At 42.9% G+C, this 72,089-nt stretch overlaps 1 protein-coding gene across 1 annotated transcript; it reads right to left on the bottom strand.

Moving 5' to 3' along the window:
• Positions 1 to 37,293: 37,293 nt before the first annotated feature.
• On the bottom strand, positions 37,294 to 70,008 carry LOC147448024 (shaggy-related protein kinase epsilon-like). Its single transcript, XM_086523923.1, has 13 exons — positions 69,824 to 70,008; positions 69,167 to 69,338; positions 68,978 to 69,070; positions 56,832 to 56,891; positions 56,467 to 56,739; positions 40,384 to 40,458; positions 40,224 to 40,280; positions 39,906 to 40,046; positions 39,650 to 39,700; positions 39,395 to 39,490; positions 39,230 to 39,313; positions 37,721 to 37,823; positions 37,294 to 37,624 (listed from the first exon to the last, which is right to left on the bottom strand). Exons 2-13 carry the CDS (start codon positions 69,323 to 69,325, stop codon positions 37,557 to 37,559), a joined length of 1,260 nt encoding a protein of 419 aa, XP_086380049.1. The 5' UTR covers positions 69,326 to 69,338; positions 69,824 to 70,008; the 3' UTR covers positions 37,294 to 37,556.
• Positions 70,009 to 72,089: the final 2,081 nt, after the last annotated feature.

Here is a 72,089-nt window from a genome sequence, read left to right as displayed (position 1 = left end):
CCCGCCTTGGGATAAAACAAGCCAAGATGCAAAGTGCCACTCAAGTAGCAAAAAATCCTCTTGACTGCCTGCTAATGCTTAGACCCTGGGCTATGCATAAATTTGTTGCCCTATGAGACTGCAAATTGAATATCCAGCCTTGTGTTTCATACATAAATGAGGCATCCAACAGTAGTTTGGTAAAGAGTGACATCTACAAGATCACCAGCATCATGAAGACTCAATTTCAAACTTGTTTCCATGGGAGTGGCAATAGGTTTTCAATCCTCAATTCCAAACTTACATAGCAATGTCTCTATGTAACTTTTCTGACACAAGGCAATACCACCATCACACTGCTTAAATTGTATACCCAAGTAATGATGCAACAAACCCAAATATTTTATCTTGAAAGTAGCATTCACATCAGCCTTAAATTCAGCAATATGTCTCTCATTTGGTCCAGTGATCAGCAAATCATATACATCAAGAACCACAATCTTTTATCTTTTATCTTGAAAGTAGCATTCAAATCAGCCTTAAATTTAGCAATATGTCTCTCATTTGGTCCAGTGATCAACAAATTATATACATAAAGAAGTACATCACCCTCACGCTTTACATACAATGTGGTTTCTGTTGGACTGTTATGAAAGCCTCATTTGACCAAATGAGAGTCAGCCTTCTCATACCATGCACGAGGAGATTTCTTCAACCCATACAAAGATTTGTTGCATTTCACACCTTAGCCTCTTGTCCTTTCTTGACAAAACCGCGAGGCTGCGTTACATAAATCTCCTCAAATATTTCACCATTCAAGAAAGCAGTAACAATGTCTGATTGATGTACATCCCAACCAAAATGAGATGTCAATGCACATAGAAAACGCACAGTAGTCATACAAAAAGTGGGAGCAAAAGTCTCTTCATAATCTATGCCTTTTTGCTGTGCATAACCCTTTGCAACAAGTCGAGTCTTATAGCGATCAATCTCACCATCTGGCTTGCGTTTCAACTTGTAAACCCACTTTGTACCAATGGCCTTTTTTCCGGGAGGAAAATCACATAGAGTCCATGTGTCATTTTCTATAAGTGCATCATATTCTGATTGCATGGCAGCCATCCAATTTTCTCAATTATGTGCTTCATCAAAAGACAGAGGTTCCTCAACATCATGTAAGCTAGACACAACCAAAGCATAACAATCTGATGCATAAGATGCATGGCGAGAGCCTGAACGATTGCAATTAGACAAAGATGCATCCAATTTACTGTCATGCAATCTATGCACCAACCATTTTGGCATACCTCTAGCTTGCTCATTTTCAGCCCTTTACTCATCAAGTACATCATGTACATCTGCATCAGTAATCGGCTGATCTGTAACATTTTTAGAAACCCCCATAGGCTGTACATTTGCCTCATTTGAATTTACATTCGAACTTCACCACTGAAAGAGGCAATAAATTGTCATAAATGTCCTGTGAGCTTACATTTTTGTCTCTAGTACATGACAACAAAGGCTGAACAAAATCTTCCACAAACACAACATCACGTGAAACCAAAATACGCTTTGTTTGTGTATGGTACAACTTGTAACCTTTGCTTTCAGTACTATAACCAACAAAAATACATTTGACATTTGATAGCCTTATCATCCAATTTTATGCGTTGAGCTTGTGGCACTAAACCATAAGCCAAAATCCAAAAACATGCATGTGCTCAATAGATGGATTTCTATCATGCCATGCTTCATATGGAGTCATAGACTGAAATGCTTTTGTAGTAGGACACTTGCTGAGTAAATAAGTGGCACACATGATAGCCTCGAGCCAAAACAAATGTGGTAAAGCTTGACTCTTGACCATACATCAAGCCATTTTTGTAAGAGACCTATTTTTCCTCTCATCAACACCATTTTGTTGAGCCGTATACGGCACTATACATTGGTGTTTTATCCCACGACTAGCCAAAAATGCATTAAATTCATGAGACATATACTCCCCCCCTTGATCAAAATGGAGGGCGCCCATATTACATTTCGAGACATTTTTAGCCATAGCCAAAAATTGTTTGAAGCACATAAACACTTCAGACTTAGCTTTAAACGGATATACAATGCATGCCTGGAGTAGTTATCAATGAAAGTCATGAAGTACAAGTAATTTCCCAAGGAAGGAGTTTGCATATGTCCACAAACATCACTATGCACAAGCTGCAATCTGCATGTAGTACGAGCTAACCCATCCTATGGAAACTTAGCACATTGTATTTTACCCAAAGCACAGCCTTCACAAAAATTTTTGACAGATGTTTCAAGAGGCAGCAAAGAAGCAACCATATCAGATTTCGATAAGCGCAGCAAACTGGCAAAATTCAGATGCCAAAACCGTCCATGCCACAGTTTTGCATCTGAAACAGCCCTTGAATCTGCAACTGCATTTGCAAAATTTTGTCCACACTTGTCATACAAAGTGATCTTATACAGCCCACGACACAAAAGGCCAGATGCAACAATTTCATCACAAAAACTGAGATCATGAACTGTGCATCTGTCATCCACAAATTTGACTACGAGACCAAGTCTAGCAAGTGCAGATACAGACAAAAGGTTCTTTTTATCCTAGGTACATACAATGCATCAACAATGCAATAAATGTGAAAGAACCTTTTGTCTATATTTGCACTTGCTAGACTTGGTCTTGTAGTCAAATTTGTTGGCAAAAGTCACCGTATTCCCATGAGAGGCATTGTTGGCACAAATCACCATATTCCCATGAGGGACATACTCAATAGAGGTAAACAAATCACGATGTGAGGTAATGTACTTTGTAGCACCACTGTCAAAATACCACACATGTGAATCTACAGCAACTGGCATACATGCATCATGGACAATAGGATCATAAGTGCACTTTGCACTAAATGCCAATTTTGCATCAACATTAGCATCACAATCTCCTTTGATAGAAGACTCTACAATCGCTGCACTTGTATTGCACCCTGTAGTGGATCCAACCTCTTTCTTCTTAGCCTCTTTTGCCTTCAATTTTGCACACTGCTTGATCAAGTGATCATCAGCTTTACAATAATGGCAACTCATCTGCTTTTTGCCCTTATCACCAAAATTTCCAGAGAAAGTGTTGCTAGCAGAATCATTAAGAACATAATTTTTGCCACTCGCAGAATTCGCAACAGAACCATAAGAAGTGGTTACATTGATGCTCCCACCTTTTCTTTGAGCTACAATAAAAGTATGTTCAATTGTACGCTGCCTAGTCCTGTTTTTCTAAAAAGTGACTCTTGCAACAATAATGTGCATAATGCATCAAACTTGACAACTTCAGGATTTCCTTGGATCATAAGTCTCCAAGTACTAGCAAAAGTCTGGTAAGAGTCTGGAAAGACATCAAGAATAGTTTGCACAAGGGAACGGTCTGAAATGACTTCACCTGTAGAAATAAGTTGCTCATTGATATCCTTAACACCAACAAGGAAAGTTTCCATATCATCTTCCTCATACATAATCTTTGACTCCGGCTCTTTATGCAGCAATGCAATTTTTGTCTCATTGTAGACCACCAGCCAGAATATCCCAAGCCTGTTTTGCAGATTTTGTTGAACGGATGTGAGGAGTGATAGGGCGTTTCACATAAAATACAATCAATGCATGAGCCTGCACATCTCTTACATCCCAACCAGCCTGCTCAACCGTAGGAAAAACAAATCTGACAACATTAAACGTGTCAGCAAAAACTGGAGCATCATCAACACCGCCTACATTCTCAGAACCAGGACGTACATCAATGCCTTGCACAATATTCCATACACCCTTTGACACAAGAACATGTTGCATCATGTAAGCCCACATAGGGTAATTTTCTCCATCCAATTTTTCCTCAGTAGCAGCAAACATCTTGAACACATGTGTTGTTGTCAGCCATGGTAAATGCTGCACGTGATATGAAAACTATCCAAAAAGAGGAGAAAAGAAGCGGGAACAACACGTGCTATATAGCACAAACCGTAGAAGACTGTAAGGGACCTGTTATGCAGAAAACATCACTGACAAAAATTCTACACAAAATGACAAAATAGCCTGTGCAGTACTCCCTGTAGTGGAAACGGAGGCCAAAATGAGTCTGAATCAGAAATTTGAGCAGATTGAGCTCTACGAGCACATCCAAAAAATTTGTCGACCTGTGAATGCTTGCCAAAGCTCACTAAAATTGAAGAAAATGATTAGGTGTATGCTGGAGTTGTTGGCGACTAAGCCCGGGAGAACACAACCCGCTCTAATCCTAATTGTTGGAATTAGGGTTGCAAGAAAACACATACAACTTGCAGAAGACGAAGGAAGCTCAAGGAACACAACAGAGAGTGTATTACTTAGTGTGCAATGGAAAGATTGATAACCCTAGAGCGATGGGCGTATATACACTGCACAAGGGAAAAAACCTCCTAAAGAGGAAGAAGATGCCCAGGTAGTGCTAGTGTTCACACACATCACTACCACATGTATATGGTAACAACAACAACACAATAATAACAGAACTTAAAGGTAAAAACAAACTCTCTCCTGAAGAGCTAGAGGCTTTTTGCAAAGATCACAATTGTTTTAAGTGTGGGGAGCAAGAACATGGCTATCGTTCTTGCCCCAAAAGAAATGCCCGCAATGAGACTCCTAGAGCTTCCATGGTTGAAGCTCCAAAAGAGGATGCTCATTGCAAAGAATCATCCCTTTCCTATGCTTGGGGCAAGGTGAAGGAGCATGATGCCTTCATCCTTTTTGACTCTTGACGACTCACAACTTCATCTCAATGGAGTTAGCCACTAAGCTGGGCATTCAAGCTTTCAAGATGGGAGATACTGTAACTTCCAATGGGGTTTTCAAGGGACGGCAAGCCTCCGTTACTCCCTTGATTGGGAAGTTGAGGTTTCATGTCCAAAGCTAAGTCGACAAAGAAGACTTTTTCATCTCTCCTCTCCAACATGAGGATATTATCCTAGGGGCACCATGGTTGAACCGCATGGCTACCAACATGAAGCTCCCTGAAAGGAGAATCTACTTCACCTACATAGAAAAGAGCATGTATATAGATGCTAATGAGTTTGGTCGTACTATACCACTTGAAAATTCACCTGCTTTTGATAAGTCAATGAAAAACTCAGTTTCCCCGTACATGATTTTTGTCAAAGAGTCTCTAAATGATGCTAATGTTTTAACAAAACAAAGTGGTAGGAATCAAGAAGACTTAGACTTGTCTAATTTTCTACATAGATTCCAAGATGTATTTATCGATGACATCCCTATGGAGCTACCTCCAAAACAAGGGGATGATGACCATATGATAGAGCTTCTACCCGAGAGCTCACCGCCTAATGAACCTCCTTATAGAGTTTCTCAAGCTCAACAAGAGGAGATTATGTGGCAAGTACATGAGGTAGTAGACAAGGGGATGGTGAGGCCTAGCACCTCTCCCTTTTGTTATCCAGTCCTTTTAGTGCAAAAGAAAGGTGGTACATATCGCATGTGTGTGGACTATTAAGCACTAAATCGTATCACTATCAAAAACAGATTTCCCGTACCGCAGGTTGTAATGGAAATGGCCTATGAACTTTGAGAATAGCGGAATTAGGAGAATTAAAGAGAGAATTTTTGTGTGACTACTTTGAGAACATAGAGGGTGAACTTGATTAGTGGTAGCAACATAGCCATAGTACTTAATCAACTTGGCATGAACAATACTTTTACAAGAGAGAGAATTAGAGAACTTGACAAAAGTTGAGGACCGGATTTCATATGGAGCTACTACCCCTCCAACAGGCTTTTGTATTATAGATTCTCCCATCAAGAGAGTTTTGGTATAATACAATCTTTGTGTTCCTTGTGACCTAGGTGATGCAATGAAGATGGAAAGCTTCATGCATCATGAGCATGACATAGACTTTGTAAAAAGAATTAACCATCCCCGGCCTCGGTCCCAAGGCCTCAAACACCTTCAAAGGTGGAAAGAGCTAGTGGGGAATGAGGGTAGGGAAGAGCAAGAAGAAACATTCATAGGACAAAGAAATAGTTCCTCACTTATCATCACTCTTCTTGCTAGCATACATAATAGCATAGTAATGAAGATGGAGAAGATGGCAAGCTTAAGCATTGAAGCATGGCTCTTGGTTGGATTTGCATTCCATAGCCAAGAGTGTTGGTGTAGGCTCTCAACAAGCTTAGAGAAGGAGGTCGAGTTCTCCCACTTTCACCGAGTGAGAATGTGTGAAAAATAAGTGTGTGAGAGGGTGTATACCCCCAAGCAACCGCCTTGATTTCTTTGGTCGACCCCTCCTTTTAGCTCAAGCTTGAATCTCATTGGACCCCTCTAAGCCTAGCCAATCACATGCACAATGCATTTCAAGCAACATGTGTAGTCTTTGGACAAGTGTCCTCCTTACCCCTTTGAGAGAGAGAGCTTGAAAAAATCTAGATATTTTTTGAATTCAACTAGAAGCTCATTGGACCCTCTTTATCCCAGCCAATAGGATTCAAGCACACCATGTGGCTAAGCATAGGGAGAGTCTAACATGTGTCCATGTGCCCCTTGAGAAAGGGGGTGCCCTTTGGGTGAGTGGGAGGTTAAGTCAAATATTCCCCTAACTTTGGGGATTTTCCCCTCCTTTGTAGGACTTATTTTTTACTCAAGCCCCTCAAGCACCTTACCCCCCCATGCATGGGAAGCTTCTCAAGCACCTTACTCATCAAGCATGACAAGCACCTTAGTGAGCAAGCACGACAAGCACCTCAAGCTTGGGTCGGGTTCCCACCTCAAGCTCCAGCCCTAGCTTGTCTAAGGTCAAAGGACTTTTAACACTAACCATTGGAGATATTTAATGAAGCTAAACATAAGGTCTTTAATCTCCATTATCTAGCCTTGGTATTTGATAGATCATCTTTCATTTTGACCCCTTTACCATTGGCCCCTTGTTGAGATAGACCCATAAGCACATGTCAATATTCTAACCCTTGTTCCCATTTATTATCCCACATTAAATGATTATTTTAATATGAGAAAATCATTTGGGTTGGTTAGATATTAGATTTTATGACACGCATAGAAAATCTGTTTGATAAGCTACAAGGTTTGAACTAGTTCAGTAGGATTGACCTTAAAAGTGGCTATCATCAAATAAGGATAGTGAATGAATATATTGTAGAAACCATGTTCCGTACAATGTTTGGTCTCTATGAATATCTTGTCATGCCTTTTGGTTTGACAAATGCTCCAGCCACATTCAATCGTTTAATGGAGAAAAAATTTAGAACCCACCGTAAGTTTACGGGAGTGTTGATATCATCATCTACTCCAAGTCCTTGGAGGAGCACAAGCAACATCCGGGATCCATGTAATTTTTCAAGCTTTGAGGGAGAATAAGCTTTTTATCAATTAAAAGAAGAGTGATTTTTCCTTCAAGAGATTCAATACTTAGGTCATATTATCTATCAAGATAGTATCCGTATGGATCCATCAAAGTTGGAGGTAATAAAAGCATGGCCTAATCCAAGGAATCTACATGAGCTACAAAGATTTATTGGTATGTGTGCATACTATACACGCTTCATAGCAAAATTCTCTCAAATAGCGGGACCATTACATGACTTAACAAAGAAGAAAGTTAAGTACTCATGGACTGCTAAAGGACAAAATGCTTTTGAAAATCTCAAAGAGAAGCTTACCTCTCAACCAGTGCTTATGCTTTTAGATCTCTCAAAGCCATTTGAGGTCCAATGTGATGCTTGTGGTGATTGCCTTGGAGCATTTTTGCTTCAAGAAGGGCATGCCATAGCATATGAGATCTGAAGGCTCAATGCCGATGAACGCGTCTTGGGAATATATGAAAAAGAGATTTTAGTTGTTCTACATGCCCTACACACATGGAAGCACTATCTATTGGGGATTCCATTTATTTTGCGAACAGACCACCAAAGTCTCAAGTACTTCATGACACAAACCAAGCTCTCTGACAAAAAAATGAGGTGGGAAACTTCTTTTTTGCAATTTAATTTTCATATTGCTTACATTGCTGGTCAAGTGGTCGATGCACTATCACACTAACCAAGAGTAGATGTGGTGTCTATAGAAACTCATAATGATCTATCTTCCATAATAGATGACTATGTTGCTGACCCTAATTTTAAAGACATAATGTCAGCCCTTGCCTTGGGGAAGAAAGAGGAACCATTCACCTTGGAGGATATTTATCTTCTCCATGGCAACATGCTATGTGCTACGCACTCCCTTCATGAGAAAGTCATGTATGAATCCCATCTCCTCCCTATGCGGGGCATGGAGGGATTCAATCTACTCTTCGAGGAGTAGAAATGTACTTCTATTAGCCTACCATGAAGGTGGACATACGAGAATATGTTTCCAAATGTGTGGTATGCCAAAAGACCAAGTATGATAGAGGGAAACAACTTGGATTACTCCAGCCATTACCAATCCTTGATTTGCCATGGGAGAGTATATCCATGGATTTTATCTTTGGATTACCCAAGTCTATCCATGGAAATACAGAAATATGGACAATAGTCGACAAGGTTACCAAGCAAGCTCACTTTATTCCTATCAAAAAGACTATTAAGGCACACCAAATGGCAACCCTCTTCATATCACAGATTTGCAAACACCATGGATTGCCAACATCCATCGTGTTAGATAGAGATCCTAGAATGACCAGTAATTTTTGGAAAGGTCTCTTTGAAAATCTAGGTACAAGGTTAAATTTCTCTTCGGCCTATCACCCACAAACGGATGGCCAAAGTGAGATAGCTAACCTTACGATTCTCGATCTACTAAAGACTTATGTTACAGAAGTAGATCAACGCTCACAATGGGAGAAGTACTTACCCCTTGTAGAGTATACGTACAATAATACTGTCCATACTACTACGGGAAAGGCACCTCTTGATATCAAAGAGGGAAGACCTAAAATCCCTTGCTACTTAAAGTACATGGGAAGATCTTCGTTGCCGATGAGTATAGCCATGACCTACAAGACTCTTTCCAAAAGATTAAGGAGACTATATCCATCTCTCAACATGGGCAAAAATTTGTTGCTCATAAGCACATAAGGGCCTTACCATTCAAAGAAAATGATTGGGTCTTACTCAAGTTTCCCAAGGCTCGATTGAGACAAACGACGGATCCTACGGGCTATCAAAAGTATTATGCTAAACTAGCAAAAAGTTACTATGGTTCCTTTCAAATCTTGAAGCCAATCAATGGCTTGGCTTATCAACTCAAGTTGCCCAACCATTGGCTCATACACAATGCTTTTCATGTGAGCCTACTCAAGCCGACATGAGGACAAGGTACTATGACATGGTAAGATTATCCGACGGTATCTTATTAAGTTCAAAAATTATCCTTTTGAAGATGTTAGATGGATGCAAGGAATACAGCTTAAGGATAGAATGGACCTTGTCAATGCTTACAATGCTACATTAGAGAAAGAAAATGTAAATTTTTCTTTTAAATGTTCAAGGTTTTTGTCTTATAAGACTTATTCTCTTTTTATTGTGCACAAATTTAAGTAGCACGCATGCTTAGAATCATGTTTGTGTTGACGGCGTCTCTCAAACACCAAATAGAAATTGTCACTCTACTTTGGAACTATGATATGGACTAAAGAGCTGACATGCTTGCGGCAGCTAAGTCTCCCAAGTCCCATATGGATTAGTCATCCATTTTGGAGTGATGTCGTAGGGTAAAAAAGGATCCTCTAGCCCCGCTAAGAAACATAGACTAATGACTAAGGCTTTATCTCCTCTACCTCATAGTCGAGGACGATTATGATTTCAAGCGAGAGGTAATGTCATAAAATCTAATATCTAACTAACCCAAATAATTTTCTCATATTAAATTGATCATTTAATGTGGGAGAATAAAGGGGAACAAGAGTTAGAATATAAAAATGTGCTTATGGATCTATCTCAACACAAGGCCAAAGTCAATGGGTCCAAATGAGAGATGGTCATTCAAAGAGAAATGCTAGCTAATGGAGCTTGAAAGACCTTAGGGTTAGCTTCATTTAAGACCTCCAAAGGTTAGTGTTAAAGTACTTAGACCTAGGACCTTAGGCAAGCTAGGGATGTGCTTGAGGTGGGAACCCGGCCCAAGCTTGAGGTGCTTGTCATGCTTGCTGATTAAAGTGCTTGAGGTGCTTGTCCTGCTTGCTGACTAAGGTGCTTTAGGTGCTTCAGGTGCTTCAGGTGCTTCATCACTAAGGTTCTTAAGGTGCTTCATGACTGAGGTGCTTGAGGAGCTTAAGGTGTTCCAAAAAGTCAATCATATCCCTACACAAGGGGAGGCGAGTCCTACAAGTAAGGGCATGAGAGCGAAGACACACACACACACTCAATGCAAGCCAAGTCTAAAGAGGCAACAAGGACACATGTCAAGTTCCTCTACATGTTGCCCTCATAAGGTGCCTAAAGCCTATTGGTTGCCCTCTAAAGGGGTCCAATAATTTTTTAGCTAATTAAATTATTTGTTTAAGAATTTATCAAGTCCTCTCTCTCAAAAGGGAAAGGAGGACACTTGTCCAAGAACTACCTCTATTGCTAGTTGTGACCAAGGCTTGTGATTGGCTAGGCTTCGGAGAGTCAATGGGCCACAAGCATGAGCTAGAAGAGGGGGTCGACCATGCAAGTAGAGGGCTAGCTTGAGGGGTATACTCTCTATCCCACACACTCACACACTCTCATTGTGTGAAGTGCTAAGTGCAAGAACTTCATCTCCTTCTCCAAGCTTGTTGAGAAGTTGAGAGCCTACACCAACACTCTTGGCTATGGAATGCAAATCCAATCAAGAGCCATGCTTCAATGCTTGATCTTGGCATCTTCTTCATTATGATTACAACACTATTATGATGTGCTAAGAAAAAAGAGTGATGATAAGTGAGGAACTATTTCTTTCTCATAAGAATGCTTCTTCTTCCTCTTCCCTACCCTCATTCCCTGCTATCTCTCTCCACCTTCGAAGGTGTTTGAGGTCTTGGGACTGAGGCCGAGGACAATGTTAAAGATTTCATTTAGCTAAGCTACGAGAAATTGTGGTGAATGAAGCTCTCTATCTTCATTTCACCATCAAGGTTTCAAGGAACACAAAGCTTGAATTGTACCAAGTCTCTCTTTATGGGAGAAACTATAATACAACAACCTTTTGGAGGGGAGACTGGATCCACATAAATCGGGTCCTCAACTATTGTCAACTTCTCTAATTCTCTCTTGCAAAGTATTGTTCATGCCAAGTTAATTAAGTATAATGGTTATGTTGCTACCTCTAATCAAGTTCACCCTCTATTTTCTCAAATTAGTCTCATAAAAATTCTCACTACAGTTTTCTTAATTCCGCTATTCTCAATGTTCATATGCCATTTCCATTACATTCTCTATTTCTTTACACATGCAACATGTCCCCAAGTACTATACTAATTAGGGAATTTGGGAGGTCATTTGGAGGGCCTTCTAAGAAAATATAATTTTTTGCCTTCTCTCTCTAGAAAATTGGTGTGGTAAAAGAAAAGGTGTCCTTGTCAACCATTCAAAAAGTGTACTTTGAAGTGGATTCTTTTGACAAAGTCATAACAGTCGTAATGATTGATGGAATGTCCCTTTTTAGTTATATGAATGCACCTCGTCATATAGGAGGGAATTTCTTTTCCATTCGATATATGGAGTAGGGAGTCTAGAGAGGAATCGTGCTATACTCTTTCGTTTCTTGATTTTCTTGACTGTGTATTCATGTCTTCTTCATCCACCCCCTCAAATCTTCTCACTAAACATCATAAATATCATCTACATGTTGATTTGAATCCTGAATATGAGCCTTTATGCAAGTGAAGTAAAACAAACACAACAGTAACACCCACAAAGAAAGCAAGACTCAGAGTAGAAGGAGCAAAACACATAGATTTATGGACATATGGCTCCCTCTATCCTTTGAATCCTATGATCAATGCCTCCCTGCATTTGTAAAGCCGACTACTTTATTGACCTTTGCAGGTAATGGATAGAATGGTTTACTTGGCTACTGCAAAGCTCTAACTGTGAAATCAAAAATTCAGAAAAGCATGGTTCACCATCAAGAAAATGAGATTATACGACTTTCTACTTTGCATTGTTAGGAACAAAAAAACCCTTTTGCATTGCACACAAGAAATACATGTACTGCAAGAAAAAGTGTGGAACTTACAAAGGAAAGATACAAGCTTAGGTGCTCATGTGCAAAAGAAGAGACTACGGAATCTTGAAACCTTGAAGGTTGGCTCTGGAGATCTCAAGAAAAGAGTCCAAGCATTGAGGTCAGGATTGTGAAACTTTTAGTTTATGTCAACTATACATTGTTTTTTCTTATGTAGACATGTTATATATCCAGACAAAGAAAACATAGATCGGAAGGCCAACGTAGGAAAGCACTTGAAGCCTTTGATAATAAGTGGTCTCGCAAAGGATATAATGCATGACAAAAAGTATAAGGTTTTGCAACGGGATGTTGTTGACCGTTTTATTTTACAAAAGTGCAGTGCCTGCAAGTGAAATACAGGGCACACTTGACTCCCTTGGTGTGAGTAAGAGAGGGTACTCAGCTATTCAACAGTCTATCTCCTCCATTTTTGTGAATAATGGAATAAAGTCTAAACTTCTACCAACAGCAACAAGTGTTTGGAAAGAGAGACTTCAATTCAACCATGCACAGACAACTTTCATTGGATGTTGCAAACTAGAATGTTTGAATTCTACAATGTAACATTTGAAGAGACAGGTGGCATTCTGCATTTTGTTTTGAAGCTAGATGAGTGTGAGATCCTCAAAGAGAAGAATCTAGAACAATCACAATAACATTGATGAATAGGGCTCTTTCAAAATGTCCCACTGATGATCCTTCATACTTCAGTGCTCAATCAAAAACCAACATATGGTGGCTTGGTGCTTTTCAAGTATTCCATTTCCACTTTCTCTTCAGCTTTGGTGAGCCCTCTTGAGATTTAATTTTAGATATACTTTAATGTCTCATGCGTATTTAATCTAAGAAAGAACACCACGACATTTTATATTGGGTGTTCCATAAAACCCCTATCCTCGATATTATTGATAAACAAATGAATCAAAGTAAGGTGTTGGTTGTCAATGGGAGGGGAGACTTTCACGTCCAATGGCAACTTGCAGGTGACCTTAAAACACTAAAGTGTATGTATAATTGTGGAATGGGTGTTATGGTAAAGGCTCCATGCGTGTATTGTATGGATCCTGCAAAGACGATGGACCCAAAATGGTGGAGAACGGCACCTACTCGCCACAATGTGGATCCAAATTTCCACCTAGTTCTGGATATTCCATTTGTCAATGTCCACATTTGTACAATGCATGCTCTTTTGTGGAGAAGTTGGTGTATCTGTACATTGGGTTTGCTTGGAAAATCAAGAACTCAAAAGAAAAGAGGTTGCAGTAGTGGCGCTTGAACTAGTTTTGTTAGAGATGGGTCTCCATGGGGGCAATGTGAAAATCTAGTGGGATGAGAAAAGGTCAACCAATGATAAAGATGTACCTTGCAAACCATTTATTGGTGGAGTCAAGGAACGTCATTTCTTATCAAAGCCAACAAGCGTCAAAGATAAGAAGCTAACCAAGTGTGGAAGGATATATCAATCCACTTATGTCAGCAAAATTGAGTTTCAGCAATGGAAAAATCTCCATATGACAGTGAAGGACCAGGAACCCACAACTCACAATGCCAAGGGTGAAGTGTGGCGCTCCATCAATGTGCTATTTCAGATGTGTGACAAATATGAGTGGACACAAAATGATCTAAACAAGTTTAAGGATAACCTTCAGCTACTAAAGAAAGCATTTAGATCAACATGGACTGAAACTCAGATTACTCATTACATGGTATTGTTCACGCACCCTTTTAAATGATAAGGGCTAAAAGGTTGTTTAAATTCATGACAACTTGTTTTATTTGTAGCACATCATTTTCAATCACTTACCATACTTCATTCAAAAGTATGGAAACCCATGCATATGGAACACCCAAGGCTTGGAAAAGTCTCATTACATGGCCACAAATGCATATTTCAGACACACACAACATGGTGGCTCTCGAGATAAGGCAAACAGTTTGAGAGAATTGTTTCAGTGGTTTTATCGCAAAATCCTTCATCGGCTGTAGCAAAAACATGTATTGGACTGTTCGGCAATGGCACAAGCAATTAGGCATTTGCAACAAAGGAAATGGAAACAACTAGAGGCATTCAACAACTCCATTGCTCATGAATGCCAAAGAAAGTGGACAGAGACAATGCAATATGTTAACCATAGGTGGATCAAGATATTTTGATTTTAGGTCACAACATGTACAAGAGATGCCTAATGATATAATAGATACAGTACAAGTCACAAGTCTCTCAACTTGATGGCTGATAGTGGATTCTTTTCACACATTACCCTTGTATCATATCATTAAATGTTTGTCATAATCTAATAGTTCATTTGGGTTATGTTTCCCCAAAGTGAGTACCATTGCTGTGCATGTGTAATAATAATCTGCACGGCCACCAGTGTACCACGGACAGTATCCAAAACATTCTGTAGCAAAAACTTTGTCGACAAGGATAACTTTCTCTACATTTTGTGGTAGCATTGGTCCACTTAGGAAGCGTGAGAGCATCTTGAGGGCGAATGTTGCAATACTTCCCTCTTGGGACATTCCTTTGTGAAATACTAGTATGGGTGCCTCACAAAGTCTGGAAAGGTATTGTCCTACTGCTACATCCTTCCACGATACTCTCTTGTCCGATGGTGAAGGAAGTCATCCTTTTCAGCAATCCATGACTGTACACAAAAGGATGAGTTAGAGAAAGACAGTGACAGCTACTTTTTTTTTGGGGGGGGGGAAGGAAGGGGGGGGGGGGGGGGGGGGGGGGGGGGGGGTGGCTTACCATGTAGCTCTTGTCTTGCATATATAAGTCATCCTTCCATAGGTCCACTGACCTCGTAAACCCTTGTGCAGGACACGTAAACTAGAGCTCTACTTCCTGAGTATTGGTTGATGGCCTGAGGTTTTTTTTTATAGCTTGGAAGGTGGCATCATCCAGGAGTGTCTCTCTATAATTTTCTACCTTGTCAAAGAAAAGTTTGAGGCACTCCATTGGGTTACTAGAGGTTTCCATCTCCTCGTCGTCACTGTTGTGATCATATACAAATATATCTCTCTCTCTCTCTCTCTCTCTCTCTCTCTCTCTCTCTCTCTCTCTCTCTCTCTCTCTCTCTCTCTCTCTCTCTCTCTCTCTCAATCGTTCATAGTACCATTGCCGACATGCACAAAAAATAACTACATGCTTTACACGTGTCAAACGGCTAAAATTAACTAGTGGACATTTATTGCACCGTATAATTTTGATTGAGAGGTCACTTTCACACTTAATGGCTTGCACAATATTCATTGGAATGCTTATTGTAGCACCATAGAGAGAGAGAGAGAGAGAGAGAGAAGAAGAAGAAGATACAGCCTGTAGCCTACAAACTTCATTGAGAGAGAGAGAGAGAGTGACGGAGAAGAAGATAGTGCCAGCATCCATCGCGAGAAACGGGCACAGAGAAAGAGAGAGAGAGAGAGAGAGAGAGAGAGAGAGAGAGAGAGAGAGGGACAACAGTTCAAAGAGCAGCGCACAAGGTGACAACAAGCGGGTATTGCTATCCACATATACCTACAGGTATGAGAGAGAGACATAGAGAGGAGACAGAGAGTAGTGTTGTGTGTGTTTGTGTGAATGCTAAACTCGAAATAATGTGTAATTGGGACTGCTACACAAGCCAAAATAACTACCTTCCAAAAATTTAGCGAGTTTCCACAATGGCGCGCGAAGACAATTCTACGTTCAGTTAAACATCTTACGCGCTCCATAATGACACTTTAACCTAATGTGTGTGTGCGTGTGCGCGCACGCGTGTGTGTGCCCCTATGTGTGATAGAAAAGAATTTTAATGTTGTGGTTAAAACTGGAGCCCTTGTGTGCACAATGGCGCACGGATATCATTCTATCAGTCTTTAAATCATTCCCATGTGCTATAATGCCACCCTCAGAGAGAGAGAGAGAGAGAGAGAGAGAGAGAGAGAGAGAGAGAGAGAGAGAGAGAGAGAGAGAGAGAGAGAGAGAGAGAGAGAGAGAGAGAGAGAGAGAGCAATCTTAGAGAGAGTGAGAGGGAGAGATTGTTAGAGAAAGAGAGAGAGAGAGAGAGGGCAATCGTAGAGAGAGAGAGAAATCTGAGAGAGAGAGAGAGAGAGAAAATAATTTTAAGGTTTTGGGGAAAAACTTGAGCCCTTGTCTGCACAATGGCACGCGGATATCATTCTATCAGTTTGCTAAATTGTTCCCGTGCGTCATAATGCAAATCAGAGAGAGAGAGAGAGAGAGAGAGAGAGAGAGAGAGAGAGAGAGAGAGAGAGAGAGAGAGAGAGAGAGAGAGAGAGAGAGAGAGAGAGAGAGAGAGAGAGAGAGAGAGAAATCTTAGAGAGAGAGTAGAGAGAGAGGATCTGCCAGTAAAAATGAAGAGACCAGGAAAGCCCATGCAATCCTTGAATGCTCCAAGGATGAATAGGTTTCAAAGACACATCAGACTATTTAAGGAAATCAGGAAGGCTCAAAAATGTAACGAGCTTCTAGTACAAAGCTTCCATTTCAAAGACTAGTCATGTCAATATGTGAGGAAGCATATTTTGGGTCCATGAGGTGGAAACCTGTTGCACTGCTAGCACTATAAGAGGGAGCAGAAGATTTTTTGTTGGAATATTTCACTGACATAACTATTGTTGCAGCACATGCACACAGGGTAACGATTATGGACAAAGGTAGTGGCTCTCAAAAGAGTATGGTGGAGATATGATAAGCTGCTCAAGCCCAATGAATTTATATATAATAAAATGAAGGAAATTTTGCTTATTCCTCCATTAAAGCCAGAGGCGATGAAGATTGTAGAAGTCACCCACGATGTGAATACCGGGGCCAGGGCTGAGCAGGAAAATCGGCGTGTAGAGGAGATAAATAAACTGAAAGAGAAGGAAAAGGCATCACATGCTATAGAAGAAGAGGTTATCAGCTACCACATTGTTACACACAATATCGATGTCAGCAACAACAAAATTTTGTCATCTATGGAGGAAGGATTAATAGTAGGTATACAGCTAAAAGATGGTACAAGAAGCATTGCATTAGATTCTATGAATATCAATATATTGTGGGATCCAGATGCTCAAATCACAGATTCAATTGTATATATCTTCCTGAAGTAAGATGCTTTCACCACCAGCTCTAGCATATTTTTATTCATCCTTGAGGCTAGAGACTAACAACATCAAACTAACTTGTAGTTTGATAAAGAGCCAGCTACCTCCACAAAGCCATGCATAAATATATATATTGGATTCCCAAATTTCTCCCTTTCTCATAATGAAAAATATCCCTATCGGCACATTCGAGAAGTGGCTTGCTCATTGTCCAATGATGCAAGTAACAACCATAATTTTTCCATATGAGAGCAACCGCCACTGGAGCATCGTTTGCATTGAACTTGACAAGCCAACTGTCTAGACACTAAAATCTATTCGAGGAACGCATCCATAATTGAGACTGTGAGTATTAAAAATTATAAATTGGTTTTTTTTTTTTAGACAATGGAGACAATTATTGTGTTGGGTTCATACCAACTCCTCCTGCTTGCAGATGCATAAAAAGATTGTTGCACATATATGGAAGGCTATGCGAAAATCTAGAGCTGTACAGGTCAAAAATTAAGGAAGTCACGGTGCCTTTACAGGCTAATGGCAACTCGTGTGGATGGAGATGCCTCCTCCATGCTGAGTATATATTGCAGACCTTTTTTGCATTAAAGCCATTCATGTCAAAGGTATGCATTTTGCACAGCATTACTATAACATTGTGACAGTTTGGACAAAAATGTGTCTCAGTTCTTTTTTGTTTTTGTTTTTTCTTTTATAGAGTGCATTGGAGAAGTACACCATAGAGTATTTGCACCAATACCGCACCACCCTAATCCAACATCTGCTTGCAATTTCACATACCGTGAGCAAGGATGCAGAACAAACCCTATTGGATGACCACATTGTAGAGCTAATGATGATTGTTGATAAATTGCAGCAAACAGATTTCATAAGGGCAGTTGAGAAAGGACAGGAGCAAGAGGTGGGAGGGACTTCTGAGAAGAGAAATGATGGAGAGGGAGAGTTTGACAAGGAGAAAAGTCTAAATGAAGGGAAGCCCACACATGAGCAAGATCACACAAATCAAGGGGCTGACGAAGAAATAAATGTTGAAACTCCCTCTGCGCTTGGAGGGTTTCAGAAGGATGAAGTTTATGCAGAGGGAGGGGCTAAGAATGAACGCTCTAACCCTCAAGCAGAGCATACCTCTGCCACACCTCCACCTGTTGAGCTTGAAAATCAAGAGTCTTTTATTCATGACACACAAATAGATCATAGCACATTAGAAGCAAATTCAGGTGCAATGGAGCCCTCAACATTGAAGACACAAGAGTCTCGAGGGAGTCTCGAACAGTAGAAGAACAAGAGAAGACGCTCCAGGATGTCAACACTGGACAAGACAACCTCGATGGCAGGCAAACCCAGTGTGGACCTTTGCGATACATCCCTATGATTGTTCCGATAATAACCTATATTAAAGAGTATGAAAGTCAACCTATTGTCTAAATACTTATTTGTTTTACAACATGTTTGCAGAGACTGATTATTTTGGATGTCAACGGATTGTTGTTGTTTTGGGAGCTGTATGATCCCCACGTAGAAGTTGTCAAACTGCGCAACTTCAAGATATGCCATCGCAGATGCATCGTGTGTCTAGGAACCAAGGAATTTATATAGTTTCTACTTCCAAGGTTTTGGGTTGCAATATGGTCCTCTATGCTGTGGAGAAACCTCAATCCCCGTAGCAGGAATCGAACATTGGCAATTTGATTTTTTGTATTCATAGAAGGAGTATGTTTACATTGAAGGTGACTACAACCCTACCAAACCACATGTAATGCTATTCTATAAACCTATTTTTCAAATCCATGTCCCACATGATGATATCAACACTTTGTTGATAGATGACACACCCCATAAGGGCTTGCTAAATCCACCGGGCACCACTCTCTCCCCTTCCTCATTTGAAGGTCATGAGCATGACTTTTATCTAGAGGACATTTTGAGCCCGCATCTCCAAAATTTATATTTTAGCCCATTGACTGTTTCAGAATTTGTACTTACAAATACTCTCCAAAATGCTAGCTATCTAGATAAATATGATTATTTGTACTTCTCAATGTGGTGCCATGGAAATGTGTGTGTGTGTGTGTGTGTGCGCGCGCATTCCAGTAACCAAAAAATCCATGCATAACCAGTATCACCACCGGCATTCAGCCCTTATACTCACCATCTGATTTAAAAGAACCAAAAAAGTATTTATGTCATATTCTTGCTCAGTAGCAAAGGATTAAGTGAGTATGCAGTCAGTTCCAGGAAAGAGCCAAACAACATCCTATGCTGATGTGAAAAAACTTTAACATGATATGGCAACATAGCCAGTATCCCATATTCCAGTAACCTAACAATTTGATGCCTTTTTTATGTCAAGAAAAAAAATAGAGTGAGTGTATGTAATCAATAACAAGCAAAAAGAAAAAACCCTAATGATGTGTATTGATTAATGCCGAAGGTTCCATTAAGTCAGAGCAGGCAGTAAAAGATCAGAATTTAATTTATGTTTAGTATCATCTCAAGATGTAAGTGAGGAACCAGTTTTATGCCAGATGACCAAGCAACAGGTGAGTTTTTTTTCTTTTCCATAAGTCACAACATTCTTCTCCCAATCAAGATACCAAACTAAGGTAGCAAAAGCACAAAACAAAACCCATCATTATCCTTTTGCAAAGATCAGTTATATCAACCCAACTCTGTATATGCTAGAAACACAAGTAGGTATAAACAACAGTGTAACTCTGAGTATCTCAGCGGGTGCACACCAATGAAGCGAAACCTAGCAGTCAGACAAATCAGCCAATGCAACCCAGCAACTACAAATGAAAGAAAAATTGATATGTACTACAACTTAAAAAGCCATCAGATTCAAAACGGTCCCAGCCTATGAGGCACCGGGCGTCCAACACCGTGTATTCAAGAGATGAACCATCATAACAAGCACCATTCCTTCCTCTCACTTTCTCTCAAAGAGAAAAAACAACTAAGTCTAAGTGAGGGAGCAGAAGATCCCTCACCTCTTTATCATGGTTTTGAAGCACCAAGGAGGATCGTATACTTCACTCATTAATGTGATAGCTGCCTGGTTCAGAGCCAGAGTGAATGTAAGATTCCATAACAGAGGTAATCCCCAAAGAGATCCAGGGCTGCGATGCAGTATGAGAGCCGCGACAGCTAGATGAAAACCAAGTAGAATTAATGAACTCGAAAGCCTCCCAAGTTCTTAAGAGGCCAAAGAATAGGTTTTATCTAAAAACAGGTAAGAGATAGATTAGGGGGTAGTACCCATAGGGTAGCCCAAAAAAAAGATGCTGGGAAGGTTGGTAAATAGCTCTAATTTCAACCAATGTGATCCACATAAAAAAACTAGCAGTTGTACATCACAGGGTAATCTCTTATAAGGCAGCAACTCAATTCATCCACACGAGTTCATAAAATTGGATGATACAGTGATAGTCAACAACTCCCTCCAGATGAGGAGCTAGAACAACCATAGCCCTAAGGCAGTAATTTAATATGTAAAGCATAAGGTAAACATCCCCTAAAGCCACAACTCAAAAATAGTTTGAGTGCAACAAGTTGGAAGTCATATATTGTGGCCAGAAATAGTGGTTCAAAACATTATTCGAGCCCCATAGATGCTATTCAAAACATTATTCGAGCCCCATAGATGCTATCCAGGTCAGATGATGTGACCAAGTGTGTGTGTGTGTGTGTGTGTGTGTGTGTGTGTGTGTGTGTGTGTGTGTGTGTGTGTGTGTGTGTGTGTGTGTGTGTGTGTGTGTGTGTGTGTGTGTGTGTGTGTGTGTGCGTGCGTGCGTGTAACTATGGTCAACTGTTGTGACAGAGAGAGAGAGAGAGAGAGAGAGAGAGAGAGAGAGAGAGAGAGAGAGAGAGAGAGAGAGAGAGAGAGAGAGAGAGAGAGAGAGTGTGTGTGTGTGTGTGTGTGTGAGAGAGAGAGAGAGAGAGAGAGAGAGATTATACATTAAACTCTGCGTATGTTGTTCAAAATATACAGTAATCACACTACAGAGCTAACAAAGGGACATAGGTAGTGAGATAGACCTCATCTTACAATTGAAATAAAGATATAACCAAATTGTGGTAATCATCTCACAATTGAAACAAAAGATTTAAATTGCAAGAAACATTGGAATGGAAGTCATGAATATGGATTCATTCAAGTTACATTGGCATGATTTGGACTCGGCCAGTTAGGTCTCTACAAACAATCTCTTTTTCCCTTCGTTGCATTACTTTGCATCCGCCAATTATGAAATAGAGCAGTGAGGGCTCATCCTTTGTGCCAAAGTTGCAAAAGGTTGCATTGCTCTCTTATTGTGACCACTGTCACAAGGTTGAGCTCTTTGTTAAATACCTCCACATCTATGACACCATTGTTCTCCAGGCCTGCTGACTCTTGATCAATAGGAATAAACTTAGAGTAGCCTGCAACAATTTGAGAGCACTGGTACCAAAAGGAGATGAGAAGGGACTGTGTGCCGATCATGTACTTGGCCACCAAAGTGTCCAGTGAAACCTCGCAATGTATGTCATCCACCTCTTTAACATACCACCCTCTATCAAGCAGCTTGTCATTGAAGCAAGCATCTAGAGATTTACATACCATCAGTGTCTTTGCAACATGAATGTGGCAGGTGTGAAATAGTTTCGCAAATAAACTTATACGACAAAAATTAGCAATCTTTACCAATTTAGTGGGCACTGAATTTCGTAGGGACCTCTGCACATCCCTTAACAGCTTGCTTCTGAGAGCTTCACACACGGTGGTGTCCGGGACTGGCCAGCCAATATAGCTCCAATTGGTTAGGAGATCGAGTTTAACCAGATTACCTTTTTGGTTTTTTTGGTTGAGCTAGTAGAAATGCTCGTAGAAGAAAATTCCCTCATCTGCAGGAATCTTGCTAGTTCTTCCATCATATGGTAAAACACCAATGTCAGCATCGGTTATAGAGATGAGACCTATAATACACTCCACTGGCTCCCATTCCTTGTTTGATGAAGGATAGACATCTGTAATTGCAACAACAAAATGTAATAGACCACCTAGTCTAACTACTAAAACAAATGAAGATCTTATGAGAAATTGATCTTGCTCTATTAATATTGTTCTACCTCTTCAAAAGAAAAAAGAAATAAAGGGAACAGTAAGGTCTAAAAGAAAGAATAGAGATGGAAGGCTATGAACACACTCACAGTTGCATCGAGTATGATAAGCCAATGAGACATCTCCGCCATTAGCAATCACATCAGAGTGACTATAGACATGCAGTACCAAAACCTCCTTAACAGTTTTCTTGCCCACCTCCGCTTTGAAATCTAGCACTCGTGCTTTCCATGCTGAACGAAATAGGTTAGTTGTTGAGGATCTTTTCCTCCTTCTTGCTTGCATAAGAGCCCAAGAACCTTTGTATATTGTCTATTTTTGCTATTGACTATCTATATTGATGGAGTTTGAGATAGTGATAGAGCTTATGGTGCTACTTGGCCCCCTTGGGAGACTAATGGCAAGGCTGGCTGGGAAAAGAGCACAAAAACCCCTAGAGCTATTAGGGCAGGAAGAAGAAGAAGAAGAAACCATGGCTCTTTCTGAGTGGTAGAAGAAAGCGTGAACTTGCTTGCAATGGAGGGAAATTCAGTTTTGAATGCTTGGATAATGGAGCAAGAGCTTTTGGTGGGAGAATGATACATTATCTTAGCTGTCTTTCAGTACCATAACTACATTTTGATCCAAGGCCCACATGCAGATACCTTCAATACCGTAAAAACGAGGTTTTACCTCATGTTTTTCTCTTTTTTTTGCATTTTTTGATTTATTTCTTCCTCTTTCTACGCTACATTGTCTTGTTGTTCATTGGATGCGCCTCATGTTCTCTCTCCTCAATAAGGCCCTCCAAATGACCTCCCAAAATGAACCATAGACTCAGTAAATACAAGGGACTCTTGAAAAACCCACTCCTCTGCCAAGTTTCTCTCTATGTAAGATCTTGGAGCTCTCTAAGAAGAACATCCACTGCGTGAACCGCCCCAGTAATTTCTACTTCATCAACCACATGAGCAAGTACATTTGTATTATAAGAATATTTGAGGGAAAATACTCTACCATGCAAATTGCCTCTTTAATTACGCGAGCTACTTCTATATAGACTTTTGTGACCTCTTTTGACAAGATCCACCACACCAAAGAGTTAATCTTGTAGATTTTGATCCTTATATCATCATTGAAATCATCAACGGAACAATATTTTATTGAAAATTGTAGAACAAACTACAAAAATTTATGCCAATGATGAGTCTTCAAATCGCTTCGTTCATCGTCTTGTGTAAAGGAACTCTTCACACATCACATACATCATGTGGGAGTTTTAAATGCCAAAATGATTTTCTTCACCCACTGATCCTTTGCATGAGGTAAAAAAATAGGGAGATTTTGGTATGACAAACTTCTATCGGGTTTAATTTAAAGCCACAACTCTGTCATACACCCTTTAGCTTGTAGGTTTTCTCTTTGACCTTTTGATTTATTTTTCCCAATTATGGTTTTCCATAGAAGGACTTCTACATTCTACAAAATATGCACGGGATCAAACAAATGATTAATAAGTCACTTCAATATGGGAGCTCATGGAAGATAGAGAGTCTCTTCATACAAGGTGGTTTTTTTGGGTGTTTCTCATTTTGCATGATCTTCTAAATTCTTGCCTTTCAATGGTAACATTGGTTTGCATATATTGACTCTACACACCTCATTCCCTTCTGGAAGAAATTGGACATGCTCTTTGTACGCAGTCTTGCCCAGGTAATTGGAGTGACGGCGGCTGGCGAGTTGGGGACCAAAAATTAGGCAAGCATTGTTTTTCAATCATCATGCCATTATAAGATATATAAAAAATCAAGCAATAAAAATAGCAAGTTGTTAAACAAATCAAAGCACAATACATATATACCTATGCAATCACCAAATCATGGCCAATCATGCATTGTCCACATTAGAATACCTTGAGCATGACAATGTCGATGCCCCAGCAATTGGGGATGGTCAACCATGTCAATCCCTACCTTTAAAATCTAGAGCTCCTCTATAAGTGAGCCAAATACATATCTATGTCCATTCCCTTGTTTTTTTTGGGAACAATCTATGACAATAGCAAATGGCCCTTCTTGATACTAACCATGGTCAAAGATTTGTAGCTTGCCAAGACAACATGCCATGTGATCCATGATGAGATCAATAGTCCAGCTGGTTTTTCTCCACCGATTCTCAAGCAAAGATGGAGGCAACAAGGTTCCTTTTCATATTAGCCAACTATCTTCTATGTGATTCTATGAAAGTGAAATAGCAAGCACTTACATCACATAATCTATGAATATAGTTGCTTGAAGACATGTCATTCAAGCCTGCAATTGAACATGTTCTTTATTTGTGGATTAATAGGAAAGTGTTGCAGTACCGTTGCAAGGATAGCTTGTCCTTATGTGTCCTCCCTATACCTCTTTGGTTCACGTATGGGATTGTTTTCCAAAAGCTCAAGTTTGTCCCAATACATGATACACTCTTTGAACGTGTGCATTTTTTGGTAAACCATGCCCATCAATGTCAAACTCCTCGTGGAATCTTGTCAAGACGGGGCATCTGATTGTCTTATGATACAACCACGATAACACACACACACACACACAAGAGATGGAGTCTAAAAGCTACTTCTCATCTTCACTACTCAAAATGATGATCAGGTTTACGAAACATAAGTGGTAAATACAATATAATAAGAGCAAGTGGAACAGTCATTAGTGAGCTAGCAAGATAACTCCTCATCCTCTTGGCAAGTGTAACTAAGGCATATTCAAGGACGACTATGATTTCAAGGGAGAGGTAATGTCACAAATTATGCTTTTTATGGTTTATGATTTTTATTAGAATTATCATTGTAATATATCTGAGAAGTCATTTTCAATGTTTTTCAAAAAGTAAAAGTGCTTCCCAAAAAGAAAAGTGTTTCTTTTGTTTTCTTGAAGAGGACGATTTTGCAATCAAGAATTAACCGTGTATGTGCAATTTTTGAAGGTTACATGCTTGCTTTTCTAAGGTAAAATATTTTCCATATTTATTAAGTAATTAAAGCATTCATGCTATGTTTGGGTTAAAAAGATGAGGGGAGGCTATCAAAAGAAGCCAAAAGGCTCTAAAAATAGGGGAGCAAAAGCATTTTTGCATACAAAGACTCTCTCACAAAAACAGACATTCGCTCATGCAAGATAGCATGTCACAAAAATGACCACAACTTCCACACGGATTGTCAAAATCGCTCAATAAAGCTCTTTTCTAGCTCTATGTATTTAAGAATATTATTTATTTAGTTTAACAAGTTTTACTATTTTTTGTATTACCATCTTTGTTTGACATGTATTCTGACCAAGTCCCAAAGAAGTGAATTTGTGAATCGCTTGTTTATTTTTGTGAGCGATGGTGGTAATCAATAATTCAAAATTCATTACATTTGTTCTACAAATAATAGTTGGAAACACACCATCATAAGAGACTATGTACAAAATTCAATGTGAAACCCACAGTGAGTAAGTTGTCAAGATAAGTGGCCATCACCTTGTTAGGTTGGCCATGTCGCTAAAGTCCACTTGTAGTACAGCTTGTGATTATCTTCATTTCACTACCTCATGCCACTCATAAATGTAACAAACAATCATCCAAGCCTACCATGTGTTGCGCTTGATATTGCAACAGATATGTGTGCATGATGCGCTTTTGCATGCGTGTTTGTGCTCTTTATGTGTGCATGGTTTTATGTGCATTTGTTTCTCTTACAAGTTCATGCATAAATGCATTTTATTTATATTGGTATATTTGTGTGTACACGGGCATGACGATGAGAGCACTCACATTGAGTGTAGTGTGTACACACGTGCATGATGATGGGAGCACTCACAATGAGGGTAGTGTAGAGCCAACAATAAGCAAGTACTTGCAAAAACACCCAAAATCATGATAAAACCAAAACACATGCATCCAGGCACACAAACACATAAAAAACACAACTCTAGTCCTAGAGGAGATCACATTCAGCATATGCCACAGATGGGGAGAACTCAACCACGATCCAAATTTGAGGCAAGGGTGCAAGTTTAGAGAGGGTAACAAGGGGAGAGAGAAGCAACGAGCAACCTAATATTTGCAAAAATGTGTGTGAGTGTATTTGCAGAACAAGGCACGTGTAAAGACGTCAGTTCAAGCATCCACATTTGCATCAATATTTCTATCGATTTCTATGAGGGTAGTGGCAACGGCATGAAACATGTATCTACACCAATAATTTGTAATTGATTTTTTTCTTTCAATGCTTCCTTCCCCCACTTCTTCCATAATATATACAGATATGGTCTCAGTAATCCAACATCATTTTTCAAGCAGTCTCTTATAGTGTCCCCAATCCCCAATATTCTTGGTAAATTTCACAAATTGGAGAAAAAGACTTTGGTAAATTTCAAGGGGAAGGTTTCCACACATGGTGAACCAAGTGAAGTTGTTATCTTAAAAGCATTAACTGATGGCAAGGGTCAAAGCACTAAGTGAACAACCACCTACTAGAAGAGACACAAACTAAGCCATCATCTTCAACCACAAATGGACAAAGTATGCATCTTGCACCACTAGTGCAAAACTTATAGCCAAAGATTAACAAGCCTTATGAACCAGCATCACAACCTTACACAATAACTATGTTCATTTTATTGATGAATGCACAAGTGCACATGATACATAGGGATACTAGACATGAATTTTGGGATGATAAAAAAGAAGTAAGGTGAGTTCAAACTACAACTCTATAAGCTTAAAATTTGAAGATAAAGAAGACATTGATGACTAGTCTTTTCAATAGGCTAAAGAGCACTCTCATCCAATTTTCTCACATGAAAGTTGATGGACTTAAAGACAACAATGTAGCAACCTCTTGATCTCTCTCGAGGGATTCACCATGAGAAACTTATCATACCATGTAGGTGCAAGAGAAGGGGGTTCTTTGGGAGTTTATAAGTTAGAGGTAGGCCCCTAATAATTTCTCCTTCATTACTAAAACGTAAGTGAAGGGGATTGTGATATATACTTCAAGTGGGAAATAAGGGGTGTTTGAGGTTAGTAGAAGAGATTGATAACATACATGTAGACATACAAATTAGGGCTTTCTGATAGTAAAGAAGCCAACTATTGCTAGTGTATTACATGTGGTTATCCCATTGCATGTCCCTATAAAAAGAATACAAGTCAATATGATTAGGGTATTGACTTTAAAAATGTAACTTGTATATGGAATCAAGTTTGGTTTTTTTAAACTTAAAGGTGAGAAACTATATCAAATCATATAACTTAGGGGAATAATACTTTAGTAGCTACATGTCATATTAAGGGTAGAAAGGGGGGTCATTTTTACTTTATATGAGTTGTAAATAGGGGGGTTTTCAAGACTCTCTGCTCGCATGTGGCATGTCCTTTTCTATATATAGTTCCCTCGGGTTTATCTCTCTTCCTAAGTATTACAATAATCTCGTTCCCATGTTACTGTTAGGAAATAAGACGTAGCTAAATAGATAATTGAGTAGATTACTTAATGGAGAGAGACAGATTTATATACACAATATTATAGAGTAGAGAGAGAGAGAGAGAGAGAGTACACACGATATACGTGGTTCACCCAATGTGGGCTACGTCCACGAGAAAGCAGCCACTCAATGGCTGTAGTACTTCAAAACAAGAAGTAGTTTACGAAGGGATTATACCCTTAATGGAGCTCCCGCCTTGCTTCACTCTCACCACCTCACACTCACCTTGTTGCATCAACTTCACACTATGAAATGTGTGTAGAAATGGCCTCCTTTTATAGGCCAAAAGGGCTGCCCTCTCTTATGAGAGACAGCCATGTGTAGCCGCCCTTGTGCGAATAAGTCCAAATCGGACCCTCCAATCCGCCCATGTGTGGCCGCCCTTAAGAAGACAACTCCGCTTTTGAATTCGGCCACCGGCCATTGACTTCCGACCACCGGCCAATCGACCAGTTGTTTTTCGACCACTTTTCGGCCGCCGTCCGGCCATAATATTCCGGCTAAAAAGAATATTCCGGCGAAAAAAAAAGTCTCGGGGGCCTCCGCCCCCGAGGCCTTTAAAGTTGCCCCTGATTCTTGTCCGTGAAAATTTTGGTTTCCGGTGAGTGATTTTCCTTCATGTACGATGGCTTCTCCTCATAATGGGAGCCTTACAAATGTGCGCTTTTACCACAGAAAATTACAAGGGTAAATCAGGCTCCATACTTAACAATCTCCCACTTGGAGACTGATCTCCAAACCAAACCTGTGACTGCTTTCCATTCTGGCTTCTTATCCTTGAATGTCGATTGAAGATGAGCAAAAGCTCTACTTCTCCTTGTTGACCACCTTTGTAAACATGTCTGCAGGATTTTCACTTGTATGCACCTTTCCTAGCTTTAGTTGTCCCTCTTCCAAAAGAGTGTGTATGAAGTGATATCTCACCTCAATGTGCTTTGTCCTTGAATGAAAAGCTGAGTTCTTCGCAAGATGGATAGCGCTTTGGCTATCACTGTACAAGACACAATTGTCTTGTTTGAATCCAAGCTCTTCTAAGAATCTGTGAAGCCACAGAATTTCTTTGCTTGCCTCCGTCATTGCTACATACTCTGCTTCCGTGGTAGAAAGTGAAACCACTTTTTGCAGCTTTGAAGCCCAGCTTACTGTTGTGCCTCCAACCATGAACACATAGCCAGTAGTGCTCCTTCGAGTATCTTTGTCACCTGCCATATCTGCATCAGCATACCCTTCTAGAAAAATATCAATTCCTCCAAAATACAAAGCATTTGTTGTTGTCCCTTTTAGATACCTAAGTATCCACTTCAAAGCTTGCCAATGCTCTTTACCTGGGTTGTCCATGAACCTACTCACAACTCCCACTGCATGTGCAATGTCTGGCCTTGTCCAGACCATAGCATACATTAGAGAACCTACCGCTGCAGCATATGGAACTTTAGACATATAGGCTATCTCCTCTTGTGTCTTTGGATATATATCCTTCGTTAGTTTAAAATGACCAGCCAAAGGTGTAGAAACTTTCTAGTACCTTCTTGAGATAGCTTTATTGTCTTCTTCGTCGTGTCCCTTGATATTTTCATACCAAGTATCCTCTTTGCAGCACCTAAATCTTTCATTGAAAAAGATTTGGACAGCTCCTCTTTTAGGTCTTTGATGTCCTGCATGTTAGCACTTGCAATCAACATGTCATCAACATACAACATTAGGATGATGAATTTCCCATCTCCCAAATTCTCCGTGTAGACGCAGTGATCCGAGTTGCATCTTGTGAATCCATGATCCAACATCCATCGATCAAACTTCAAGTACCATTGTCTTTATGCTTGCTTTAAACCATACAAGCTCTTCTTTAATCTGCAAACCATTTTCTCCTTACCTTTTACTTCATACCCCTTTGGTTGAAGCATGTAGATTTCCTCCTCTAAGGCACCGTGAGGGAATGCCGTATTTACATCCATTTGCTCGAGATTTAGATCATGAGCAGCCACAAGGCTTAAGACAAGCCTAATTGAGTTCATTTTTACAACAAGAGAAAATATTTCATTGAAGTCAATACCTTTCTTTTGAGAAAAACCTTTTACCACAAGCCTAGACTTGTACCTTTTCTTCCCACCTTCTTCTTCCTTTAGCTTGTACACCCATTTGTTTTGAAGTGCCCGCTTACCTTTAGGCAACTCAACCAACTCCCATGTTTGGTTGCGATGTAGTGAGTCCATCTCCACTTGCATGCTCTTCGTCCATTCTTCTTTGGATTCATGTTGCATAGCTTCTTCATATGATTCCGGCTCTCCAGAATCTGAGATCAAGAGATGGTTGAAGGAAGGAACAAACCTTTCTGGAGGTCTACTTGCTCTTGTAGATCTTCGGGGAATAGGTTGAGGCTCCTCATTTGGTTGACGTTGTTGCACATTGTCACCGTTTGCAGTCCTTGAGTCTTCAACGTCCTCAAGCTCCATGTACTCATCACCTGTTTCTTTTGTTTGTTTTCTTTCCAAGTAATCTTTGTACATGAAGAAACACTTTTTGGACTTTGCATCTAGCTTTGATCTTAAGCTTCTATCTATGTGCATGAAAGCCTCACACCCAAACACTTTGAGAAATGCATAATTCACCGGTTTACATGTCCATGCCTCTTCTGGAACTCCCCCATCCAATGCCGTTGAGGGTGACCGATTGATTAAGTACACAGACGTACTTACAGCTTCCGCCCAAAGCTCAAGCGATAGGCCTGCATGTAGCCGCATGCTTCGTGCTCGTTCCATGATTGTCCTGTTCATCCTTTCCGAAATCCCATTTTGTTGAGGTGTCCTTGGGGTTGTCCTTTGCCTCCGAATGCCATTGCTAGCACAAAAGCTTTCAAAAGCTTGGCTGCAATATTCGCCTCCATTGTCGGATCTGAGGCATTTAACCTTGGTACCTGTTTCATTCTCCACAAAGGCTTTCCACCTTTGAAATATGAAAAATACATCAGATTTATTCTTCATGACATAAACCCATGTTTTTCTACTCGCATCGTCTATGAATGTTACATAGTACAATGAGCCACCAAGTGATGGTGTACTTGCAGAACCCCAAACATCAGAATGAACCAACTCAAGTTTTTTATTTTTTCTTTCATTTCCTGATTTTTGAAATTTTACCCTCTTTTGTTTACCATAAACACAATCTTCACAGAACTCTAAGTCCACTTCTTTCAAACCTGGTAGAAGCTTCTTTGTTTGAAGGATTTGCATTCCTTTGGCACTCATATGCCCAAGTCGGTAGTGCCACACTGCACTATCAACTTCTGTAGTTGCTGCACAAGCTGAAGGTTGCGTGCTAACAGTACACAAGTAAAGTGTACCGACTTTTTCACCCTTGGCAACCACCAAAGATCCCTTTGAGATCTTCCACCGTTTGTTTCCGAATGCAATGTTGTGACCTTCATCGTCCAATTGTCCTGTAGAGATCAAATTTTTGCGAAGAGAAGGAACATGCCTAACATCTTAAAGCTTCCATTCATTTCCGTTAGCAGTTTTGACAGAAACTGTACCTTTGCCGACAATCTCACAAGCTTCATCATCTCCCAAGTATACATACCCAAAATTACCTTTGGTGTAGTCTTGGAAATGTTGCTTGTGTGGTGTCGCATGGAATGAAGCCCCGGAATCTACTATCCAGGAATTAGACACATTGTCTAATGAGAGAATTAGAGCATCTTGCTCTACTTTACCTGCCACATTGGCCTCCGATGTTGGCTTGTTGTCTTGAGACTCTGTCTCCTTCTTCTTCTTGGACCAGCAATCCTTCTTGACGTGGCCCTTCTTGCCGCAGTTCCAACATTCAAGAACTGACTTTATGCGTGACTTGCTCCGCCTTGAGCGATCACGACCCTTTTGGTTTTTGAACCTCTCCTTAAGCCTTCCTCTTGTTTCCACTGATAGTGCAGCACTTGATGATTCTCCTGTGCTTCTCCTTCGCATTTCCTCGCTTAGGAGAACACCCACAACATCATCAAACTTAAGAGTATTTGTGCCAGAGATAGAATTACTTACAGCCATCACAAGGCTATCCCAACTATCCGGTAGAGATGATAGTATAAGGAGAGCTCGCACTTCGTCATCGAAATTGATTTTCACTGATCGAAGTTGACTTATGTTTGTGTTAAAGTCATTTAGGTGTTCTGCAACTGAACCATTCTCTGTCATCTTTAGATTGAACAAGCGCTTCATAAGAAATACCTTATTGGATGCTGATGGTTTCTCGTAGAAGTCGTCAAGTGACTTCATCAAGTCCTCCGTGGTCTTCATCTCCGAAACATTGAAGGCCACCGTTGACGCCAAGCTTAACCGGATTGTTCCCAGTGCCTTTCGATCAAGGACAATCCATGCTTCATCTGCCATTGTTGCGGGCTTCTTCGCAAGACCGCCTAGTGGCAAATAGAGGTCCTTCTGGTAGAGATAGTCTTCAATCTGCATCTTCCAATGTTGGTAGTTTTTGCCGTTGAACTTCTCAATCTTGAGCTTCCCTTCCTCCGCCATAACTCCCACTCAATTCAAGGAATCCTTTCCTTGAGATAATTTAGCTACGAGCAAACCTTGCTCTGATACCAGTTGTTAGGAAATAAGACGTAGCTAAATAGATAATTGAGTAGATTACTTAATGGAGAGAGACAAATTTATATACACAATATTATAGAGTAGAGAGAGAGAGAGAGAGAGAGAGAGAGAGAGTACACACGATATACGTGGTTCACCCAATGTGGGCTACGTCCACGGGAAAGCAGCCACTCAATGGCTTTAGTACTTCAAAACAAGAAGTAGTTTACAAAGGGATTATACCCTTAATGGAGCTCCCGCCTTGCTTCACTCTCACCACCTCACACTCACCTTGTTGCATCAACTTCACACTATGAAATGTGTGTAGAAATGGCCTCCTTTTATAGGCCAAAAGGGCTGCCCTCTCTTATGAGAGACAACCATGTGTAGCCGCCCTTGTGCGAATAAGTCCAAATCGGACCCTCCAATCCGCCCATGTGTGGCCGCCCTTGAGAAGACAAGTCCGCTTTTGAATTCGGCCACCGGCCACCAGCCATTGACTTCCGACCACCGGCCATCGGCCATTGACTACCGGTCAACCGACCGGTTGTTTTCCGACCACTTTTCGGCCGCCGTCCGGCCATAATATTCCGGCTAAAAAGAATATTCCGACGAAAAAAAGTCTCGGGGGCCTCCGTCCCCGAGGCCTTTAATGTTGCCCCTGATTCTTGTCCGTGAAAATTTTGGTTTCCGGTGAGTGATTTTCCTTCACGTACGATGGCTTCTCCTCATAATGGGGACCTTACAAATGTGCGCTTTTACCACAGAAAATTACAAGGGTAAATCAGGCTCCATACTTAATAGTTACCAAAAACCAAAAAAAACACCTATACTACAAAATGTAACTCACTTCAAGAAGAAGAAAAGAAACCAAGGAAACCTACACGGTCAAATTCATATCTTCATCACCTAGTGCAAATATTGCAACCCCATCAAACCCCCTATAGAAACTATTATGAATAGGGAAATTTATGTCATCTTACTAAAGACTATTTCACGAATAAATAATACACCCACTATGGAAGAAAAGGCCATCCAAGAATAAAATGTCATTTCAAAGACTAGATCCAAGAGAAAAATTAGTAATAACAACAATAAGAAGAAAAAAGGATAAGCACATGTGAGCAGAGAGAAATAAGAATATGAATTGTGCCACAAACCTATGTACGAGTGTGACATTGAACTGAGAAAGACACCACATATTGTGCGGTCGTGATATCTGTTTAGAAGTCATCTCTAAGATAGCCTTTGAGTTTAGTTGTTACCACAATATCTTTGTGTGAGAGGAGGCTAACATTGAACGAGTGGAGTTAACTCCTTTGCAGAGTTATTGCCCGTGAGGACTGTGGCTTGTATTCCTATGCAAGATTATAATAGTATCTTCATCAACCATCACTCATAGTCATGGTCCAAAGGCCAAGGGGAGGGTAGTTGAGAATGGGTTAGTCATATAAACAATTGTATGTAAACCCTCACTTCATGCATTTACCCATATATACACATTACGAGTCATATAGTGGAGAGTATCTTACGTATCATGGGCTAGATTCACAATCTTCTAGAGTTGAAGGGGTAGTTTTGCAACTTGCAGCCTTACATCCCACTGTGTGTGAGCCCTAGATGCCAAAGCTTCTACTATATAAGGAGCATCTTTGTAGTCTTTTTCAATAACGCAAAGTATTGCTTCTCTCATATGATAAATGCTTTAACCCTAGCAAACACTTCGTTTCATATATCAGATGTCACAAGCAATGGATGAACAAGAATGGGGACAAGGGTTCCACATAGCATCATTTCTTGAGCGTGCTTAGTTGGGGTTTAAAAATCAAGCTCCTAGAAAATTTTGGGCTTGGCAATCTTGTAAAAAGGACATACTTTGACATGGTGAGTGATTGACACTCAAAGCAATGCAAAGAGTAAAGCCAACTATTGTAGCTATCCAAAATCTTGAATAAGATTTCTAACTATATTGTGACTATGCCAAGAAGAAAATTCGTATTTGTTAGATTGTCCCCACAAGCATTTGCATAAACCATCTTTGACAATTGATGACTTCTTAAAAACCTCCTAGACCTCAGTAGGACCACCAAAATTTGTGAAGTGACATAATGTCCCATTGTTAAGTGATAGAAGTTGCTAATGCCTTCGTCTTTCCTCTTCAATGTTATCTTTCTTCTTTACACTATTCTCAAATCATCTACCTGACATAATATCATTTCCGCAACTTGGATAAAAAAGGTTAAGTCGTCACTATGATAGTATCAACCATGATCAATGTTGTGTACAAAAATTTCTGACAACTCCAATGAATTCTAAACATACAATGTAAATGTACAAAAATTTCTTACGTCTCAAATCAGTTCTAAAGATGTGGTAAGTGCTCTCACCTCTGTCTAGCATGTAGAATGAAATGCATAAACCTAATACAACTTTAGACAATCGGCTAATGGCAATCCTCCAGACTTATAACAAGCTCACATCTTTTAGGTTCTTGCCCGTGAATTTGAGAAAACCATCCTCCTTTGGAGACAGGCGATCCCTCATCCTCTTCATGCCTACTTGTGGCCTTGGTCCCCTCCAAGTGCATAATATTAAAAAGACAGATAGCTGGGGTAACTATATATTAACATGTGCATGCAAGCACTCTATGTAAGTGTTGCGACGTAAGACTTGAAATGTAAAACAGAGCTAAACAATAATCTACAAGCATCCAACATAAATCATGTTTCCAAAGACAAATGACAAATTAGGTAAGAGAAAGTTTACAATTCGAATACCTCCAAGCCCATTGCACATCTTATAAACTATCCTTTCTACATTCTATTGCTAGCAATTTAAAAAAATTGCTTTCCACCAATACATGACACTACATTGATTTTCTGGGAATACCTCCAAGTGACTCACGTGGTGGTCTGGGGAGTGTTTTGTTGTAAAAGGCCTCTATATTTCATGGCCCAGACCACTCACAGGTTACTTGCGGGAGGAGTGATGAGGTAATCGTTGAACAACTCATAGCCCGGACCGTGATGGTTATTTGCGGGGGGAGTGTTTCATCCGCAACTATATGTTTCTATGTCTTGTAGCATGTATATATAAGCATATTGTGTTGCACTGTGATGTGCAAACCACTAAATATTCCTAAGTAGGCGAGATTGCCTCAATACGTAATTTTAGTGCATTGAGACACCCTTTAAACATCAACACAATCTGGGTGTGATGGCTAATTTGCTATGCCAAAATATCAATAGCTCCAATACACAATGAGAAAATAACACTCGGGATTGTAACACTCGAGATTGAGCCTCGGAATGACCCTCAGATATTTGAGCTAACTTAAGTTGTTTAGCAGTAATGTAATCGTGGATGATTACACTTCTTTCAAGAAGGGGGATGTCACAAACTGCTCGTGTCAAATACAACTAGGTTAGGGTTCCCCAAGTGTAACCCAAAGATCTCGGCTGAGGGGCCTAAACCCTAGCAGAAGCAAAAGAAGAAGAAGAAGAAGAAGTCTTTACCAACTTAATGATCCTCATCGAGTTGGGATTAAAAATCGCGACCCCCAACAATTTATGGAGCATCCGGTGGGGCCTTAAAATTGAGAGCGCACACACACACACACACAAAGCCTGGAGTAGAAACTGATGACGTGCCAACTGTATATACGACCCGGGTTTAGCAGTGACATGCTGATGTGGCAGTTATCGGACACTTTCCCCAGCTATTGACGTTGCAATTGTACAGATTTCCATATTTTGCGTTGGCATTCTAAAAGAATAAAGTGAAACGAAAAGTCATGTCATCTAAGGCTCTGAAATGAAAAGAACCATCAATTGACAAACTAGACAAAATAAGCTTTTGATTGGTCACAGTTGTCATGGAAATAGTAATATTTCAAATGTCCACCAAAACTTTCTTCTCCTCTTAAGACTTCATTTAGAAAGCCAAAAAGAATTTATTTATTTATTTTTGGGTGGGGTGGGGGGGTGGGGGGGGGGGGGGGGGGGGGGGGGGGGGGGGGGGGGGGGGTGCCATAAAAATTTTGTTATGTATGTCAGACAATTTATTTACTCACCAGGTGCCTTATTGAAGTGTTGAGTTAAACTTATGCAGTTCAGATAAACTTTTGTTTTTGTGACAACACAGAATCTCGCATCTGTGACAGCAAGACTTCGAGCAGACTGTAAATTCATTAGCCAAAACCATCCCTCTAAACAAAATTACATACACAACACAAATAAGTCCAGACTGTTCATAATATGAAAAACCCAATCCTCGTATGGTGTTTAAGTTGACTACTAAATTTACCCTTCATCTACTAAATAGAATGTGGAAATAAACCGGTAATGGCAAAAGAGCAGAGAAAACCTGTCTAACGTCTAGCCCTAAAGCGACATGTCAACGCTACCTTACACCCCACAAAACAAAACAAACTAACTTTAAAAGGACAAACAAACAAATTCCAGAATTCTAACATTCCTATTTAAACAAAATACCATACAAGAATCAAATTTAAGACAACAAAATGGTCAGCTTCACTTGTTATTTACAAAGACATATATAAACTTTAGATGAAACTGAAGACCAGGTGGTTCCCTGCCAAGTTATAGCATCAGAGGCTTTGGGCTAGGAGGGAAACGTCCATCTTTTGATGGCACAATTTGTGGGGATGGAAGTGACAGCAGGGGGGACCCCCCACATGTCCATGCATATGCACGCACAAGTGGTGTACACACAGTGATATTAGAGTTGTGCTGACAAACAAGGAGGTTACAAGCGAAATCATTTGCAAAACCCAAATTTATTTATACATGCACGCCCAAAGACATACAAAGAAGCAGGCATGTTATTTTCCACTTCAAGGCAGCTAACAGCAAAGAAACTGTTTGTGATACAAACTGCAGCCAACTCCTTACATCATGTAATGCCATTTGCATAAAAACCAATATACAAGGTAATGAAAACGTTGCGAAGAATTGAAGGCATACTGGTACATACGAAGGGGTGCGCCACCTAACGAAAGCAATCTCACCTCCAGAGCTATGGACTCAGGTTGGCCTTTGCATGTGCTCAGGCAAAAGTTTTCTTAGTAGCTCTCGCGTTGCACCCTTCAGCTCTGCAAGAGAAGGCAATTCAGCACTCCACGATATTGCACACAGAAAATACAGACGATATCTACCATAACAAAGATCTGTTGCCTAGCATTCTTAACCTTGTGATTTGAAATTGAACAATGGAGGAAGTGGTCGTCCATTTGGCAATCGAGTGTTTGGGTCGCGAAGCTCGTCAAAAAAAGGGTGGATACATGCTTCTAGCTGCATGAACCAGATAGACACATTACAAATTAGTATGTACCATCAAAAAACAGTAACATAAAGGCAGTTGACTCTTCATAAATCCACTGTGCAGAGTCAACAATCCACTGTGCCCCCTCATGATAATTGAACCACGAAAGCTTTCAATTCTATTGCACCCTTGTACACATTGTATATCCATAACAACATTCGTAGCACATGGCACCTGCGATCATTTGTTCGCTTAATATCCCACATTACGCTCTAAAGGATCCATCGAATGTTCCTAGAGGTTCTAACAGTCCTTGTAACTCAAGAATTAGGCCCCTGATTACAAGATCCATAGCACATGGCACCTACGATGCTTTGTTCACTTCATATCCTACATTACGCTCTAAAAAATCCATTGAATGTTCCTGGTGGTTCTAACAGTCCTCGTAGCTCAAGAATTAGGCCCCTGATTACGGCCTTGAACTAGCTCTTTCCCACAAGCAAGCTCTCAAGCCCTCTTCCAAAATTTCCCAGCTATCTTCCATCCGATTCCTTCATCTTGCCAAAAAAATCCATCTCCTTCTGAAATATGCCTAAATGGATCCACAAAAAGCCCAATTCACCTTTGAAGGAAAGTGTAAATTATATCCTCAAGGTAGTCACCCACGAGATTACAACCTTAAGTCCATCATGCAAAGTATTTATTAAATACCAGGACATACCCACTGACATTATCAATGCTTCCCAATAGAGGGGGTGTAGTGCTAGGAGTCAATATATGCACCCCTCCACACAACACAGACGAGACACATGAGGATACATTAACACAGATTAGCGTAATGTGGGCCTTGTTATGAGTCCAAAGATGCAGGACAGTCGCACATACTATCTATAATAAATTCATACCTTCCTTAAGTGATTTATGAAAAAATCTGCTATTTGGGGTGCACAAGGCACCATAGTTACCCAGAGCAGAGAACGAGGAACGGCAACATGTATGAAATGCCATTCCCTGTTTCGGATACTCACATATGAAACACAGAACGGGGATCCGGAACGGGAAATTAGGATGGGAACGGGGAACGGGGACCTGAAAATGGCCATTCCCTGTAACTTGCCACAAGCTGATTAACTACCAATCTCACACTCATAAAAACTAGGAACACTGAGCAGCCTTATCTTTGAGTCTCCATGAGAAAGGCCAGCCTCACCAACTCGGATTGACACTGATCTTCAAATTATCAGGCTCAAATATGAAACTGGTTTGTTCATTTTAAGTATAATGCCAGTTTAGAACGTAACAACATTTTTTCGCTCAATTAAATTTCAAAAGAGTATAACCAGCTTCTCTTGAATTTTAGAAGGTTCTAAGGAAATGTATTAATGGTATAGACCAGTGTCCATTCAAGTAAAAAGACATGAAAATGAACACTCACAGCAGTGTATCTCAAAGTGGGTGAATATTGAAGAAGCCTAGAGACGAGGTCAACAGCCTCTGGAGGGGTCCGTTTCGGAAATATCTTAAGACCAAAAACAAGGATGCAGCAGTGTCAGGAACTGCATATAGAGAAGTACGAGTTCCCCAAGGTAAAGCAAGTCACCTTGTGCCATGGATGTGCTTTGATTTGTGGAAACTTGAAGTCTGTATAATTTGGATTCATGCATTTTACTTCCTCCCTTGTAGGTGTACCAAGTACCTACACGAAAGAAAGAAAGCAGAAAGATGTATAAAACCACCTTTAAGTACTTACAAGAAAGAAAGCAGGTACCAAGTACCAAGTACCTACACAAAAGAAAGCAGAAAAGGTTTTAAAAACCACCTCCAAGTTCTGACTACTTTAAGATATATTGTATACCTTGATTATTTCCACAAGTTGGTCGATACCACTTTCTCCTGGAAAAAGCGGCTGGAAGCACAAGCCACCGCAAACATCATTTCAGAGCTAACTGTTGCAAACAATGAAAGGAAAAGCTACAGGAAACATCCTGCCAGAAGTCATCTTACTAAAAATAAAATTGGGTAAGTTTCTTCCCAAGTGTTTCACCCAGTATGAGTCTAGTCTAGATTGCTTGTTGTCAATTATTATTCCCGCTCATCCCAGAACTTTTTACCTGTCCAAGAAGAAGCTCTGCTAGAACACATCCAGCTGACCAAATATCAATTGCAGTAGAATAATGAACAGCTCCAAAAATCAGCTCTGGAGCTCTATAATAGCGCGAACAGATGTAAGCAATGTTCTGTTCGCCTTTGACCTGCGAGCTTCAAATTATTTTCATCACCTTCAGTCCCTTGAATTGGCCAAAAGCTTAGAATTAAAAATCACAAGACTTTCACACTGCAGAACCACCAGGGATACCATCAACAGCTTCTCCTCTAGATAACAGACTTCAAACCTCAAGATGAGGCTCTAATTTGGCAAAATGGCTCACCAGCATCTTGGCACTTCCAAAGTCACAAAGCTTCAGCTGATGTGTATGAGGATTGACCTGCAATTAAAAGATGACAGAGTAACCTCAAATTGTAAAAACCTGGTTAAAATTCAGCTTTACATGAAAGATACTCCTTACAATACATGTTTAAAATACTTACTAGAAGGTTCTGTGGTTTGATGTCTCGATGGCATACGCCATGACCACCATGAATATAAGCCAATGCTCTACAAATCTGCATGCATGAGCCAATGAATGTCAAAGAAGGTTGTTTAATATCCATGCACGTGCACTGAAAGACACCAATTAGATCTACAAGAGCAGATTGGAATCTCAAAGATAGCAGACCACCAGTGCCAAGTCAACATTCGGTCGGAGCTCCATCGAAGGTACCATCATCGTTGCATGAGTATTAGTTGATGGTCTTTTACACATTGTTTGTGCAATTTATACGCAAATACCACTTCCCTAACAAAGTGGAGGGCCGTTGAGAGGTTGATTCAACCCCGTAGCATTGCAATCTCTCTCCCCCTAATTCTCCGCACAGTAATTCTCACCTCTCTTTTGCTCTATCGCTTCCAAAAGGTCAACGAACACTCAATAAGAAGGAACAACAAGAAGGAACCAAAGAACTAAACAAGAAGTGTTTGTGTCAGTGTGATATCTCATCTTTGTGTGGTTAATCACCTGCTACCTCCTGACCTTGATATCAGAGTTTCTCTTTTATTATTAAACTAGTCATAAACCCCCCTTCCCCTCAAAACCAACTATTTTTTTAAAAAAAACACCTGTTTGAGTGTGCGCTTTCAGGTAGTTCCCCAATTCTCACCTCACTCAAGAAACTCCAAGATCTATCAATTGGGACAGAAATGCACATCTTGAACACCAGAAAGCAAACACTGTATAAGCAAGGTTGCAATCATGGTATACCTACAAGAGGGTAGAAAGAGTCTTGGAGTAAACGCTTACCACACAATTTACTTCAGGTATTCTTTGCAGGGTTCTTACTTACTGTAGCGGCATGGGATACTCATCGGACAGAAAGTCCCCCAGAAGAAGGCACTGTGCCATCTACTTCACGTGTAATCCCTTGTTTGCAAGTTTGAAAAAAGTTGCAGTGCAAGACAAAGGAGGGTCTCATTGACGTTGTGGCATTGGTTCCACGAGCAACCTCCAGCACAATCAATAGGTGTAGGACACTCAACACGTAAGTATCCATATCCACTCGGTAGTCAGGTAAGTTAGATTCAAGGGGGCTTGATCGCTCAAATCCCTTCCCCTCCACTTATAACTTAATTGCGCATTAGGAACCTCACGTACTGCTTATGTGGATTCAAGGGGGCTTGATCGCTCAAATCCCTTCCCCTCCACTTATAACTTAATTGCGCATTAGGAACCTCACGTACTGCTTATGTGGATTGCATGTGTCACCTAGAGTCAACCTCTCATTGAGAGTCTTCCCATCGTTGGCAGGCAGCTCGGCCAAGCCTCCCTTTTAAGCAAGAGCAGATGTCATGTGCAAAATGTGCCACATAGACATGCTACTACAATCCAAAACCAGCCCATAGACTTGGTAAGCCCAGGGGATTCTATACCGGGACCTTTGTGAGCCTCTTCATAGCACCTACACGTCCAAATAGTAGACATTTGTGCCTGACAGGTTACACGTAGCATCTTCATGACCCTAAGACCAAGTTATGGTTGTTTGACACATTGTATAATAATAAAGAAATACCAAAAGAGGCGCCAGTCTTTGAGGCCAGTGAATTTGGGTGCGGAACTCTACCATGTCGTGTCAACTCTCTCTCTCTCTCTCTCTCTCTCTCTCTCTCTCTCTCTCTCTCTCTCTCTCTCTCTCTCTGTGTGTGTGTGTGTGTCTGTGTGTGTGTGTGTGTGTCTGTGTGTGTGTGATGGCAATTGGTCAGCTCAGAGTGTCATCACACAAACTAGAGATCGAGGTGGGGCAATCTCATGACATTCCCACGGAGGAGAGAGTGTGTAGAGTATGTAGAGAGGAACTGCAGAGTGAGGAGCATTTTGTTTGCAGATGCAGAGCTTATGCAGATATCAGAGGCTGATACGAGCCCCCATTCAGAGGGCAGCCTACCTTCCGAGATATCATGCACTCTCGAGATCAGAGACAGCTGGGGCGCTACTTGCTAGAGATACAGAGGCGCAAGGACACACTTTTGCAGCCACCGGGGGGGGGGGGGGGGGAGAAAGTCACAGCTTACAGATTTCTTTCAAAGAGCTACACCCCTACCCCTTCCACTCCCAGACCCACCGAGGGGAGTGACCTTTCAACAGGCTGAGGGGAGCCAGGCCAGACGACACCCGCAGGCTACCAGAGGACCGGCCCCACGACTCCACCGCAGACAGATCGAGGAGATCCGAACTTGAGCACATCAAGCCGCTGAGGAGAGACGAGCCCAAATGATGGCTCACCCAGAGGCGTTCATCAAGGTAGCCCTTGCTCCTGACCCTCCCATGTACTACATTTTACACCCCCCCATTAGCACAGGATGGAGCTAGCTAGATTGATGCATTTGCATGGTTGTACTGCCCTCAACATTATAGACATGCACATATCCCTAGTACTAGAGCTCCACCCATCCCCATAGATCTCATCACCCACCAAACGTCCTCTCTTTTGTTTTGTACCAGTCTTAACTATTTTGTCTTTTCCGCCGATAGACAGAGGACACACACACATGGACAACGAGTGTAGAAAAGCAGAAACTGTACTCGCAAAAAGAGCTAGACAAAGCTCTTGAAAAGAACATGAACCAGATAATTAAATGCTGAAGCACTCTCAGAAGAAGAGAAAATCAACAGATTTCCGCAATTATTTGGGCCGGAAGTCGACTTTCGAGGTGGCAAGCAGACCCAAGACGCGTGCTCGTTTCAAAGATGACCCAGATTTTTCTTCGTCTTCAGAGAGTTCCGACAGTTTGTCGTCCTCTAGTTCTAGTGAGGATGAGAAAAGGCAGAAGAAGCGAAGAAAAAGCAAGAAAACAAATTTCTAAAAAGTCTAGGAGTCTAGAAGGCATGGAAGGCCATCTAGCAGTTCAGAGGAGGAGAGCTCGTCCTCTTCTGACAATGAGCAAATGAGCAAGAAGACCAAGGAGTTAAAGAAAGGGGGTCAAACCGTCAAGTTTGACACGTTTTCAGGCTACAAGGACACCCTCGAGCTCTTGAGTTTATACAGCAGTTTGACCTCGCCTTCTTGGGAGGTTGGTTCATGGAACACTCCAAGGTGAGAAGGACCGCATCTTCCTTGAAAGGAATTGTATAGACATGGTGGTCTACTCTGTTGTTACACAGAGAAGCACCTACGACGTGGGTAAAATTCAAGAAAATTTTCACGTCAGCTTGGATATCAAACGAATATGCAAGAGATGTCATCACGGCTTGGCATCATCTAAGGATGACTAAGAAAGACACGTTGGATGACTATTGCCAGAGGTTTTGGGATACTTGCCATTAATTCGAGGGACCAGATTGAGCGGCTTTATTGTGGTTTGTCAAAAGAGATTCGAGAGTATTGTCTAGAACAAAGTCTGACTCTATTCAGAGACTTATGGGACATGCTAAGCAAGGATTTGGGATGCATGCCGGCTCATTGACTTATCCTACGGACAGGACAGTATCCACCTCAGCGGGGCTCCGGTGAAGAGAATGAATCAGGGGTGTCACAAGACGAGCACCACGTGCCAATAGAAAAGAACAGACTGAACAACTTTTACCACTTCAATAACAATTGTACTGAGAGAGAGAGAGAGAGAGAGAGAGAGAGACACGACACGCGACACAGAGTGGCGGAATTCCACCCTAGAGAGTATTGGCCCAAGACCTTGGCGCCCATTTCGGTATTTCTTTATATTGCATCAACACATTACAAGCCGGTACTCCAGACTCTACACCTTCTCCAAGAAGCATGCCATAGAATGAGCCCATGGCCTCATATTTAAAGGCCCTCGGCCCAAAAGCAGTTTACATGAAAAGCCTTCAAACTCAAAAGCATCTAGTCCAAAAGCAATGCCCAAAAATCTACCAACGTAATTTACGGAAATCCGTACAGCCTGCCACGTCATCATGTCAGCGTAAAACACGGAAATCTGTACGGCCCGCCACATCAGCATCGTCAGCGTAATTTCCGAGGCGTCCATACTGCTGCCACGTCATCAGTTGCGCGTGTGTGTGCGTGGGTCCTGCTTTATTTCAATTCCTTTATGTCACTTGGGGCCCCATCGGACGGGGTCCCCATAAGTTGGTAGGACAACTTCTTCTGTTACTTGTTCTTCTTAGGGTTTAGGCCCCTCGGCCAGGATCTGCAAGTTGGCTCCATTCTTCCGGGCTTTGACACGTCAGCAGTTTGTGACATCTCCCCTTCTTGAAAGAGAGTAATCGTCCGCGATTACAGCATATCTGCAAAACAACTCAAGTTAGCTCAAAAATTTCCAAGGGTCATTCCGAGGGACAATCAGTTTGCTCTTTTTGTTAAGGAGTTGGCTTCTCCTTTCGGTTCTTTTGATCAAGGAGTTGGCTTCTCCTTTCGTCCAGATCGGAACTCTTAATATTCTGGCGTAGTAAATGTAGCCATCACGCCCAGACCGCACTAATCTTCCACGGGTGTCTTGATGCACTAAAATTACATACCCAAGCAATCTCATCCAATTAGGAATATTCAGTGGTTGGCACATCACAATGCAACACAAATACTCACATATGCATGTTACAAGACATAGAAACATAAAGCCTCCGATGAACACTCCCCCCGCAAATAACCATCCAGGTCCGGGCCATGAGCTGTTCAATGACTCCCTCATCACTCCTCCCGCAAATAACCTAAAAAGGTCCGGGCCATGAGATATAGAGGCCTTTTACAACCAAACGCCCCCAAACCGCAGCCTGCGTCGTTTGGAGGTGCTGAGAGTAACCACTGCTCAGACTTCTTAATACTCCTCCTGCATAACCATCCAGGTCCAGGCCGGGAGTCACAACAACAATACTCCCCCCATAAATAACCACAAGGGTCCGGACCATGAGTAAAAACGGCACTTTTCAATCATTCAATACTCCCCCCGCAAATAACCACAAGGGTCCGAGCCATGAGTGTGAACAAGCATTCTCAAACATCATTTCTTACTACTCCACCCGAGAGTAAAATCACCAACCATTAACTGCCTTCCCATAATGTAAGAGCACCCATCCATTGTGTCAAGCTCGCTACTGCTAAGATCCCCCCCCTTGCGCCATCGCCCCCCCCCCTCTCTCGCTGCCGCCCCCCCCCCCCCTCTCGCTGTCGCCCCCCCCTCTCGCTGCCCTCGCGCTGCCCACCCCCTCCCGCCGTCCTCGCGCGCGGCAGCCCGCCCAGCCCCCCCCCCCCGCCTTCCTCTTTCCCGAAGTCTCCCTACAATTGGCTCTAGCGGCATTGTTCTTTGGACAGTGCTCGGCGCGCTCGGTTGCAAAGGTTTTTTCTCCGTCCGCTTCTTCGCCACAGCAGTAGACACAGATGGAGGCTCCAGCTCTGCCACAGAGGGACTCGTCCGAAGCCCCCTCGCCCGACCCCACTGAGCCCACCATTCGACTTGCTCTTTCACCGACAGAGCAAGCGAGCCTTGCCGCAGAGGTAGAGCGCTTGCAGCCGACTTCTGTCATCTACAAGATTCTCGGCACCCCACCTAGCAGAGGAGAGCTGCATGACCTTCTCCAGACCCGCCTTCTCGCAGAGGTGGGCAAGATCTTGGACGTACAGATACTCGGACGAGGTTACTATCAAATCAAGTTTGAGACCTCCGAGATGGCGTCCAAGGTCATCGCCATGAGTCCACTGACCATCCGAGCGGCACGAGCCCACTTTCGACAGTGGAGACATGGTTTCGACCCTACCTCGGATGTTCTAGTAGAGGAGGCAGACATCCCCATCTCCGTCTGCTTTCCGGGTTTGCAGAGGGAGTACTTACCACTTTTGTCCAGGATAGGCTCAGCCATTGGGATGTCCTAGAGACACCTCGCACGGCAGCCTCAGTAGCTGCCAAGGCAGCTGGCATTCCCTCAGTTCGTGTTTTGTTCAGAGACACTCACACGCTCCCGAAGGTCATTCTTCTGTCTCGGGTGAGTGGGGGTTGGTTTAGACAGAGTGGAGTATTCGGACCTCCCGAACCAGTGCTTCATTTGTCGACAGATGGGCCATCTTGGGAAGGCCTGTCCACGGAGGAGGCCTCGACCTACACCACAGACTCAACCCCAGCCTGCAAGGGCTGGCCAACAACCACAGACAGAGACACAGCGCACACATGCAGAGCCACCCTCTGAGCCTGGGGCTCCAACGGAGGAGGGATGGCAGTAGGCCCGTGGTACGACGACGACAGGGGCCACAGCGAGACAGCCTAGCACTCACAGTGGTCCTCAGGCCCCTACCTAGCAGCAGTGGGTTCCCACGGGGAACCGGTTCGGTCCTCTTGAGCAGGATGAGGTCCCTGCTCCAGCCCCCACCCAGCCTCCCCCTCGACAGCCCCCCCCCCCCCCCCCCCCCCCCAAAGTTCCCCCCCTCCTCATCATCCTCCCCTCCGCCTCTTGCTCCCGCCGCCTCTTCCCCCGCCCCTCTTACCTCTGGCGCTCCCCCCCGCCCCTCTTCTCCACCGCTCCCCCCTGCTCGTTCTCCCCCTCCCCTCCCGCTCCAATTCCACGGTCAACCCAGGGGACAGGGCCCTCTCCGGCTGCTAGGAGATCTCTTGGCAACACCTTTGCCACGAGTCGCATGGCGAGAAAGGGACAGCCTTTCTTGCGACCCCCTCTACAGGTACAGACGTCTCCCCTTGCAGCTATCCCTCATGGTCTGACAAGCATCGACATCCGGTGCCGATGGGACTTCTTCGACTACGACTTTACTCGTTTTCTCGGCGCCATGAGGTAGCCTGCTTCAGGGTCCATATTCTGTTCCTTGCAGCTAGGGGGACAGAGGCCTTGGACTCAGCAGTTGGCTTTTCCTTTCCCCTTTGCGGCAGGGACCAAACTAAGTGGACTCTCGACTCAGTGTTGGGATGGTTGCACACACAGGTCCTAGAGTTCTCTCACCACATGGGAGAACTAGGAGTTACAGACATGCTTCAGACTTTGTGGCCATTGGCCAAGTTTGCGGTGACACCTCCAGATACAGCAAGATGTAGACACATTGTGGTTTACTTCTTTGCCGATACACAGTGCTTGCCATGCTATGTACACATTCATGAGGACTCCTGGACAGAGAAGGTTGCTTTGCGTACGGCTCACTCTGCTTGGGCTTGGGCCAGGCACTCGTTGCAGTCACGTCTATCTAGAGGACGCTCGGATGCGGATTACTCCCCATCCAAGCCAGCCTCGAAGATAGCCCATTTAGCTGTTGCGGCAGCATCTGTTCTCTCTCGCTCCCCATGAGGATCGTCTCATGGAACGTGCAGGGACTTGGTGGGCCCCAGTTTCAGCATCAGCGGGGCCAACTGCATCAGGAGCTTCAACGTTGCCTTGTGGGAGGAGAGATTGATCTCCTTATGCTTTAGGAGCACCATCTATGTGAGAGCCGCATTAGACGTTGTGGTCAGCTCTTGCGTGGACGATATGATACTTTTTGGTCAGCTGCTTTTGGACCTGGAGGCATCCAGGGTGGGGTATGTATGACTATTGCGGACTCTTTGCAACAGGCCATTGTGGACAGAGGGATTATTGTGCCAGGCAGGGCTCAATGGATTACTATGCAGGTTCAGGGTTGCCTTGTGGGCTTTCTGAACATCTATGCACCCAATGTGGCGAGTGCTCGAGCAGAGTTTTGGTCACAGATAGTTGAGTCTCTGCCGCCGCAGGCAGAACACTGGTGCATAGGGAGGGACTTCAACATGTTGGAGGACCCTTCTGACAGGATTGGTGGTAGCCATGCTACTGTGCATGGGGTTGAGCTGGCAGCTTGGGAGAGGTTCTGTATGACTCTGAGGGTCTCGGATGTTTGGCAGCACTCTAGTTTTGTGAGGCCCCCAGACAACCTTGCCTTCTCTCGTTCGGACCGCAGAGTGGGAGGAGTGAATCTATCGCGGATAGATCGCTTCTACACTAGTGACCATTTCAGTGACTTGGGAGGGACAGTTGGCATTCTGGCAGGGACTTCCTTCTCGGACCATGCACCAGTGATCCTCACAGTGGCAGACAGGCAGAGGAGAGGAGAGGGAGCACGATGCTTCGCATCCCAGAGAGGGTCTTGTTGGACTCTGCACTCAGAGAGCGAGTAGAGGCTCTCTGGACAGAGAGCTTGGATAGGCAGGATTCTCCTGCTAACAAAGTGGCCTCAGGACTAGCTCAGATTAGCCGTTTCTTTCTCCAGGAGTCTTTGGCTCGCCGGGCTACAGCGAGAGAGGAGGAGCGGCGTCTCAGACGAGGCATTGCTTCGTTACAAAGGATGCAGGAGCAGCATCCAGACAGTCCTTGGTTGGAGGAGCAGCTACAGCAGGCTCGACAGGAGCTTGTTAGCACAGAGGAGAGGCGACACGAGTTTGCTTTCCACCGACAGGCATCTCAATGGACACAGGTGGGCGACAGAGTGACTGGTGCTTTCTTTGAGGCAGTGGGACCTCGACATTCGCATGCCAAGGTCAGCCAGTTGCATAGGCCCGACGGGTCAGTTGCTTCTGAGCCCGAGGATATGCGTGCAGTTGCTACTGACTCTTACCGTGAGTTACTGTCTGCAGAGCCTCAGTCAGAGCGTCAGGATGCATGCAGGGAGCAGGTTTGGGCACAGATGCCTTGTCTTATGACTGAGGAGATGCGTCAGAGGCTTGAGCTGCGACTTCAGCTTGAGGAGCTGCGCACGGCTCTTAGGGCTCTCCCCCGTGGTAGTTGTCCAGGTGAGGATGGGCTGACTCCCACTTTTTTCTTGGAGTATTGGGACCTGCTTGGCTCATATCTCTGTAGTGCTTTTCAGTACATTTTGCACACAGGAGTGATGCCTGACAACATGAGTGAGGGCTTGATCTACTTCATTCCCAAGGAGTGAGGGCTTTATCTACTTCATTTCCAAGGAGTGAGGGCTTGATCTACTTCATTCCCAAGGAGGGTGGCTCCTTGGATGAGATTCGACAGTGGCGCCCCATCACCATCCTCAACTCAGCCTACAAAATTCTTGCCAAGGCTCTAAGTTTGAGGATTCAGCCACTTCTAGAGAGCCTTATACATGGGACTCCGACAGGTTTTGTCAAGGAACGCAGTATCCTTGACAACATCTTTACTTTTTGGGAGGCTTCTGCACTAGCACGGCTCCGTGGTGAGGACCTAGTGATTCTTCTTCTCGATTTTGAGAAAGCATACGACAGAGTTGACTCGGACTTTCTAGAGGGCACTCTACGCAGGATGGGCTTCTCAGATGCTTGGTTCAAAGGGGTGTCATCTTTGTACAGACAGGCTCACAGCCAAGTACTTTTGGCAGGAGGTAGAGGTGATCGCTTCATGCTCACACGTTCGATCAAACAAGGCTGTCCTCTTGCCCCCTTCCTCTTACTGTTCTATGCGGAGGCGATGAGCAGGTTTTTGGTGTCGCAGTAGGTTGGTCTACGGGGCTTAGCACTCCCTATTCGGAGAGATGAGCTACTGGACGTTGAGTTTGCCGACGACTCAGCCTTGTACTTAGATGGCCAGGAGGCCAACCTTCACAGGTGTGAGCAGGCTTTGGAGACCTTCTGTTGTGCATCGGGCACACTGATCAACTGGAGAAAGACAGTGGCTTTCTCGGTTGGTAGTGCTCTTGTGCCCGATTGGATGCCACGAGAGGGTTTTAGGTGGATTCTCCCACGGACTGCAGTTCGCTACTTGGGCTGTCAGGTTGGTTTGGACTTGTCTCCCAAGCAGCAGATTGCTCCCCTCTTCCTGTCTATCAGGAGGAAGTTGTTACACTAGAGCTCAGCACGACTTTCTTTGGCTGGCAGAGTAGTAGTGGCCAACCAGGTGTTGTTGGCGACTATGTGGTACATCACTTCTTGTTGGATCTTCTCGAGTTCTTTTATCAGCCAGGTAGAGAGGCTGATCAGGAACTTCCTTTGGTCAGGGCGTGACACTCAGATAGCCCGAGCCAAAGTGGCTTGGCAGGTCATCACTCTTCCTTGTTCACAAGGAGGGCTTGGGATCATTGACCCAACACAGCAGAGCAGAGCCCTTCTTGGGAAGTTCATAGTCAGAGGACTTCTTCCAAGTGAGGAGCCCTGGAAGGAGTTCTTGCTACAGCAGCTTCGTGCTAGGGTGCCTCAAGCTGGAGGCCCCTAGCGACCTTCGACCAAATGGATCTTCACAGAGATGCACAGAGTTGGTTTGAGCAGGAGACTAGAGGACCGCTTCGTTGTGAGTTTACTTCGATCTTGGGAGCTCTTGCGGCGAGGCCTGGAGCAGAGACAGCCTACTTGCACGGAGGAGCACCTATGGCAGCCCCTTGTCTGGAACCCCATGGTTAGCACTCAGAGAGGCCACTTGGTTGGTAGTCGGCCTCATGTTTCCTTGGGTCCCATGGCAGCGGGGTTCAGCGCGCTCATTAGGTGACCGGTTAGAGTTCACAGGCTTGTCAGAGGAGGTGCAGGGTCTCCAGCTACAGGGCATGACAGGGGTGAAAAGCATGTGCCAAGACATCTCAGAGGCAGTTCCAGCGGAGTGGCTCAGGCCTCTCGAGCCACTAGCACCCAGGTGGATGGGAGCCTTCACACGACTGGAGGTTCTCATCTCAGTCAAGGCCTGCTCATAGACTGTTCCATCCCTTTTCTTCGAGCTTCAGGGTGGGGGACGCTTACAGCGAGTTGCAGTAGAGGCCCCGCAGGTGGCAGAGTGTTGTTTTCAGAGGATCCGAGTAGTGGGCATCTGTGGGAGGACTTGTGTCATCGATCCTGACCCAACAGCTCCTGAGACTGGACACTGGAGGCTGTGGGCTTGGGAGTGCTGTCCACTGGCACGAGTACAGTGGGATCCTGGTGAGTGGCTCTGGAGGGACACTTTCTCTTCTGCAGACCACCCAAGTGTCCCGTTCTTTCAATACACTGTTCGACTGGGACGTCATATACTAGCAGCACAGAGAGAGGCCCACCCCGCTGCAGCACCTCATTGGCAGGAGGAGGGTCTCACAGCTAAGTTCTTGGCAGCCTTCTGGGAGAGGTTGTGGGACTCCACACAGCCGAGGTGAGTCACCTTGTTTCAGTGGCTGGTCTCACACAGAGCTACAGCAGTTGGGAGCTGGCTAGTGCATAGTGGTCTCTCGGCCGCATGTGCAGCTTGTGACCATCTTGTGGAGAGTCAGCGTCACTATCTTTGGGACTGTCCTTCGGCACAACAGGTGTGGCATCGAGTTCTTCGGCTGATGCATGCTCTCTCCACGGCTCGACAGTACACTTGGGGAGCAGCGGCTTGGTCCACCCTCACGGGCCCGGCACTTCAGTTTGAGCTATCTTCCACCAGCAAGATGATAGTGATGCAGGAGGGGCGACCTACACTCCTTGCCACAGAGCTTACTCAATAGGAGTGGTGCAGCGAGAGAGAAGTGTTGGGAGCTCATCAGTGGCCTGATCCTCTGGTTCATCTAGTGGGCCCGTTTCTTCCGCATCTTTGAGGCTCGCCTTGTGCCACCAGCAGAGACTGTTCGCGATTTTTGGCTAGAGCTGATAAACACTCTCAGAGGACAGCTCAAGGGACTACAAGGCAGCTCCAACCGCATGCGGGAGCGCAGAGAGGCTTTCCTTCGGTTTGGTGCAGAGTTACTTTGCAGTCGTGATGGTTATTTTGTTGGGATGCGCAGTTTTCACAGCCTTGAAGATCTGGAGTCTACTCTTGGAGATTCTTTGGTGGAGTGCTTCCTATCAAGTTCTGGGTGGCCCATTTCTGCTTCAGCTCTTTGTAATTTTTTTCCCTTATTCCCTTGCTCCTAGCTTTTGTAATATCACCATCCTTTGAAACTTTGTATCACTCGTAGTTTTTTCCCTCTGGTTTGGAAATTTCACGAGTTTTTTCACTAGTGGATGTAATGCCTTCGAGCCTGAACTCTAATTACGTAAATGTCACGTGACACATCCCAACCCTATGTGTCCGTGGACAAGCTACACCACAGCACGGTTCAGTCAGTTCAGTCAGTTCAGATTAGCAGTGATCTGGCACTTTTGTGAGTCTATTCATAGACCGTGCATGCCCAGTCCCTGAGTGCAGATGCATATCCTCCGGTTGCACACAACATGATCATCAGTATTCCTTTCAGAATCCATCAGATTCAATCAGGGGAATTTTCCAATGCATTTAGCCTATTTTCCTATTTTTGGTTATTTTCACTTATTATTTTTAAGTGACTTTCCAACAAAAGTAGGTAGGGCAATTTTGCTAAGTTAATATATAAGCAAACCCAAGTTAGCAGTAAGTGGCAGAAGAGGCAGCAGGAGCTTCCCGCTCAACTAGTAACTTCTCAGCAGTTTCCCCCCCCCCAAGCACCCCCAACATTTTGGACCTCCACCTTCGCGGGCATTCCCACCAGATTTCCATCGCCATCCTTTCCCTCCCTTGGGCGTTTTCTCCCACAGCAAAAGCATCGCCATCAAGTTGCATTACCTGGCGTTTTTCCCTGCCAACTTCAGCGTTTTTTTCAGCAGATCACTAACGCTAGAAGAGCTGCATATTTCAGCGTTTTTTCCAGCCTTGGATACCCTGCAACGGCAGCGTTTTTCAGCATGGAATAGACCTACAAGACCGGCGTTTTTCAGCCTTCAACAGCAGCAGAAAACGCAGCCAAAGGGTACAACAGTTCAGCGTTTTTTACCTCAGCATGAACCCCGACGGAACCATTCATTTTCAGCCATCAAGACAGCAGTAAAATAGTCTATGTCAGCCACCGAAACAGTCCCGAAATTCAGCGATTAGAAGATCTCAGATTTCAGCCACCAAGTCGTTGTCGTCATCGGCATAGTCCCATTGCATCAGTCCATTGCATACGCATTGTACACCTTTGTGCAATCAAAGTAGACCACTCTCGCCGACGAGAGTGGGGCCTTTGGAGGAGGGTTTTACAACCTCTCGGTGTCGTATCTCTTCTCTCTCCTTCTCTCAGTCTCATTCACTTGCACGCACAATATCCACTCACTTTGTTCGTGATCATAGCACTCTCCACAAGACGGAAGGCTCTCTCCTTCCCTAAGAACTAAAAGGAACCTTGAGCAATAAAGATCACTAATCTTGAGAAAATACAACATTCATTCCGCTGCACCTTACAGTAATACAAAAGGGTATCAAGCCCCACTTCTTTTGCCTAAAAAAGAAAGTCATCACATAGTAGAATATAAAGGACGGGTCTGACCAGCTCAAAGGCAAAATGCAAACTTCTTTCCTTTCTTAAAGTCAAAGTAAGGACATGTCAAGACAAATATCCCAGCCTTAATATGTGCGCTAGAAAATTCATATTTTCTACCCTAATAGACATGCGATGATAACGTTCCTATGATCAACCATAGTCTCTAGCATCACAGCTACATTTTTCCGTCTGTTACATTTGTATCATAATTAATCAATTGCCCTTCATCATGGATGAACTCTCATTCTCTCCTTGTTGCACCTCAGCAGCCATCACTACCCACCCACTTTAGTTTCAAGGCTATATATTCTCTTTTGTACTTGGAGCATGAGCACACAATTAAGGAGGTATATTTTTGGCCTGATAAGTCATTTGGGTCTTTTACAGACATTTAGCTCTATGGAGTTGTCAAAGTTGACGATGCAAAAGCGTAGAGCAATGGGGAGAGTACACAAGAGAGAGAAAGCGAGAGAACTCTACTGAACCAACCAACCTTGGCAATAAATTAATACTTAAACAATGGGAGCAAGGTGTACTTACATAGTCACGTTAGCAAATTGCACAACCCAGACTTTGACAAATAAGTAAAATAAATACCTAAAAGCCAAAATATATAGTGGGATCACATTGGGCAGTTTACTTGAGCTACCATAACTTTAACACATTCTCTACAGCTCATAGTGGACATAAATAGTGAGACCAAGTTAATGAAGAAGCTACCATGGACACCCCAGCACCGGCCGGGATATTGGATACACCTCGATTATGCTACCCTCAACTTTTTACCTTAGAAGAATGCCATCTTGAGCATCGGTTGCCTTTAGAAAATTGAACTGTGCTACGTCCAAGAATCCCCATTCGTGACCTGTGAACCCATCACGTCCAAACTTTCCAGACAATGAACTTTGAAACACATCCTATCCATAATCTGACGAACAACAATGGATTGGTGCGTACTCCTCCATAGTGTTTTAGATACGTCTGATTGGTTCCTTGCCATATGCATGTGCCTTGAACTCCCACCCACGGGATTCAAACACCGATAACTTGAACTCCAACACAAGGATCCAAATTATTTATAAGGAGCGTTGCTTGCCTCTCTCTGCCACTCACAAGCCTCTCTTTGGCAGAAGCTAGTGGCGGCAACTACCTCATAACTAGAAATCTGGCGTCGTGGCCACTATGGTTGCCACCACGTGTGCCATGCTTATCTCCTCTGTCAAATCTTTACTGCCACTGTGGTTGCCACCACGTGTGCCATGCTGATCTCCTTTGTCAAATCTTTATTGCCGTTATCTTTGTCCAGCTTGACTTTGCCTTTGTCTCATTGCGATTTTCTGCTTTTGCATTTGGCTTCAAACTCCCGGGCCAAACAAAGCATCATGTCACATTTATAACATTGGTTGTCGAACCTCGTGGGTACCGAGCTAACTAAGTATTGGTATTGTCGTCCTTGTAAAGCTTGCCTTTGCCTTTGTCCTCTAGCGAACTCGTCCATTTGCTTTTGGCTTCACAATCCTGAGCCAAACAAAGCGATGAGAACTTTTCATGTGCATAGACCATTAATTGGATGGTGGTCGATGAACTTTCCATAGCTGATGATTGGTCTTGGTATTGGTACTCGAGCAAGGGTGGGCCATCTTGCAAGTACAAGCCATAGCAAGCCACGTTCGATCCTCAGCAAGCCTGCACTTCTGCCTCGCACTCCAAAGGCCTCAAATGGTCGTCCTTAAGCTGCTCCAAAAACTCCTTCCAAGGACCTTTGGCACTTGCGTCCCCCCACCTCCGAAGCCTCTAGGCTGATGGAGTTTCAAAACGCTACCTTGGGAACAAGGGGGAGGGGAGAGGGGGGGATCAACAGGAGAGCCTCTCAAAATGCGTCAAAAATTGTGTCGCTATTTGCTCCTCTACTGCCTAGCGTTTCAAAACGCAGCCCCAAGTTGGTGCACGTTGCAGTCACCTCTTTGCTTGCATCTCAAAATGCACGCAAAACTGCCTTCGAGTAGCTTCCAATGACTCAGTGTTTCAAAACGCTCGTCGGGCTAAGGGGCCACAAGGTGTTGGGTGGCTTTCGTCAGTGTTTCAAAATGCTCAACCATAGCTCTTCCTCATGCCTACGAGTGCTGTCCCAAGAAACGCTAGCCTTCCACAACGCTGCACCCACTCCCATGCATCCAACGGGTTCCCGTGCTCCTCTCCAAGTGATTGCCGTCTCCTCTTCTCTGAGCGGATGCTCCTCCCACAATCAATGAGCCGTGAGCTTTGATACCATGTCAAAGTCAACGATGCGGAAGCGAAGAGCAATGGGGAGAATACACGAAACACAGAAAGCGAGAGAGAGACTCTGCTGAACAAACCAACCTTGGCAATGAATTGATACTTATACGATGGGGGCAAGGTGTACTTATATAGTCACCTTAGCAAATTGCCCTAGCCAGACTTTGACAAATAAATTTAAAAAATACATAAAAGCCAAAATAAATGTTGGGATCACATTGGGCAGTTCACTTGAGATGCCATAACTCTAACAAGAGTACATGTCATTTTGAAGCCCTGCAAAAAACTTTGTATGGATTTCAAGGCCAATACTATGCAAGCATTTCTATGTGCATGCACATGCAGGTTTCCACAAAGCAATAGGAATTGTTTTCATGGATTTGTGTCACTCTTTATGTATTTCCGACACAAAATACAAGCAATAATGTCATCTTGTCAAACAATTAACACTGAGTTATTGGGCATTAGATTGATTTGCTAGGTACATAGTATTTCAGGAACAAAGCACAAATATCACATGAAGAGGAGGCATGCATTGGTTTAAATTGATAAGTATACAGCTACACATGAAGAGGAGGCATGCATTGGTTTAAATTGATTTGCTAGGTACATAGTATTTCAGGAACAAAGCACAAATATCACCTGATAAGTATACAGCTTCACATGAAGAGGATGCATGCATTGGTTTAAGCGGTTGTAATGCTTGGCAATCCGATACACAGTTTCTGGAACGTATTCCAGGACTAGATTAAGGTACAGCTCATCTTGGTCTGTATTCGAGTAGAAGAAATGCTTTAAAGCTACAATGTTTGGATGGTCAAGCATTTGCATGATTTGTAGCTCACGGTTCTTATAACGCTTGTCTTGCAACACTTTCTTGATGGCCACAGTTTCACCAGTCTCCAAACACTTTGCCTGCAAGTGATATCATTGCGCAATCAACCCAAACAGCTAAAACTGACACTCATCCTCAGAAGTACCTAATAGGAGGTTAACCAAAAGCACACCTGAAACACTGTGCCAAAGGATCCAGTCCCAACCACACGTTCCGCCATGTAACTGATGGTCTGCAACCAGTAAAGAAATGTGTGTAAACGGAAGAAAAGTAACAGCAGTTACACTCAAGATCAGATTACAAGAAATGGATGAGTCACATACACAAACAATTATGTATAGAATCTAAATTAGTTACAAAGAAAATCTTCCTATGCACATCTTGCACATGTTATAGCTGCTCAAGTTGAACTATTTTCCCTGACATAAAAAATAACCTTTGCAATAAAGCCTACAAGGGAAGGAAGCCCATAATTTTGTCGTTGGAACTACAGGATCAGAAGAGCTAATGCAGATCCATGTGCTATTTCTAATATGTCTATAACATCCACATATATCATGTGAAAGGGGGGGGAGGGTATAGGATAGCTCTGGTCGAAATTTTGGTTAGGTGGTTCATTAGATAGCCCATTTGGAGTGCTAGCAACTGCTTATTAACATCACACTTTGCCAGCCGTACATAAGTTCTTCTTTCAATTTTCAAAAAGGGTTTGGCATGCATGAAGTTTTATGTAAAGGAGTGGTGGTCCAAATGGAACAAAAACTCCCATTACGTGCTTGAAAAGAAACAAAATGACACGAGGAAATAGTAAAACAGCTATATGCGGGTTGACTCAAAGGTGCAGGGGTATAAAGAAAGAAACATCTAAAACAACGGGATATGCATTTGCGGCCATATATGTCCCACCTCATCCATGCTTCACAAACAAGTTTTGTGCAGGATCAATGCATTTTGGACAACATATTCCCATTCTATGAGGCAGTCGAGTGGGCTCATCAGTCAGACCAGCCACTAGCTTTCATGCTTGTTCTTGATCTTGAGAAGGATTATGATTGGGTAAATTGGGGCTTCTTGGAGGCCACTATACAGAGGATGGGTTTCCCCTTGCGGTGGATGCGAGGTGTGGCTACACTATATCGTACTGCCTCTAGTGTTGTCACGATAAGAGGCCACATTGGACGGCGGTTTCCTCTATCCCGTTCAGTCAGACAGGGCTGCCCCCTGGTAGCTTACTTCTTTCTATTCTTTGCTAAGGCCATGTCACTCTTCTCACGCCGCAACACACCACATTTGAGACATCTCGCTCTGCCTATGGACGGCTCGGTAAATTTGTTGGATTAAGAGTATGCAAATGACATAATGCTCTTTGTACGCTATGACATATCCACCTTGGACAGACTATGGGATGCTCTAGCTACCTTTCGCTTGGCGAGTGGTATTCTCATCAACTGCCATAAGTCATTTGGTTTTCTTGTAGAAGTTGACTAGGACTGTCAATGGGGTGTGTAGGATAATTTCACTCAGCTACCTACAGGACAAACATGCAGATATTTGGGTTTCCATGTTGGCATTAATGTGTCTATTGAGCAACAGTTTTGAACCAGATTTTGAAAACTTTGCCGTTGGTCTGCCTTCAAGTTGCGGTCATCTATGTCAACCCCACATCAAATATTCCTGACAGGTATGGTAAGTTGTTTGCCAAGGTTGAGCACTTGTTTCTCCAAGATGATCTTCCCTCTAAACTTCCTTCCGAACGACCTGCGAATCATGTCATCGACCTAGTGGATGGAGCACAACCTGCTAGTAAGTTTCTATATCGTTTGAACGAGGCTAATGAAGAGGAGCTAGAGCGCCAACTAGGTGAGTTGTTGGATAGGGGTTTTATACCTCAATAATATGACAGTCAAGAACGAGTTTCCTATGCCTCGCATAGAGTACATTTTGAAGCGTCTCAATGGGACTATAGTGTTTTCGAAGATCGACCTGAAGAGTAGCTACTACCAGGTAAGAATCGCAAAGTGAGACATCTACAAGACCGCCTTTCGGACCGAGCGCGGTGTCGTGTGCGGTGTAGCTAGGAAGGTGCGGAACCTTTGGCTATGAGAGTTCATGATGAGAATCACAAACACCTTGTGAGAGAGTATTTATGGAAATCACCAACCCTCTTCCTAAAGATGGCTTAAAGTCTGAAGTGTGTTCATGACAAAAAAGTCACAAGCCCTCTTTCCTATTGTGTTTGGAATCAGCTTGTTGTTGTAAGCGAGTTTGTGATGAAAGAATCACCAATAATTTCAATTGAAAAAGAGCAATTAAAAACACTAAAGTTTCAGCCACGAGACCTCAACTCTCAAACAAGCACAAATCCAATTCAAAACCCAAACCTCTTTCATGGAATCTAGTAGCCTCGCCCCCAATTACATTGTCGTAACTTCAAACAGTTAAAAGGAAATCAAGAGCTTCCTCCTTCACAACGACCATTTTTTTTATTTTGCAAAGATTTAAGAGCTTCCATATCGATGTATGGTCAAAACATAGTCACAAGGGACTAAACTATGTGTCGTACGGTCAGCCCATAATGCAAACGGCAGTAGGCTTGGCCACCTCTCCAAGCTTATCCTAAGATGCCCTCTTCCACTCTTGCCATTGCCACTAGGTTATAAGCACAAGTTAAGGCTATGTATACCTTCATAAGTTCGGAATAGTCTGAACTCACGAATTATAAGAGGGAATAAAGCACTCATAAAATTATAAAAGCAAGGGACACAAGAAAAGAAAAACAAACATTTTATGCGCTACGAAACAAAACTAAATTATAAAAAAACATTATTAACTTAAAAATCTTTTTAGAGAAGGCATGCGCAAAATAAGTTGACGCAGCTTACTTGGCTAAAACTTAAAACAAGTACTCAACTTTAAACAAAAAAGGATAAGACATCTTAAAAGCTTAACCTAGAAATCAAACTTCACACAACTACTTCTAAAGGAACAAATTCTTAAGTCCTAATGTAAGCTAGATACGAAATCGAAAAATGAATACTACTACAAACCTACGACGACGAGGCTGCAAATAACCAGAGAAGTACATAGATCCAAACTTGACAAGATGTGACCTCAACTTCGTTGCTTGTCCAAACAGGAAGAATAAGATTATCACCTTATCAGACTAGTTTGAAACTTTGATGCCCATCCTAAAGAAGAATTTACTTGCTTCTACCCTCAATGGTTCCCCATCTTCAAGAGATGGCGGCCATCATTGCCACCTCGCATACGCACTATTTGGGGGGGGGGGGAGAGACCCACCGCTTAAGCTTTGAAGCCCTAATTAAGCTCCAATCAACAGTCAGTAGAGTGCACAGGTCCCACCATTCCACTATTAAAATTCCATGTCTAACAATGTCATGCCCCCCTCCCACCCCCCCCTTTGCTCCCGTTAGAAACCATTCTCTCCCTCTCTCTCTTGGTATAATGGCTTATCTTGGACCTTTAAATGGACCCCTTCTCGATATTTACCTCAATATGTTGCATTGTTCTTATCTCACATTTTCTCCCTCTTTCGACTACTTTAGTGCACTCTCACTCTCTCTCTCTCTCCCCCTCCATTTTTGTCTTTGGTTTGTCATCTTTCTTTGTCTTTCTCTCTCTTGTTTACATAAATCTCTCGTTTGCCGCTTACTTGCATAAACTGATTGTCTCGTCGTCTCTCTCTCTCTCTCTCTCTCTCTCTCTCTCTCTCTCTCTCTCTCTCTCTCTCTCTCTCTCTCTCTCTCTCTCTCTCTCTCTCTCTCTCTCTCTCTCTCTCTCTCTCTACATAGCTCCATGTCTGTTTGTTGCACTGCATATTCCTTTGTCCACGTTGCCCAATCACTGGTACTGCATCCTCCTCTACCTATGCGTGTGTCTCTATCCTCTACCCATTCCCACACTTACTCCCTTGCCAAGTGATTCGGATTTTGTCAACCCCCATCGTAAGGTGCAACGGAAGTGAATGTTGATAGTGCTCAGGGTGCGTGCTCCGAACTGCGCTCAAGGGTTCCTTTTACGTACGGAAGAGAGAGCCTTCCGTTCTCTTAGAGAGAGTGCAAGTGTAATGATCACAAACAAAGTGAATGCTACTGTGAATGAAAGTGCTGAGAATGAGAGAGAGAGAGAGAGAGAGAGAGAAGAATACGACAACAGATGGTTCTCAAACCCCCCTCCAAGGGCCCCCTCTCTATGGCGAGAGAGGTCTACGCTATAGATTACACAAATCTGGTACGATGGTCTAGATGTGGTACTTGATGATGACTATGTCGACGATGATGGAGACTATGACGATGACGATAATGGTGTCTTCGTCAAGTCCAGGATCTGCGACGAAGGTGTCGTCGTTAAGATAGGGATCTGCGATGACGATGACAAAGGTGTCGTCGTCAAGATAGGGACTGCGATGACGATGACGATGTCAACGACGACGATGGTGTTGACGACGATGGCGTCAAGACTGAAAACTGAAAACACTAGATGCTCTGTTGGAGATCTGCTACTTTGGTGGTACAGCGACCTGAATTTGCAACTGCTTCGCCGGACTAGGACTGAAATGCAAAAACGCTGGTCGATCTGGCTGAAACCTGAAAATGTTAAGCTGATCTCCTGAATTCTGAAAACGCTAGGCTGATCTAGATCTTAACGCGAAACTCGCGAGGATTTGCAATCGGGTGGGAGTGGGTTCTTGCGAGGCTAAGGGCTGAAAACTGAAAACGCTGGTGGTAATGGCTGAAAACGTTGGTGGGAGTGGCTGAAAACGCTTGGCTGATCTTAAGAAAAACACTGGGACCTGTGGGTGCCTGTGTCACAAGGACGTGGTAACTGTTAACTATATCATGAAGACGTGGCAACTGCTAACCTTAGTTGTTGGCTTCTTTCCAATGATTTTTGTTTAATTTTTGAGACCCTCTTTTTGAAGTTACAAATGGTCGGACATTGTATGGCCAATGTGTACTGTAGTTTCACCCGCATACGAGAAGTTGGTCGGCATTGGAAACTCGTATAATAAAAGGATGTCTAGGCTCAATTCAAGATCATGTAGGTCCCCCCGTCGCACTTAGCAAGTTGGTCGATACTAGGAAGTGAACTCAATAAAAGCACCATGCCAAGGTGGGGTTACCAAAGGAAAGTACCCGATAGCTGGGCTACATTGCATTTTTGGATGCGGTCCCAGTGGGGATAGATAGTCAGATGACCGGTGGGAGTCCAATTAGCATCCCCTAAAATTTAGGGAATTGCTATTTTCGGTTCATTACTTCCGGAATGACAAGGGGAACATTTTAGAACTCTACTGCAAAGTTAACTGGGCAACCAGTCGGCAGATTTTTAAGCGGGAAGCCCAAAGCAGGACACTCCCTATAAATGTGCAAAGTGGCACCTTTTGGTAAACTTCCCTCATGCAGAAGAGCTAGCGCTCGATTTCTAGCTGGGAGACTTCTCATTTGCAAGTTGTCACAGGTTAAAAGCTATTGACTGCAAGCTTTCCCTCTCATGTATAGTGTAGTGCAAGAAGTCATTACCTGCACACCTTACACTGCTCTCTCTCTCTCCCCTACGTGCAGTAATGTGATGCCCCACAAGAGGGCTCTTCATTTGACCTATGTACAGCTGTGTGGTCATATGCGTTTCTGCTGAGGCAAGAGCCTCTCTGAGCAAGAACAGGAGTAGCTAACTGCTCCTCCAAAAGCAGGCACCGGTGAGGGTGATAACCTCACCGTACAGGTGCGTTTTCAGCATTGGTTAAGCGCTGAATTTGGAATGTTTTTTAGCCATACAAAAGCCAGAACCATTGGAAACAATGCCCCACTATTAAAGGACAGTTCAGGGACTGTTTAGGGCTGAAAACAGGGCAAAAACCAGTAAATACAGCATGCTAAATTTACTGTTTTCGGGCAGAAATCAGAGGGTTTATGTCAGTGGAAGTGAATTCCGGTAGGGAAATTGGTTTCGGGCAAGTTTTGGGGTTGTTATGCTACTGAAATTTTGCAAGAACAGGTGGTACCTAGCTGGATACAGGTAAAGAATTCCCAGACCTCTTCTTTGTAATTTACCCTCTTAAAGATTAAAGAAATAGGGATGCCAATTTTGGGGCCAACAGGTTTTCGATGTCTGCTCGGAGCATTCTAGCTTCCGAGCCGTGTGTGCGCTCTAAGTGATAATTCCCATTGCAAGTTTCTTCTCCAGGTTTCTGTGTGTGTGAAAGTCTAAAGTAAAACAAAGAATTCGGGTGAAAGCCATAGCCTACCGCCCCATGGGCGGGTTTCAGCCTGCCTGCTCTGCTGCGGGTACATGCCCTTTTGTGTCCTGCTTCTACTGAGTGCCTAATGGTTTTCTCTTATAGTTCTTTTAGCAAATTGCCCTACTTACTTTTCCAACAAAAGTCACTTACTAATAAATAAGTGAAAAATATGTATTTTGGGAAAAAGGATCCTATGCTTTGGAAAATGATCATGATGGGTATTGAATGTCATGCTAATGATCTTGCTGTGTGCAATCATAGGGTATGCAACTATTCTAAGTGTCTGGACATGCACGGCCTGTGCACAAGCTCACAAGGGTGCCAGAACACTTCCTAGGCTAACCTGAATCCTAGAACTAGGATAGCTTGTCCACATGCACATAGGGTTATATGTGCACGTGACCTCCCCTCCTTTTTAAAGTGAGATATTGGTACCGAGCTGCATGGCTTCCTTGTATTCTGCCAAAAACTTTGGGTAGTCTTTGAAAAAGTCTTCGTCAACCCACACGACTTCGTGGGTTCCTCGATCTTTGAACTTCAAAAAGTATTGTTGCGCTTGTTTCTTTGAACCATGAGAAAACCAATGCAACAAGACTTGCTCCGGTTCCATGACTTCAGCTTCATCTATGATTTCTGGTTCTTCTTCTTCGGAAATGTCCTTTGAAGGTGTACCCTGAAACACTTTCAACCAAGAAACATGGAAAACGTTGTGCATTGACCATGAGTTAGACAACTATAATTTCATAGAAACCTCATTTATCTTTTAAATGACAGGAAATGTACCATACGTTCTGAAAAACAACTTAGGACACTTCTTCCCGACTTGCTTAAAACGTTGCTTCATGATTCTCAAATAGACCCAATCCCCTTCCTTGATAGTAACATGCTGACGATGCTTATTACCTACCGTGAATAAGACTCCTGAGCCTTGCTTGGCCGAAGCTTCACACTGTCAGGTATTCTCATGTCATGTGACACATCCAACCGTATGTGTCCGTGGACAAGCTACAGCATGACCAGGGTTCAGTCAATCAAGTCAGTCTAGAATAGGAAGTGATCTGGCACTTTTGTGAGTCTGTTCGCAGACCGTGCATGACCAGTCACTTAGATTAGATGCATATCCTCCGGTTGCACACAGCATGATCATAAGCATTCCCATCAAAATCCATCAAAGGAATTTTCCAGTGCATTTAACCTATTTCCCCTATTTTTGACATTTTTCACTTATTTATTAAGTGACTTTTGTTGGAAACTAGGTAGGGCAATTTTGCTAAGATAATATATAAGCAAACCAGAGTTACACTTTCTGGCAGAGGAAGCAGCAGGAGCATTGCTCAACAGGCACCCTATCAAGCAAGAACAAGAACCCATCAGCCTGGCGTTTTTCCACAAGGCCACTTCAGCGTTTTCAGCCCTGATCCTTGGCGTTTTCAACAAGGGAATTCCGCTAGCAAAAGACTCAGCGTTTTTCAGCCCCTTGCATAGGCGATTCTGCACCAACATTTCAGCCCCTGCAAATCAGCGTTTTGCATCAGCCAAATTAGCGACATGAAGCCACACTCAGTAGCATTCTTATGACCAGCAAAAAAGCAACGACAAACCGCATCAAACCAGCGTTTTCTGTCAACAGCATTAGCGTTTTTGCAACAGCAGCGAGTCATCGTTCGAAGCACTCAGTTCCAGCATTAGCCTCATCCTCGCCGTCCACACCGTCGACATCAACATAGCAAGCATTTATATTTGCATCAGCCATTGTACTAAATTGTGCAATCAATAGTAGACCACTCTCGCCATCGAGAGTGGGGCCCTTGGAGGGTTTGACAACATCTTTGGTGTCGTATTCTCTTCTCTTTCTATCTCTCAGTCTCATGCACTTCCATTCACAGTGTCCATTCACTTTTTTTGTGTTCATTGCACTCTCTCATTAAAGAACGAAAGGCTCTCCCTTCCCTAAAAACAAGGAACCTTGAGCACAGTTCGGAGCACTCATCTTGAGCAAAGTTCAACATTCACTTCTGATGCACCTTACATTGGTATCAGAGCTTTGGCAGTGTTCTGTATCACTCAAGAAAAGAACCACAAGAACCACACATTTTATTTTATTTTTGCTTGTTGTGGTCGCATGTAACCCAAGACCTCTTGGGCGTGTCAATTCCTAATCGTGTTTTTGAAAAGTGACAGGAAACCCAAGAAAGAAGGGCTTGTCCAACCTCCCCTTGTGCCTCTTTTCACTCATTGAGAGCGGACCGTGCACTTAGCGGCCGACCAATCGACGTGAGGTGGGAAAAAGCAACCTTGGTGTGAGCGCAAGGCCGCCAAGGGGTGCACCCGCAGGAAAGAGCGGAACTCGGGTGAAGAGAAGATCCTTCTCTAACACAGATTGCAAGCGAAACAAGAGCCTCAAGAACCTCAAGGCCCGCAAGAACCACAAGAACTCAAGAACCCCAAGAACCAAGACCCCCAAGAACCCAAGTTCCTCATGAACTTAAGAACCCAAGACCACAAAAACCCACAAGAACCCAAGACTTCAATGGATGGTCATCACTCGAAGCAGAATGGATATTCGCTTGGAGGTGATGAGCATGAGAGAGGCGAAGAAGAATTTTCCCCACCAGGAGGTTTTTCGGACCCTCCCCCTTCCCCATCTACGCCAAGGATTGCACTAATTCTTATGGAGGAGTTGGAGAAGATATTTATGGACAGCAAGTTAGAACGCGAAGCAAGAAAAGCAGACATAGAGCGTAAGTACCAAGAAAGAATGGCAGCCATAGCACATGCGAGCGAGCGAGCACGCTTGGAAGCCAAAGCAAGAGAAGCAAAATTTGATCACGAGAACAAAGCAAGAAAAGAAATGAACGACCGACACATGAAAGAGATGTTGCGACTTTTTTCTGAAGTGCAGGCACAGATGCACGAGATTCGGGAAAAGGAGACTCCCTCCCTCTCTTCTTCTCCCAAGCATGATACACAGGATTTGCATGATGATAAGCATGATGATTTGAATGATAATGATAAGCATGAAGAATTGCATGACAATGACAAGCATGATGATTTGGATGACAATGACAAGCATGATGATCAAGATGTGATTTCTCACAAGCATGATGATTTGCATGAAGATGATGTGATTGTTCACAAGGATAATGTGTTAGTTGATACTTTCTCTAGTGAAGCTAACCTCATTGCAGATTCGATCAATCACGAAGAACCGATCTTGGCTCTCGAGTCGAGGTCCACAGAACCCCCACAGGAAGGTTTGATCAAACACGACAAACCGATCTTGGCTCTCGAGCCTAGGACCAAAGAACCCCTACAGAAAGTACTATGTGTTTGAATGATTTGTCAGCACGCATTGTTCGAGTGTTTCATTCGTGATCGTTTCCTATATTTTAGTCAGTGTCTTGATTACACAAATCTGGTACAATGGTCTAGATGTTGTGGTACTTGATGATGACTATGTCGACGATGATGGAGACTATGACGATGACGATGATGGTGTCGTCGTCAAGTCCGACGAAGGTATCGTCGTCATGATAGGGATCTGCATAACGATGACGAAGGTGCTGTCGTGAAGATAGGGATCTGCGATGGCGATGACGATGACGAAGGTGTCGTCGTCAAGATAGGGACTGCGATGGCGATGGCGATGGCGATGACGATGACGATGTCAACGACAACGATGGTGTCGACGATGATGGCGTCAAGGCTGAAAACTGAAAACGCTAGATGCTCTGCTAGAGATCTGCTACTTTGGTGGTACTGCGACCTGAATTTGCAACTGCTTCGCCGGACTAGGGCTGAAAAATGCAAAAACGCTGGCTGATCTGGCTGAAATCTGAAAACGCCAGGCTGATCTACTAAATTCTGAAAACACTAGGCTGATCTGGGTCTTGACGGGAAACTGGCGAGGATCTGCAACCGGATGGGAGCGGGTTCTTGCGAGGCTAAGGGCTGAAAACTGAAAATGCTGGTGGGAATGGCTGAAAACGCTCGGCTGATCTTGAAAAAAACGATGGGACCTGTGGGTGCCTGCTGCCCTTCTGTGTCCTACTGCTTCTGCTTCTACTGAGTGCCCAATGGTTTTCTCTTATAGTTCTTTTAGCAAATTGCCCTACTTACTTTTCCAACAAAAGTCACTTAGTAATAAATAAGTGAAAAATGTGTATTTTGGGAAAAAGGGTTCTATGCTCTGGAAAATGCTCATGATGGGTACTGAATGTCGTGCTAATGATCCTGATGTGTGCAATCAGAGGGTATGCAACTATTCTAAGTGTCTGGACGTGCACGGCCTGCGCACTGGCTCACAAGGGTGCTAGAACACTTCCTAGGCTAACCTGAACCCTAGAACTGGGATAGCTTGTCCACGTGCACATAGGGTTAGATGTGCACGTGACACCCATCCTCCAACCTAGAGAGAGAGAGAGAGAGAGTGTTAAGTAGCTGACGTAGCTCCCGTGTATGTAGATATGTGTTGTGCAATGCCCGGCTCGTCCTCAGCCTTGCACCTTGACCTTCTTCTTCTCGTTTGCATCCACAATTTGAAACATGCTCAACAATTGTCTTGTGTGGCTTAGGCAAGTGTTGATATGCAAGGTATGGCTAGATGCTTATCTACAAAACCATGTGCTACGGGAGGAGCTTGTAGCTGCAAGTGCGGGGTTGATGTAGCAAGCGGGTGGGGTGAACAAGCCCTCTATGGGTCGTCGGTGACTCCTGTGCGTCCTCTCCCAGCCTGAACTCGAGGAATCTAGTACCCTCTGCTTCGGGCATCACCTCCCCACTTCACAGCTTCCCTCGTAACCACGCCCGGCTGCTCCACATGCAATGCAGGTTCTTGTCCGCCTCCGTCCATCCGCCCTGCCCAAGTATTGCACCAACCTCGCTACACTCCTCCCCGGCCGTAGGTTCTGCCGATTTGCCATCTCCACTCTCGCCTTGCCCATTTGAACCCGTTTGCTGTATTGGAGAGAGGGCACATATTTCAAAAAGCCGCCACAACAGTTGAAAAGGGGCGTCATGAGTCTGTATGTGCACATAGAGAATCACGGACACTACAAGCAGCTGACCCTTGGATTCAAACTCTCTCTCTCTCTCTCTCTCTCTCTCTCTCTCTCTCTCTCTCTCTCTCTCTCTCTCTCTCTCTCTCTCTCTCTCTCTCTCTCTCTCTATATATATATATATATATATATATATATATATATATATATATATATATATATATATATATATATATATATATATATATATATATATATATATATATATATATATATATATATATATATATATATATATTGAATGATGTGTACACGTTTAAGTCCCACCACATAGCAAGTTTAAAACTCACCCGGCTTTATACATAAGAAAAATAAATAATCTAATATAATACATACATACATAAATATAGATAGATATATAGAAATAAATAATTTTCAAACCTCATCTCTTCATTACTTTTTCCTAAGATTCCTATCCCATCCAGCCAATGCAATAATGACCACTAACTTCATGCACCAATCAAATACTAGTCAATTTAAAATATATATATATATTTTTAGAATAACCTCTCCTTTTTCATTAGCAAAAAGGGAAGGCATCACTAAGGCCTTACCCCTTTGGGGCAGGCCAAAAACGCATAAGCTCAACAAGATGAAAAGTGGAGAAGTACAAGTTTATATGAAATGTTCCCGCCTAGATGCACAAACAAATGAAGTGACTATCTGAGGCTTTTTCAAGGCAATCGTTATCACTTGAAAGATTCCTAATCAAATAACATAAAGGATTTGATGCCTACATATGCCTGCTGGTAATCTGCATCTTGGAAGAGGATATTAAAGTCTAAAACTTCTTATATCTCACAAGATTACTGGCGATAAACATGGCTCTAAACACTGCTTAACTTGTGAAGGACAATGGAGAGGACTAACTGTGGCTCTCTCTAGCTTTGCACTAATCAATTGTGCAAGTGTAGCCCCACTGTAATGAGCTACATACAAGTCAAAGATGTTAACTGAATAAATAAAGGTTGCTGATTTCTGCTTCTTTGCACGTGTTACCTGCCTTGCGCGCCCACGAGAGCCTCCAACTGCTGTAACTATCACATGGCCAGTTTCCGTTTCATTCCCTTCTATCACAACTGCTTCCGATGCCTATTTATAGACACATAAACAATTCAAAGACAGCCATAACTTGTGAGTTGCAAAAGAGAGTAGACTGACATGCACAGATGAGCATGTGATAAGTACCTTATCGTCATGAACATGCTCACTGCCATCCTGCAACTTCATGGCATGCATCTCTTGAGGAAGTTGATCTACTCCAATGCTCTCTGCACGGCCAAAACCTCGCATTCGAGAACTTCCAATTCCTCCATCTATAGAAGTCCCCACACTTGCCGATGCCATTGCCTCTCCAACACTGATTTGAAAGTTCAAAGGTGGCACACTCTTCACAGTAGGTCAATTACATAGTACAAAAGTAGTTCATAGCTAAAAGGCATTCATTCATTCTGGCCTGTCGGAGCTCTAGTGCCCGATCATTTGACATATAAGAGTTACCTCATAGAACAACCCATGATCCAAATTGACCTCTCTCTCTCTCTCTCTCTCTCTCTCTCTCTCTCTCTCTCTCTCTCTCTCTCTCTCTCACACACACACACACAATACACCCCCACACAGAGCAAAAAGAAAAACACATGCAATTATGAAGAGATCAGATCAGCCCAAGCAAGCTGCATGGAAAAATGTCTGTGCAAGAAGTTGCTAAATCACAATTTAGCATTTTGGGCTCCTTCATTAAACAATGCCATATACACACCATAAAGTTACCAAAGGCGCGCGCGCGCACGCATACCCATTCACAAAACCACAAGAATGTGGAGAGCTGAAGTGGACGATACTTACCTCTGGAATGACAGAGTGAGAGTGAGGCTGGATGGGCAATGGCAAAGGAAGGTTGTTGCCTGATGATGGAGAGGTCAAATTGCAAGAAGCAGACATAGAACGGTAGGCAAATGTGTGTGTATACACATCAAACAAGGCGGAAAGTGAGGTTGGGGATCACCCTCACACACTACTAAACTAGTGGGGGTCACATGGAAATACTCATATTTTGGGCAAGGAGGGGTCCTTTGCCAAACCGCTCCCATTCTCTCTCCTCTCTCTCTCTCTCTCTCACCCGGACCTTTTTATTTTGCAAATGCAGCCAAAAAGAATGTTGACTCATTACATGCCTACACTCAGGCATTGTGCTTACATGTGTTGGATCTACACTTTTTGTAACTTTGGAGTTTACTTTCTCTTTTGGGCATGTCAAGGGGAAGGCTATAGTAGTGGGTTGGCAAGGCAAAGCACTTTGTTTGCCTTATCATATGTTGCCATTGCTTCCTCCACACTATATGGCACAAGAGGTTCTTCAAAGGGGATATATATGGTTTCACTCAGGTAGGCATTCTAGATTTGAAACCATAATTAGCTTTAGCTTGTTTTATGCATAAACTTACCTCAGCATAGGCTATATTTTTAAGTGCATAACTAACCATCATTTTCACATACATATTCAAAAATTAACTTGTTTATACTAGAATTAAACAAAAGGTAAGGTAACATGAGAGCACACAAAACTGAGAGTTGAATTTCATAAGGCTAACCCCCTCTCAATAGGCTTTTTATTACCTATACTCTTGGAGCTCTTTACAACAAACAGAAGCTTGAGTATACGGAGGCTAAGATTTCCGTGAGCCATGTAAGCTGGCAGCTCTCTTGATCATCATATGTAGTTCTCCTATTCTTCAAAGCATCAATGAATAATCGATACAAGTATATAGCAAAGAAAAGGAGAGGAATTCGTAAGGAATTGGTTATGAGCTTGACAAGAAGAAGCTCCATATAGAATACTAATAGAGGCTTCTAAAATTTCAAATAGTCTATGAATCTCCCATCATATGACCTTTGTAATTTCAGAATTAGCTCTTGGTTTCTTCTACAAAGTTGTAGAGAGCTATATTTTGATTTAAAAAAATTTGCAATATGACCTGGTATGAAGGTTTATGCTTGATTTAGTTAGAACTACCTTTTTCCCTCCATTTTCAAAAATAGTAACTTTGAATTTCTAAGTAGAGATGAAAGAGTCCGAAGCATGGAGTATGAACATGGAGGTTTAACCTCTTTTGGGATCTTTGCAGGGGCATATAAGCTTTTTAAGCCCTCGTGCCCATCCACATATCTTTCTACCCACTTTGCCTTTAGTTCCCACACCATTGTAAGCTGTATTTTGTTGTTTTGAGTTTTGCAAACTCCTATTCGTCTTTAAACTCCTCTCTAAACTTGCACCCTTATGCCATCTCTCTTTGGTACGGACTGCAAATCCTACTGTAAGTCACCCCTTTGGTGGCCTTGGTTTTATTTTGTGCAAGTGTCACTAAGAAGAGTGTGATCTTCTACAAGAATCATGGGGGACTATTGTATAAACCATGAGGTTAGCAAGAGCACATTATCCTCAAGTCATAGGATTACATTTGTGTACAAGTTGGGAGGAAAACTATTGCACTATGTGGGGCAATGAGTGCTATCAAGTGCCACCTTTGCCATGATGCACTAGGCAAGGCTCCCCAAGAAGCCCAAGGTATATAGAGACCATGAAAGGCTGTTGCCCCATGACAAGCTGGTAAACCCACCAATTACTGCTTATTACGAGGAATTTGTGAGAAAGACTTAATTTTTCATCTCCTGTTTTTGTTGCATAATTGATTGTTTAGCTCTTATTTTGTATGGTGTTCTCACCCTTTATTCCATTGCATTGCTCGAGGGACGGCATTGTGAGTCCTCACCTTGTTTATCTCCGTTGTCGTTATCGGATTGCATAGTTGGTATGTCTTATCTTTGGTTTTTGTTTAGACTTTGTGTTGGGGTAAGCCTTTAGCTTACACTCTAATGTGACCACTCCCTAAAGCCAAGCATACAGGCATGCACCCTGATGTGCATATATACAACCTCCTACATAGAACTCCTTAACACATGCTACCCGTGCTATGCACACATGCTACACAGTGTAACACACATGCTACACGCCCTCTACCATATGTGGTGCATATCCCTCTCACCTTTATTTCCACTTTCCATATTGAGGCTATAAAGCCACTATGCAAAGCTTGTATTTTCTTCTCAATTT

This window comes from Adiantum capillus-veneris, chromosome 11, assembly GCF_014529385.1.
Source record: "Adiantum capillus-veneris isolate H3 chromosome 11, ASM1452938v2, whole genome shotgun sequence".
Lineage (NCBI taxonomy): Eukaryota > Viridiplantae > Streptophyta > Polypodiopsida > Polypodiales > Pteridaceae > Adiantum > Adiantum capillus-veneris.
This window is presented reverse-complemented; position numbering and strand designations above follow the sequence as displayed.

Bases quoted from the DNA above. Each gene is read 5' to 3' on its own strand.
- LOC147448024 (XM_086523923.1), bottom strand. From the start codon at position 69,325: ATGGCATCGGCAAGTGTGGGGACTTCTATAGATGGAGGAATTGGAAGT. The intron at 56,892-68,977 runs GTAACACGTGCA...TACTGGTTGCAG, and splicing joins CTCGTGGGCGCGCAAGGCAG to ACCATCAGTTACATGGCGGA. The intron at 56,740-56,831 runs GTGTGCTTTTGG...TATCACTTGCAG, and splicing joins CCTTTGGCACAGTGTTTCAG to GCAAAGTGTTTGGAGACTGG.